We start from the raw sequence: 72,089 nt of genomic DNA on the forward strand, positions 1-72,089 counted from the left end.
AATCTAACAAACATTAAACTAACAATTTCACATGAACAAACTGAAAAATTAACAAAACAATGAACATGAACAAAACAAAAATTTCCCGATTTTATATTTGAGAATATCAAAACAAAATACGGACAAAAGTGAAACTCAAAAACCAACTAACCGGATTGGAACGATGATGAACTCGAACGAAAACAAATCTGCCCGGAAACAAATATCGCACCAAAACCATTTGACGCCGAAGACGATCACAAACGAACAAAAGAAGAACTTGAAGAAAGAAGCAGCGGACAACAGCAACAATGGAGGACAAGAAGCAGCAGCAGCACGAAGACGAGGGAGCTGGACGCGGAGCAAATGCTCGACGAGCTTGACGCAGCCATGGTAGAAAGAAGAGAAGCAGCAGCGTCGATGAAGCTGGAAGAAGCAGCCGCGACAGCAGCGTCGACAAAGCTGGAAGAAGCAGCCGCGACAGCAACCATGGCGGACAGTAGAAACGCATTGCAACCATCTTGAAGAAGAAGAAACACGGGCAACGACGAAACAATGAAGCAGCAGCGCGTTTGGATGGTGCTTTCCGAACTGTTTCACGGAGGTTTCAGGCAGGTTTCATGGCTGCTTCTTTTCTTGTAGAAGAAGGTGAAATGGTTGTTTGTTTTGCGCTAGGATGAAGCCATGGCAGGTTTTCTCGTTTTTTTTCTGAAAGCGACGATAGAGACGATGATGAAGAAGATGAAACAGAGGGATCGTTCATGGTGGTCGACAAACATGGAGCTCGACGAAGAAGGCCGCCATGGGAGCTCGAGCTCGACGACGAAGAAGAAAGCAGCCTGCTTGGCTTTTGGTTTGGAGCTCTCTGTGTGTGTGTGTTTGTGTCGAAGAAGATGATGCAAGGTCAAGCTTGGAGAAGATGGAGAGAAAAGAGGGGGGGGCGGATCTCTTTAGGCTTTTTTTTAGGGTTTTTTGTTTTGTTTTGTTTTTTGAAATGCAAGATATGGGGTGTGGGTCTTTGAGGTTATGGACCAGGTCGACCCGGTTTGAAATGGACTGGGTCATGGGGAAGGTTGGGCCATTTTTTGGGCCTGTAGCTTGAGTTTGAAGAAGAGGCCCAATTCCGATTTTTTATGTATTTTTGCTCTCTTTTCTTCTTTTATTTTTTTAAAACTAAATTCTAAAAATCCTTAAATTATTATTAAGTTATAAAATTAAGTTATAAAAGCGCAAATTAACTCCCAATAACAATTAACGCACAATTAAGTAATAATTAAGCATAAAATTGTACAATTGGACATTAAATGCTAAAAATGCAAAAGATGCCTATTTTTGTAATTTTCAATTTTTGTAAAACAAACTTAATTACTAACAATTGTAGAATTAAATCCTACATGCAAAATGCGACATATTTTTGTATTTTTTATTAATTTAACAAATAAACATGCACAGACAAATACAAATAATTATCCAAAAATGTCACAAAAATTCTCAAAATTGCACACCAAGGAAAATCATTTTATTTTGAATTTTTTGGGAGTAATTCTCATATAGGGCAAAAATCACGTGCTTACAATCACCAATGGTCACATCGCTTGCATCATCATGCTGAAATCTGTCCTTCAGGACAAGTAAATGTGGATCCTCATACTGGTGCTCTCTGATGCGATCATATAAGGAAGACCGAGAAACCACACAAGCCAATACTCGACTAGGCTCCGAAATATCTAACCTCACGAACCGATTGGCCAAGGCCTGAACATCAACTGCAAGAGGTCTCTCCCCAACTGGAATATATGCCAAACTCCCTATACTCACTGCCTTTCAGCTTAAAGCATCGGCCACCATATTGGCCTTTCCTGGATGGTACAATATAGTGATATCATAATCCTTTAGCAACTCCAACCATCTCCGCTACCTCAAATTAATATCCTTCTACTTGAACAAGTGCTGGAGACTATGATAATCAGTAAACACCTCACAAGACACACCATACAAGTAATGCCTACAAATCTTCAATGCGTGAACTATGACAGCCAACTCCAAATCATGAACGGGGTAGTTCTTCTCATGGGGCTTCAACTGACGAGAAGCATAAACAATAATTCTACCCTCCTACATAAATACACAACCAATAACAACTCTTGAAGCATCACAATACACAGTATATGAACCTGAAGCTGATGGTAAAACTAACACTCGAGTTGTGGTCAAAGCTATCTTGAGCTTCTGAAAGCTCTCCTCACACTCATCCAACCATACAAATGAAACACCCTTCTGAGTCAACTTGGTCAAGGGCGATGCGATAGATGAGAATCCCTGAACAAAAAGGCGATAATAACCCGCCAAACCAAGAAAGCTGTGAATCTCTGTGGTTGAGGACGGTCTGGGCCAACTCTGAACTACCTCTATCTTCTTCGGATCAACCTGAATACCTTTGCTGGACACCACGTGCCCCAAGAAATCCATTGAACTGAGCCAAAACTCACACTTGGAGAATTTTTCATAAAGCTTCTCCTCCCTCAATCTCTGCAACACAACTCTCAAATGCTCTGCGTGCTCCTCCTGACTACGCGAATACACCATAATATCATTGATAAGGCCGGAACACATTATTCACCAAATGCATGAACGTTGTTGGGGCATTGGTCAGCTCAAAAGACATCACCAAGAACTCATAATGACCATATCGGGTCCTGAAGGCTGTCTTAAGAATATCCGAGTCCCTGATCTTTAACTGGTGATAACTCGAACGCAGATCAATCTTGGAGAACACTCTCACTCCTTGAAGTTGGTCGAATAAATCATCAATGTGAGGCAAAGGATACTTGTTCTTAACTGTTACTTTGTTCAATTGCCTATAATCAATGCATATCCTCATAGTGCCATCCTTCTTCTTCACAAATAGAATCGGCGCACCCCAAGGTGACACACTAGGCCGAATGAACCCCTTATCAAGGAGTTCCTAAAGTTGTTCCTTCAACTCCGCTGGTGCCATACGATACGGCGGAATAGAAATGGGATGAGTTCCAGGCACCAGGTCAATACCAAAATCAATATCCCTATCTGGTGGCATGCCCAGCAGGTCTGCAGGAAACACATCGGGAAAATCCCTTACAACCGGAACAAAATCAATACTAGGAGTCTCAGCACTGACATCCCTCACAAAGGCTAGATACGAAAGACAACCCTTCCCAACCATATGCTGGACTTTTAAGAATGAGATCACTCTACTAGGAACATAATCAATCACACCTTGCCACTCAATCCGTGGCACACCTAATATAGCCAATGTGACTATCTTCGCATGACAGTCCAGAATAGCACGACATGGAGATAGCCAATCCATGCCCAAAATGACATCGAAATCCACCATACACAATAATGAAAGATCCACACGGGTCTCCAGACCCCTAATAGTCACCACACACGACCAGTACACACGGTCTACAACAACAGTATCGCCCACCGGGGTAGATACATGAACAGGAAGCAAGAGACTCATGGGGCGTACCCAAATAACGAGAAAAGTATGATGACACATAATAAAAGGTGGAACCGGGATCAAATAATACAGAGGCATCTCTATGGCAGACTAAAATAATACCTATAATAACAGCATCTGAAGCAATAACATCGGGTCTGCCTGGAAGTGCATAGAAATAAGCCTGCCCGCCACCTAATCGACCTCCCCCTCTGGGGCGACCCCTAGCTGACTAATCTCCACCCCTAGCTAGTTAGGCGGGTGGTGATGAAGTAACTGGCGTTGAAGCCAATGATTAACCCCTCTGCTGAGATGAACTCGCAAGATGACGAGGGCACTGCCTACACATATGAACCATCTCTCCACACTCATAACAACTCCCAAGTGCTGGAGAAGGGGACTGGAGGGAACCCCTCGCACCGGAGTGACTAGTAGATGCACCTAACATAGAAGAGCCCTGAACTGATGGAGCACGGGACGAACTCTGAGCTGGAAGGGCACTAAGTGATGACTGGCCTTGATGAGAACTGTGAGAACTATGACCTGATGATGCCCCACAATAATCTGGGAGAGTTGGCTGAGCATGCATGTATGGACGGCCTCTACCGTACTAGAACTGACCTCTCGAAGGAGTACCACTATAACTGCCAGATACTTGAGGCCTCTTGGCCTCCCTCTCCTCTCACTCCTAGCGACGAATAGACTCAATCTCACGGGCAATATCCACTAAGTGAAGGCGGCACCAACAGGCCTACGCCTTTCAAAAGCCTCCCACCAAGTGAAGGCGACTCCAGAAAACTAATAAGTAGTGAAAGAGACTCCACTAGACTCCAGAATACCTGTTGTACGAAGCATCCTCTGACACTTATCCAAGAAACTCTGGGCATCCTCGCCCTCTACACCGCTGAAAGTCGGAGGTTGAAGTCTACCAAACGTCTCCAACCTACGCTGCTCGTTCTCTGGCATGGCAGGAACTACATAGTCCTGAGCAGCTGCAACCGGCTGGGCTGGATGTGCCCCCGGTATCTGAAGTCCCTACACGACCTGCTCAGGTGTGCGAGCGGCGGGAGTCTGATTGCCTCCCCTGGCCTAAGAAGTAGCTGCGGCTATAGTGGCTGAAACCGCCTGAGCTATGGCAGTGCAAACTGATAAGATCTAAGCCAAGGCCTCCTGAAGACCCAAAATCACAATGGGCACAGCTGGTGCCTGAGCTAGTACTACTGGAGTGTCCACAACTGGGACCTAATCCTAAACTGGGGTGGCTAGTGGATCTGCATGTGCTGCCCTAGCTGCTGTGCAGGCCACACCTCTACCCCTACTGCGACCACGGCCGTGTCCTCGGCCTCTGGTGGCCACAGATGGTGGTACTAGTGGTCGTCCACCCTGACCGGTAGCGCGTGTCCTCACCATCTGTAAGAGAATAGAATAATAGAAGTTTAGTACTCGGATCAACAGATTCGCATGACAAGAATTTCAAGAATATGAAGTTTTTTCTAAAGGTTATGCAGCCTCTCGAGGATAAATACAGATGTCTCTGTACCGATCTGCGAGACTCTACTAAACCTGCTCATGACTCGTGAGACCTATGTAACCTAGGCTCTAATACCAACTTGTCATGACCCTAAACCCGGACCCGGTCATGATGGCGCCTCTCGTGAAGACAAGGCTAGCCAACACTTCCCATTTCAATATTTAACAGTTATAACAGTAAGTAACAGTCTAAAGCATGATAAATTAATCCAAAGTTTAAGCAGATAATAGCATAATATGTGGAATACAACCCAACGCAGCCCGATACTGGGGTGTCACTAGTCATGAGCATCTAAACAATCCGGAATACTCATAGAAAACTACAGAGTTTAATATAGTAACTAAAAACATGGAGAAATAAGATAGGGAGAAGCTCCGGGCTGCGAACGCCGACAGCTAGCTAGAGACTCCTCAGATGCGCCTGAATCTGCACACGGGGTGCACGGAGTAAAGTGAGTACTCCAACTCAGTGAGTAATAACCATAAATAAAGACTGAAAGCAGGAAATCACGTAAAGCACATTTGCAAACTATAATGAAGCAGTAAAATCAGTAAAAGATATATGAAAGTCATTTAGCGCAATAAAACTTCATGAAAACCTTTTTGAACAATTAAACAGGTAAAGGACAGGCAATTAAGGAAAATAAACACATAAAGGTTTGCCCCTCGAGCACAGTATCAACAAATTCTCCCCTCAGGCAACATCTCATAACAATACCAGCCCCTCGGGCTACATCTTACATCACAATGGGCACCCGCGCTCACTGGGGGTGTGCAGACTCCTGGAGGGTCCCCTTACGGCCCAAGCGCAATATCAAGCCATCTCGTGGCATCATCACTAGGCTCTCGGCCTCATATCAATCAAGCCACCTCGTGGCGTACATATCTCAGGCCCTTGGTCTCAAATCACAATCAGTGTTTCCTCACAACATAGGCCCTCGGCCTTACTCAGTCAAAAATCCTCACAAGCCACTCGGCAGTAGTAAAACAGGATTTTTCACCCCAATTATCATTTAAAAGATCATATAAGTGTTAAAAACATAGTAAACATGACTGAGTATAAAAAAAACAGTGAAATATGTCATGAATAAGTTCAAGAATAAAGTCAAAATAGTGAGGAAATATCAATAAAAATCCTTGAAGGGTTCAAATAGTTGGCACGAGGCCCAAATATGCCATGCAACCCAAATAATGATGATAGTAAATAGATTTCAGTCAAATACACGGTAAAATAATCATTCGGGACAGACTAAGTCACAATTCCTATCAGTGCACCATCCCATGCTCGTCATCAAGCGTGTGCGTCACTTCAATATAGTACAACGACGTGCAATTCGGGGTTTCATACCCTCAAAACATCATTTACAATCATTACTCACCTCAAACCGGTCAAATCTCTAGCTCGCGACGCCTTTGCCCCTCGAATCGGCCTCTACTCGCATCGAATCTATTCAAAATCAGAATTACGGCATCAAAATATGCTAAGGGAACAAAGCCCAAGCAAAAATAATCAATATACGACACAAATTCCGAAATTAAACCCGACCCTGGGCCCACATCTCGGAATTCGATAATTTTTATATCAATAGATTTCTTATCTCCCTACGAGTTCATACATATCAAAAGTTCTGAAATTCGACCTTAAATGATCCTTCAAATACTCATTCAAAGGTCTAAGTTTCCAAACCCTAATTCTTCAATTTTTGGGTTAATTTCCATGATTATTTAGGTGGAATTCACATAAGAATCGAGTTTTAAGTCCATGAATCTTACCTCCAAGTGATTTCCCTTGAATCCCTCTTCAATCCCCTTCAAAAAGCTCCAAAAATGACCAATAATGGAAGAAATAAACCCTAAAATCGTGGACAAGATGACTATTTAAACATTCTATCCAGCCTTGAATTCCTTCATCGCGATCCGGGACTTCCTTCACGATCGCGAAGCACATTTTCTCAGGACCTAACTTTTACTCTATGCGAATGCATAAACACTCACAAGAACGCAATGCTCAGGCTTACAACACTACGCGATCGTGGACAGGGGATCGCGTTCGCAAAGAACAAACTCCCAGTCAAACCCCTGGTCCATTTAACTCTACGCGAACATGACCTTCACTACGCGTTCGCGATCAACAACTTCTCCACCTTATGCGATTGCAACTCAACCTTTGTGAACACATATCACAAACTGGGCTGCCCCCTCAAAATCTCTACGCGATCGCGAGACCCCCTACGCGATCGCGAAGAGGAAAACTCTGCAACAGCTGAAGCTCCAAAATCTGCAACTTCCAAAGCATTAAATGGTCCGATTGACCACCCGAAACTTCACCCGAGGCCCCCGTGACCTCAACCAAACATACAAACATATTTCATAACCTCATTCAAACTTGTTTCAACCTTTGGAATGCTCAAAACAACATCAAAACACCAAATTCGCATCGGATTCAAGCCTAAGAATTCCAAATTCTTCTTAATTACGCTTTTGATAAAAACCCAACCAAACCACCTCCGAATGACCTGAAATTTTGCACACACATCCCAAATGACACCACGGAACTACTGCAACTCTCGGAATTCCATTCTGACCCCTATATTAAAATTTCGCCCACCAACCGGAAATCGCCAAAATCTCAACTTCACCAATTTAAGCATAAATCTACCTCGAACCTCCAAAACTCATTCCGATCATGCTCTTAAGTCCCAAATTACCTCTCAAAGCTAAACGAACTATCAGAACTCACATCTGAGCCCTCTAACACATAAGTCAACATCCGGTTGACTTTTCTAAATTAAGCTTCCTCAAAAGAGACTAAGTGTCTCAAACCTTCTCAAAACCTTTCCAAACCCAAACCAACCAACCTGATCACTCATAGAACCGATAGACAAAGTAATAAAAAGCATAAATAGGGAAAACGGAGCGGTAACTCATGAGACGACTGGCCGGGTCGTCACAGTACGCCACCCAGACGCTCGAATAAAATTGTATATGAATACTAGTATTTTTCATAGAATACACTATGTAATAAACAAGTGGCACCCCAAGTCACAAAATGACTGAAGGTGCCATGGTTGAAGTGTTGTAATCCCACATGCAGCACCCAGGATCGAGTACCTCTAGGAGTCCTGGTGTTCCTCTGGCGCCTTTTTCCCTTTCTCTTTCTTTTCTTTATGTTCCTTTTGTTAATTACTCTTATTTTCTTCATCTTTATTATTTACTTTTCTCCAGCTTTCCTTTCTTTTATTTATGGTTATTTTGTTAATTTCTCTTATTTTTCAGCTTTATTATTTACTTTTCTTGTAAAATTCTATGTTTAATTATTTATTTATATTGTATATGTGCTTCTATCTTTTTCTGGATTTTTTGTATTTTGTTTGAATGTAATTTAATCATTTTCTCTTTTTATCCATCTATTGTCATTTTATTAATTACACGTTTTTTTTACAATGATGCATCAAAAACATAATATAATAATAATTAACTACATATAGATTGAAGGCGTGTATCACATATTCGTTTATGCATAAAAATCTTTTAAATAGGATTGAATAGATTCAAAATAAATCGAACTGAATCGAAATGAAGTAATCCAAAACGGATCGAATCGTCTGAATGTATACCCTAATTTAATCTTCTTCACTAGTGGTCAGTTTGCATTAAAATAGTGGCATTCGTAGCCATCAAATACTGAGTCGCAAAATGCTCTCAGTCTATAATCTACACTCTTTGATAAGAAAATCCCCATACTAAGATCACCTTTCAAGTACCTGAGAACATGTATAGCAGCTTTGAGATGAGAATCTCGAGGACTCTGTATATATTGACTGAGATATTGAACACTATAAGCAATATCAAGTCGTGTGTTGATGAGAAAGTTTAGCTTTCCCACTAATTTCCTGTATTGAGTGGGATATGTGGGAAAATTCCCCTCATTTGCCTTTAACTTTGTTAAAGGATCAAATGGAGAGGACATTGGAGTATAGTGTGAACATTCAAACTCCTTTATTAGATCCCTTGTAAACTTTCTTTGTGTGATTACTACTCCATCATGTTTGTACAGTATCTCCAAGCCTAGAAAGTAATGTAATCTCCTCATGTCCTTTATCTTAAAAGTCTCATATAGAAAGTCTTCAATGCCTTAATTTCTTCCAAATTTCCTGTCAAGAGAACATCATCCACATAAATTGCTACAAAGATCACTGAGTTGCCTACCCCTTTGTAAAACAAAGAATAATCTAGCATGGAGTGCACATATCCCCTGGAACATAGGGCCTCAGTTAACTTGGCATACCACTGACTGCTTGCCTGCTTCAACCCATACAATGATTTATTTAGCTTGCACACCAAATTCTATTTTCCTACTGATAACCCTGGTGGCACTTGCATATATACTTCTTCGTTTAGCTCTCCATGTAGAAAGGCATTATTTACATCAAGCTGAAAGATCTCCCAGTTCTTCTTTGTTGTTATGCTAACCAATGCTCTGACAATAGTCATCTTCACAACTGGTAAGAAAGTCTCAGTATAATCTATTCCTGCTTGCTGAGTATAGCCCTTAACAACTAGCCTAGCTTTAAATCTTTCAACACTCTCATGTGCCTTATGCTTAATTTTGTATACCCACTTACAACTTATTGCCTTCTTCTCTGCAGGTAGTGGAACAAGATCCAAGGTATGATTAGAGTAAAGTGCATCAAATTCCTGGTTCATGGCCTATTGCTAAGAAGGTATGGCTACTGCCTCTTCATATGACTCAGGTTCACAGTCAGTAGAAAGAGATTCAAGTAAATGTTGACTATCATTACTCAGTGCATTAAGGGATATATGTTGTAAATGGGGAACGTGTGTGTGAAAAGAAAAGGAGGGTAAACTGTGAGCATCATCTGCAACTTGCTTCCCACCATTAGTGTTAAGAGTAGGTGCATTGCATATGTAATCATTGCATATGTAATCCTTCAAATAACTAGGAGGTTTAAGTGTTCTTTGAGGTCTATTATGAGTTAGGGTTACAGTCTGCTCCGAATATGCAGAGTTTGGTGAATCATTCAGAAAGGATTGTTCCTGGTTCTGGGAGTGGAAACAAGGTTCAGGTGATGTGTTAGAGGTTCTATTTGAGTTGGAGGAGCTTTGGCAGTCTGGTTGAGATGGTGAAATAGATTCACAAATGTTATCATTACTGTTATTGCCAAATGAGAGTTCAGGTGACATTAATTGTTGATGTGGATTATCACTATTACTGTTAGCATTAGGACTGACAGTGTCAACATGACTTATGATAGGTCCTATATGAGGAAAAGGAAGAGATAGATGCTCACATTTAGATACCAGATCAGTGTGCTTTCCTGGCAATGCAAAGGGAAAAATTGTTTCATGAAAGGTCACATCTCTTGAAACACTTGTGGTTAGGCTGAGAACTTTGTATCCTTTTGATCCAAAGGGTTGTCCTACAAAAACATGGGGTGTTAATCTTTGGCTCAAATTTATCTTTGTGAGGTTTCAGATTTGCAGGGAAACATAGACAACCAAAACTCCTAAGATGTGAGTAACTTGGTTTCTTGTTATATAAAATTTCAAATGGGCATTTCTCTTTAAGGGATGTAGATGGCAATCTATTGATCAGGTAGGTAGAAGTTAGAATGCACTCTTCCCAATACCTTATGGGCAATTTGGACTGATATAATAGTGCTCTTGCAGTTTCAAGTAGGTATTTGTGTTTTTTTTACTATGCTATTTTGTTGTAGAGTGTATGGACATGTTTTCTGGTATGTGATCCCCTTAGCTTGGAAGAACATAGTTGTTTCAGTATTCACAAACTCTAAACCATTATCAGTTCTGATGGTCTTTATTGAGGTATTGAACTGGTTTTGGACCATTGCATAGAAGGCCTTTATAACATGTAGGGCATTGCTTTAGCTAGTTAGTAGATGTGTTCAGGTACATCTACTATAGTCATTAACCAGGGTAATGAAGTACTTGTGATTGTCATGAGTTGGTGCATGATAAGAACCCCACATTTCCACATGTAAGATCTCAAATATTTTGGTTGTGGAAGTAGTTCTCTCTGGGAAAGGAGATCTAGTTTGTCTGGCCATAGGGTATATGGAACATAGAAAGGGTTGTTTATTTGCAAAGGTTATTGATATGGAATTGATACCTTTCATCTTGATAAAAGGCACATGACCCGGCCTATTATGCCACTAGAGATCCACGAGACTTTCATTAGAGGTATATGCATTGCACATTAAGTCTGTTCTGTTAGAAGAACTTTTATTGGAATTCAAGAAGACTTGTACACTTTTATTATCACAAACATGAGAAGAAATGGATGCACTAGGTGTTGAATTACAAGGGTGTTGACAATGTACATTATTGATACTATGACTACCTGATATGGGTGCACTAGGTGCAGAACTGTGTGTGAGTGATGTGGTGGAGACTCTATTTACAGTAGAAGAATTGTTCTTTCCTGAACTTGAATAGTGAAGGTAGAAACTGCCTTTGTTTTTACCAATCTCCAGAGGCCTCCTCAGTGAAAGACCCTGTAGAAGAATACATAAGAATTTGGGGAATATGATAATGCAATCAAGTTGGACTGTCAATGAGTGTAAATTAGATTGAATTTGAAACGGAGTATATATATGACTCTTTTTAGAGTGAAATGAGGATTGAGAATGACATCTCCAATTATTGTCACATTTACTTTATATCCATTTGGCAAAGAGACCAAAAAAGGGCAAACTAGAGTTTTGATATTACTTAATGAGGCTTTGTTATAGGTCATATGCTTAGTGGCTCCTGAGTTAAGAATCCAGGGATCAACATTTTCTATGAAACTTTCATAAGATTGTTTACTAGACTCAATAAAAGAGGTACAAGCAGTCATACCTGCAAAGTTAACAGCACCACCAATCATGTTTATGTTTCCTGAATTGTCTTCATTGTTTCCATTCTTAAAGGTCTCCAATATGCTTAGCAGTTGTCCATATTGCTCTTTGCTCAATTGTTGCATCGTTCGATCTTGCTCTTGAAGGTTTCCTCCTTCATCTGGCATGTGTATTCCATCACTTGTTGTTTTAAACACATTTGCTGCTACTTTCTTTCCCTTGTTGCCATTGTTGTACTTCAAGTTCTGAGGACATCAGTGTAGTTTATAGAATTTATCCTTACTGTGCCCTAGCCTCTTGTAGAAATCACAGAATGGTCTAGGTCTATTTCCCATATAACATCTTCCATAGTTGTTGTTCCCAATAGCATTTATGTGTTAGTTGTAGTTTGTCCTAAAGGTGTTGTTTCCTGGACCATTAACATTCAATAATGTGGACTCAATTACTAGTTGCTGATTTTGTGGCTTAACTTCCCTTTGCTTCTCTTCTTGTATGAGAATAGAAAATGATTGTGCAATGCTTGGAAGGGGGTTCTTCGTCAGTATGCTCCCTCTTACAACAGTATACACCTCATTTAAACCCATCAAAAATTGTATCAGTCTTCTGTCTTGCTCAGTCTTGTGCATATTAGCTTTAGCTCCACAGGTGCACTGACTGCATTGTGCATGTGCATTCAGTGTGTTTAGCTCCTCCCATAGATTCTTCATTTTTGTATAATAGCCTGTTATGTCAAGGGTTCCCTAACTCAGATCATTAATTTCCTCCTGAAGTTGGTAGAGTTTTGCTCTGTTGGTCTGATCATACCTATCTTCCAACTCCTGCCATAACTCCTTTGCATCATTCACATATTGCAAACTATCTGCTAGATCGTTTGAAAGGGAATTTAGAATTCATGAAGTCACCATATCATCACATTGCTCCCACTGATCAAAAGTTGCATGTCCAATTGCTGGTTTCTAACACTTTCCTGTTATGAAACCAACCTTATTATTCACTGAGAGGGCTCTAAGTATACCTCTCCTCCAAGATCTGTATCATGTGCCATCAAAAGCTACAGGTACCAATATTGAACCTGCACTCTCCGATTGATGCATGTATAAGGGACTCAAGGTATCTAAGGTGTCCTTACCTACAACGCTTTCCTTGTCTCCAGCGATTACTCATATCACAGATCTCAACTGATTTAGCCGTGAATCGAAAGCAAGAAATAAAAATTCAACAGAGACAACACAAATAACCACACTTCGAGAAGACCAGAGGCTAAAAGTACTAAGAATTGTCGCTATCAGACGAGATCACAATGAAAATTACAGTTTCGAATATAATTTCAAAACGATTAACGATCTCGAAGAAAACCTAGATTTTCAATTCAAAATTGGAGAGAAGGCGAAGTAAGGAACTATGAATTACCCCAATAGATGTCTTCTATGCTCTGATACCATGTGAAAATTGAGAGCTAATAGAGAGAAGCTTGAGCTGAAGCTCAATCGCCATGGCTGAGAGCTATGAAGTTCAGAGGAGAAGAAGAAGCTTCGAGAGAATTTCAGATTGGGAAACATTTTCCATTAGCTAGAAATCAGAAAGTTAGTGAGTCTATATACAAGACACTGTATTTGTACAGTTGTCATCTACCATTAACCGCCTAAACTACCAATCACTAATACCCTGACATCAACTAACATCCTAACTAAATAATTACAATAATAGCCATAGCCAATTCTAACAATTAACAAATGCGGTTACTAGTTAAATAATTACAATGCAACTCTAATCTTAACATAGGTATTAAGTGATATCATAGTGTAAAATTATTTTCAACTTATAAAAGTTAAACTTGTGTATACATTGTTTCTTTCGTGGGAATCAAAAAATTGAAGGGAAAGGGGAGCCATCGCCCTAATCAAGCGAGTGGTTAATAAGGCAAGAAAGCGGAAAATTTCAAAAAAGTAAAATGGAAAAAGTGCCCCCTTTTGGTTAGCCTGTTTCCAAGAGGGAGAAGGTCTTATGGCTTTCATCTCTTCTTTCTTTGTGTTGAGAGAGAGTCGCCAAAAGACTCATTCTAGGAGTGCGTTCACTATGTCCGCCTTATTTCCGACTGTCTCGCGAAGATCTTCTATCCAAACCCTCTATTTATATATTGCCTTTACATGATCAAAATTGTTCTACTTATATGTCGATTAGATTTTCACGTGCGATTCTCATATCATTAAGAGTTGTAAGAAGTTTGGTGTTCGAGTCTCAGATGCGGAAAGACTTTCACGTAGAAAATGGCGAAATATGTCGCTCGCGTTTCTTTATTTTCCATTAATGGCTGCTTTAGTCAAAGTTTAGCTGCCGCAGTGCATGCTATGCTAAGTCAATACAAGGACTTGACTAAAGTAAATTATATTATTTGAACAATTCTGGAAAGGTAAGTAAAATCTTTTCCAATTAATTGACAACTAATGTGACAAATTTGTGATTTAAATATTAAGTCTTTTTCAAATATGTTCTTTTTACCTCAACTTATTTTTCAATTATTAAACTTTCCATTGATGATGGTGCAGTTGCTTTGATATATTATTATGGGCATATCTCGTTTAAATTTGGTTATGCAACTAATTTAGATAAATAAGTTTTATATTTGATTAAAAGGCCAACTGTGTGTAAAGATTTAATTTAGATTTCTTTTTTGTAAAAAAATGTTTTAAATTACATACATTGGCGGAAAATAACAAAATTATAATATTATTTTCTCATGCGAAAATGGGGAAATAATATCGAAAAACAAAAAACATCAACTATTTTGGGACGAAGAAATATATTATTAGTAGAAAATAAAATTGGAGAACACAATTTATTATTTATTTTATTTATGTCATATATCTGTCACCATATTATAAGTAGGATACTTTACAAGCACAATTACGTAAGCCATCACTTCATCTCTTGAAATGTCATTCCCCAAGTTTGTGAAGCTGCAAAAAAAAAAAAAATGTGGGGTAAATATAAAAACAAAGAACATAAAGCAATTGAAATTAATTGAGAAGTCAATTATCTAATAATTCCAAAACAATAATATTGTTATTTACTCCTGCAATTTCATCCAAACAAAAGAAAGAAATTTTCATAAAGGTTTTTAGGAAACCAAATATTAGTAACTTTCCTTATTTTCATATACTTTTTGAATATCATATATTTTTTATTTACAAAAGATCGATATAAACCTAAGTGAAAATCTCTAAAAGCTAATCTATATTATATTAAAAGGAGAGTAGTATGCATCTATCTATATTATATTAAAAGGAGAATAGTATGCATTGTGGTTAAGCCAAGTGGCAAGCTAAAATGAAGTCACTTGGCAATTTTAGGACAACACTAATAATTAGAAATTATATAGAAACATAATTAATGGATGTAGTTTAATGAATCTTATACATAATCTAAATAGATCTAGACAAATCTAATATATATATATATATAAATTTATATGTATATTTGTATCAATATCTATATCTATATTTATATCTATATATTGATCCACTCATAGATTTTCTTCTATGTTAGCTAGAAATATGGAGGTGAAAAATTAATTAAAAACTATAATAGAAAATATATATATATATATATATATATATATATATATATATATATATAAAGACGTAAGTTGAGATACCTATGACTATTTATACCTTGGAGTAAGTTAAATATAAAATAAAACTAAAAATTACTTAAGATATTAAAGATTTATTGAGTTTAAAAGTAAATAAATTCAAGCGGCGAAATAAGATCTTACATAAAGTATACAAATTAATTATAAGGTAAGAGAAAAATTAAATAATCAGCAAAAGATATTTTAATAACAAGAAAAATAAATTCATATTAATATTGATAAATCGTGCAAAAGAATATTTTATACGTAAATATTACTACAACATTTAGATATAATATGTTCAAACAATTAAGAAAATATTTTTCTATGATTAATATTTGAATTGAGTTTAGTTAATTTAAGTTTGAAAGCATACCATAATTTTTTGAAAGTATGGTCCAGTTAAGAAAATATAATGATAAAAATTATTTGAATTTGAGATGAGAAAGTATTTTAATTTTTATCTATATTATATTAGAATAAGTGTGGTAAAAATAGATATTAAATTTAAACAGGCTAATAAAAATTCACATGACAATGTAATAATATTAGGTATTGAATAATATAAAATCAATAATAAGGAATAAATAGAAAAAACTAAAATTGTTTATCATAGGAAAAAGTGTAAAACTTATTTAAATTTGAGATGAGAAAGTTTTTTATATTATAATAAGAAAAGTCATAATATAAGTCCATATAACCCAAGTCTAATAGTAAAATAAAAAAACTAAAAATATTGAACAGTAAAAATAAATTAGAGATAATGTAAGGACATTTATAAATCATAAGTTTAGAAAATAAAATAAAGTAAATATACAATAATTAAAAAATTTATTAAATTTTAAATAATTTAAACTTTTCGAGTAATATTTTTGAAACAAAATAAATATTTTTAGAAAATTATATATTTATCTTATATGTTATTAAAGAAAGTAGTTGAGAATGATATTAAATAAAGTTACGAGTTAATGAAAATCCATAAAACATAATAAGACTATAAATTAGATTAAAAAATAGGAAAATTATGTTAACTTATTAGAAATTTACTATTAGAAATGAAAAGAAAAGAATATTTGAATTTAAGATTAGAATGTTCTTAAAACTACGATGCGAATGCTCAAATTATGAATAATACCATGAAATTGAAGTCTTATTTAAGAAAAATAAAATAATAATAAATAATAAAATTTTAAATTATAAAATCAATTTCTAATATAGGTAATTTTACAAAAATTAAATTTGTATCTTCAAACTAAAAAAGAAAAAAATTTATGTAAAGAAGTAAAATGACAGTTAAAATATTACTACAACATTTAGATATAATATGTTCAAACAATTAAGAAAATATTTTTCTGTGTTTAATATCTGAATCGAGTGCAGTTAGTTTGAGTTTGAATGCATAGCATAATTATTTGAAAATGTGGTCCAGTTTAGAAAATAAAATGATAAGAATTATTTGAGTTTGAGATGAGATTTTGTTTTTGAAAATATTACGTAAAGAATTAAAATGATAGTAAAAATATTATTATAATATTTAGAAATAATGTGATCAAAAAATTAAGAATTTTTTTTCTATGATTAAATAAATTTTTAAAAATACAAAATAATTTTCTTATATTGGTAATCTTAATAATGAAAATTAAAAATTAAATTTTATCTTATAGCTAAAAAAGAACAAAATTTAACTGCATCTAATACAAAATTAATTATAAGAGAACTCAATACATTTTTAACGTGATAATCAAATCACTTATGTATTAATATTTTAGACTTATGATTAATATCTGAATCGAGTGCAGTTAGTTTGAGTTTGAATGCATAGCATAAATTTTTGAAAATGTGGCGCAATTTAGAAAATAAAATGATAAGAATTATTTGAGTTTGAGAGGAATTGTTTTTTTTTTAAAAAAAATATTACGTAAAGAATTAAAATGATAGTAAAAATATTATTACAATATTTAGAAATAATGTGTTCATAAAATTAAGAATTTTTTTCTATGATTAAATAAATTTTTAAAAATATAAAATAAATTTCTAATATTGGTAATCTTAATAATGAAAATTAAAATTAAAATTAAATTTTATCTTATAGCTAAAAAATAAAGAAAATTTAACTGCATCTAATACAAAATTAATAATAAGAGAACTCAATACATTTGGAACATGATAATCAAATAACTTATGTATTAATATTTTAGACTAATTAAAAGTTACAATTTAAAACAAAATATGACATTATTTTGGTTATAGGTAAAATATTAATATAAAACAAATTAACATTTATAGTAGGAAAGAGAATGTATATTAAAAAGAAAATAGAGGTAGTGTGAGGATACTTATACTTTAAATTAATTTTAATATAGATAAAATAAAATAATTAATTATATTTCAAAATATTACTGACAAATTTAAATGATTAAAATATTATGAATAAGAGGATAAAAGCATAAAGTATATCAAATTTCGAGAATAAAACATTTATTTTTATCACATACTATTAAAAGGATAATAAGCAAGACATTAATTTAATTATAAGCTAACAAAAATTTATATGATGGTATAATAATATGAAATATTAAATAATATAATAACTATAAGAAAAGAACAAAAAAAAGGAATTTACGTAAAAATGATGTGATGAATAAGACATATTTGACTTCCTGATAAAAATAAAGTGATTGTAAGAATTTTATTAAAATAATATGATCTAATGTGCTCGAACAAGACAAATCACAATATGACATGTTTAGTATTCTTTTATATCGACAACGTAACGAAATGTAAGTACTAAAATCAAAGGGTTAGGTTGCTACAAATATAAGTTAAAAAGATTGGTTGTCTACTACGAGATTTGATAAATAATTTCATATCCTGGTTCACAATTAAATTCTCATGTTATATAATTTTTATCTGAGAGATATATATTTTAAGGTTATTTGTACATGATTCAAACAACATACATTACAATTTGAAATGATTTGTCCGTGCATCGCGTGGGTATTAATACTAGTATTATATTAAAAGGAGAGTAGTATGCATTATGGTTAAGCCAAGTGGCAAGCTAAAATGAAGCCACTTAGCAATTTTAGGACAACATTAATAATTAAAAATTATAAATGGAAACATAATTAATGAAAGTAGTTTAATAAATCTTATACATAATCCAAATAGATCTTAGACAAATCCAATCTTATATATATATTGATTCACTCATAGATATATATATATATATATATATATATATATATATATATATATATATATATATTGATTCACTCATAGATTTTCTTCTATATTAGCTAGAAATATGGATGTAAAAAATTAATTAAAAATTTAGAATAAAAAAATAAAAAATATAGAAAGACATAAATTGAGATAAGCTATGACTATTTGTACTTTGGAGCTATAAAATAAAACTTAAATTTACTTATGATGTTAAAAGTTTATTGAGTTTAAAACTTAAATAAATTCAAGCAGCAAATTAAGATCTTACCTAAAGTATACAAATTATTTATAAGGTAAAAAAATTAAATGATCAAGAAAAAATATTTTAATTGCAAGAGTAACAAAGTCATATTAATATTGATAAATCATGCAAACGAATATTTTATACGTAAATATTACTGCAACATTTAGATATAATGTGTTTAAATAATTAAGAAAATATTTTTCTATGATTAATATTTGAATTGAGTGCAGTTTGTTTAAATTTGAAAGCATAACATACTTTTTTAAAATGCGGTCCAAATTAAAAAATAGAATGATAAAAATTATTTGAATTTGAGATGAGAAAGTTTTTAAATTTTTATCAATATTATATTTGAATGAGTGTGGTAGAAATAGATATTAAAGTCAAATAAGCTATTAAAAATTCACATGACAATGTAATAATATTATTTATTGAATAATATAATATTAAAAATAAAGAATAAATAGAGGAAAAATTAAAATTCAGATTTTTTATCATAGCGAAAAGGGTAAAACTTATTTAAATTTGAGATGAGAATGTTTTTTATATTATGATAAGAAAAGTCATAATATGGATAAGTCCACATAACTCAAGTCTAATAGATAAAATCAAAAATTAAAATATTGAATAATTAAAATAAATTAGAGATAAAGTGAGAAAATTTGTAAATCATAAGTATAGAGAATAAAATAAATGTAAATATACAATACTTATTAATATTATTAAAACTTAAAAAAATTAAAATTTTCGAGAAATATTTTTAAAACAAAATAAATATTTATTTTATGATTACAAAAAATTTAATAAAAAATAAAAATTCAGATTTTTTATTATAGAGAAAAGGGTAAAACTTATTTATATTTGAGATGAGAAAGTTTTTTATATTATGATAAGAAAAATCATAATATGGATAAGTCCACATAACTCAAGTCTAATAGATAAAATCAAAAACTAAAATATTGAATAATAAAAATAAATTAGAGATAATGTGAGGAAATTTGTAAATCATAAGTTTAGAAAATAAAATAAATGTAAATATACAATACATAAAAATATTATCAAAACTTAAATCTTTTTAAATTTTCGAGAAATATTTTTAAAACAAAATAATATTTATATTATGATTACAAAAATTTTAATATATATATATATATATATATATATATATATATATATTAATAAATAGATAAAATATAAAAATTCAGATTTTTATTATAGAGAAAAGGGTAAAACTTATTTAAATTTGAGATGAGAAAGTTTTTTATATTATGATAAGAAAAATCATAATATGGATAAGTCTACATAACTCAAGTCTAATAGATAAAATCAAAAACTAAAATATTGAATAATAAAAATAAATTAGAGATAATGTGAGGAAATTTGTAAATCATAAGTTTAGAAAATAAAATAAATGTAAATATACAATACTTAAAAATATTATCAAAACTTAATTTTTTTTAAATTTTCGAGAAATATTTTTAAAACAAAATAATTTTTACTTTATGATTACAAAATTTATATATATTTATCTATATTATATAAAGAGTAGTAGTGATAATGATATTAAATAAAGTTACAAATTAATGAAAAGACACATAAAACGTAATAAAACTATATATTAGATTAAAAAATAGCAAAATTATATTAAATTATTAAAAATTTACTATTAGAAAGAAAGGGAAAGACTATTTGAATTTGAGATTAGAAAGTTCTTAAAACTATGATGAGAATGCTCAAACTATGGAGAATACCACAAAATTGAAGTCTTATTTATGAAAAATAAAAAAACAAATACATATTTAAAAATACATAATATAGTTGCTAATGAAAATTAGAAATTAAATTTGAATCTTAAAACTAAAAAAGAAAAATTTATGTAAAGAAATAAAATGTACAGTGAAAATATTACTACAACATTTAGATATAATGTGTTCATACAATTAAGAAAATATTTTCCTATGATTAATATCTGAATTGAGTGCAATTAGTTTAAGTTTGAAAGCATAACATAATATTTTGAAAATGAGGTCCAATATACAACATAGAATGATAAGAATTATTTAAATTTAAGATGATATTTTTTTTATTTCATAAGTTTTTAAATTTTTGAAAATATCATGTAAAGAAATAAAATAGTAAAAATATTACTATAATATTTAGATATAATGTGTTCAAACAATTAAGAAATATTTTTCTATGATTAAATTAAAATTTTAAAAATATAAATTAGTTTCTAATATAGGTAATTTTACTAATTATAATTAAAAATTAAATTTTTATCGTAAAGCTAAAAAGAAAAGAAAATTTAACTGCATCTAATTCAAAAATAATTATAAGAGAACTCAATATATTTAGAACGTAATAATCAAATAACTTATGTATTAATATTTTAGACTAATTCAAAGTTACAATTTAAAATAAAAATATGATATCATTTTGGTTATAGGTAAAATATTAATATAAAAACTATTTAAAATATAGTAGGGAAGAGATGTATAAAAAAATAAAAGGTAGTGTGATTTATAATTTAAATTAATTGAAAAATAAATAAATCAAATAATTAAATTATATTTAAAAATATTACTGATAAATTTAAATGATTAAAAAATTTCGAATAAGAGGATACAAGCATAAAAATATATCAAATTTCAAGAATAAAATATTTATATTTATTAAAGACTATTAAAAAGATAATAAGCAAGATATTAATTAAGTTATTAAGCTAATAAAAAATTATATGACAGTATAATAATATTAAATAATAAATAATACAATAACTATAAGAAAACAACAAAAATAAAAAAGAATTTGCACATATTTGACTTTCAGTCAAAAACAAAGTGATCGTAAAAATTTTCTTAAAATAATATGATATAATGTGCTCAAACAACACAAATCACAACATGACATATTTAGTATTTTTTAATATTGACACCGAAACAAAATACAAGTACTAAAATCAAGGGATTAGGTTGCTACAAATAAAATAAAAGTTGTCTACTACGAGATTTGAATAATAATTTCATATCTTGCTTCAAAATTAATATCTAATGTTATATAATTTTTATATGAAAGGTTTATATTTTGAAGGTTATTTGCACATGATTCAAACAACCTAGATTACAATTTGACATAATTTGTGTTCGCGCATCGCGCGGGTAACAATACTAGTTAGGTTAGCATAGGAAAATGCTATAATATGATTATCGTATGGATCCCTCTAGTCCAGTCGATTATTTTCGAAAATAGAGCTATTTTATTCATAAGAAAAATAAGTAACTTTATTCTATACTCTCTTTTTTTGTTTCCCATTCGGTGTCCGGTATTCATATTGGGGCCCGACTAAATCCGGATTCGCGCCGAGAAGTCCCACATTGGGGGTAAAGCGCTCCCTAATAAAGGCGACTCCATACCTAGGGGCTCGAACTCGAGACCTCTGGTTAAGAGTGGAGGAGTACTTACCACATTGGGGCCCGACTAAATCCGGATTCGCGCTGAGAAGTCCCACATTGGAGTTAAAGCACTCCCTAATAAAGGCGACTTCATACCCAGGGGCTAGAACTCGAGAACTCTGGTTAAGGATGAAGGAGTACTTACCACTCCACCATAACCCTTGTTGGTCTCTTTATTCTATACTCGATAAGTCTATACAATACATGAACTATAGTACTTTAAAAACATTGATAATGTATCAAATTTAACAAAACTATCGTCCAAATAGAATAGTCATGCATTCCTAGGAATTTAATGAGAAAATATTCACTAATAAAAATGACGTATTTTGACAATTAACTACAAAAATGCTAAAGAAAATAAAGAAAATAAAGTTTGAATTTTTTTCCTGTTACTCAAAAGCACTTAAATATCGTGGTATGTTGCAAATAACTATTTTAGTTTTATTAATGATGATCCCAATAGAACATTTAATTTATTTTACGGTACTACTTAGTAATAAATAAAATCTCCTATTTACCATTTTTTAATAAAACCAAGGAAATTCGACAAAATTACGTGTTATCCATATAAAAATAAATTTTAAAAAAAATAACTTGTACGAGAAAGTACCCAATTTTGATCCCCTGCAACCTGCCATGCAAAATAACCAAGCAATCCTCTACCTTTAATATATGTAACCTTATTTCTAACACTTTGTGTAGCATCATAGCTAATCCAATTATTTCCACAGTAACAATAATCTCCAACAATGGTGGCATTATACACAGTTGTGGAGCGATTCTGCATTATATAATTCTTAATTCGGTTATAAGTATCGACCCATCATCGACTGCACCAATATTTAATTTTCCGATAATAGGCGCCTCGAGACCGTGAATATTCGCGTTAACCAATCACCACGCATAGCCATAAAATGGAATTCCAAGAACCAATTTTTGTATTGGAATACGAGCTTGAATCCATGCATTAATTCCTGTTGGTTTTTTTAAATATATTAATGTTTAAAAGAGGGTGAATGAGAAATGGAGGGAAAATGAAATATTTGAGATTCCCTCCTTGATGAAGGAATATTTTCCCACATTGAAAGAGGAAGAGGTTTTTAATGGGTATATAAGCAATTTGTCACGACCCGAATTTCCCACTTTCGGGAGCCGTGATGACGCCTACTCGTAGAAGCTAGGCAAACCATAAACTTAGAAATCATTAACTCCTTTATTTTTAAACTTCTTACCAATTAGATTAACAAGGAACTAAACAATTAAATAATAGCGAAATATGAAATTTAGCGGAAATCTTATATAAATATAAAACCAGAATGTTTCGAAAGTCAATACATGCCTCTACCCAGAACCTGGTGTCACAACATCCACGAACTACTAAGAGTACTAAATACAACCGTTTGAAAGAAATATAACACTGTTTGTCTCGAATACTTGAGATAACAGAATATAAATAAGATAGAGGAGACGCTAGGCCTGCGGACGTCTGCAAGACCACCTCGGTGTTTCGGTAGACTGAAGGCTGGCTCCCCTACTGCTGCTGATCAAGTGCCGCTCTGGTATCTGCACAGAGTGCGGAATGTAGTATCAGCACAACCGACCTCATGTGCTGGTAAATGTCTGGCCTAACCCCGGCGAGGTAGTGACGAGGCTAGAACCAGACCCCAGATAAACCTGTGCAGTTATATAATATACAACGGAAATATAAACAGGTAATAACAATTTAAAGGGGAGGGGGAAACATGCTTCAGGGAAACATATCAATTCTATTAGAAACTTAATAAAGTATGAAAGAACGCTCGATGTCTACAATCAATACAATGACAATACTGTTGCGGTGCGCAACCCGACCCCTTATAATTTAACATTGTTGCGGCGTCTAACCCGATCCACATATATAACTGTTGTGGCGTGCAACCCGATCCATATATATAACTATTGCGGCGTGCAACCCGATCCAATATAATATCTGTTGCAGCTTGCAACCCAATCCAATATAATATATGTTGCGGCACGCAACCCGTTCCAAATATACAGTCATCAATAATCATAGTTAACTGTCCCGGCAAGGGAGAAACGGCCATAACCAAGCTTGTTCCAACACCTCAGCTAACTACCTCAGCTATAACTAAACTTGGTACAACACCTAACTACCCAGCTATAACCAAACTTGCTACACACCTAACACGAAGAATCATCAACCTAAGCGTCTGTAGTATCAATTAAGAACACAATGTAAGGAAATCTCAACTCAACAATAGCCCGGTAAGGGGGCAACACAATGATCTCTTCTCTTTCTCACTTTTACTTCACAATTCACTTCACAACTCGAGCCAATGCTCTAGAGTTTCGATTATCACTTATACTTTCACAATTCGCTATACAACTGGAGCCAACGCTCCTCAATTTTCATAGGTCACAACTCTCTTTCCACAACTTTACATAACAAATAGAAATCTTCACCAAGGCATGAATAATACAACGAGATCATGGAAATCACAAGATAAGACTCACGGTCATGCTTGACACCAACGCATAAATACTCATCACCATGCCTATACGTCGTACTCAACAAGAAACAAATAACAAATAGGACACAACTCTTAATCCCTAAAGTTAAGGTTAGACCAAACACTTACCTCGATGCCTCGAACACAACTCAAGCTTCAATTATAGCTTTACCCCTTGATTCCACTGCCAATTCGCACGTATCTAGACACAAATTACTTAATTACATCAATAAATGCTAAATGAATCAACCCCAATGCATGAAAATGAGCTTTCCAAAGTTTTACTCAAAAGTCAAAAATCGCCTTCGATCCCACATGGTTAAAACCCGAGGTTCGAACCAAAACCCGATTACCCATTCCTCCACGAACCCAAATATATGATTTGTTTTTAAATCGGACCTCAAATCGAGGTCCGAATCCCCAATTTTTGAAAAACCTAGGTTCTACCCAAAACACCCAATTTTTCCCATGAAAATCATTGATTTGAAGTTGAAATCATGTTAAAAGATGTTAATGATTGAAGAAAACTAGTTAAAAACGACTTACAATTGATTTGGAGAAGGAAGGTTGTTTGAAAAATCGCCTCTTATGTTTTTGGGGTTTTGAAAAATGGAAAATGACTGAAAATACCGTCTATTTATACCCTTCTCAGACCCCCTGTGCGGACCGCACAAAATGGACCGCGACCACATAGGTCTCTATCGCGCTCCGTACGAAACCGACCGCGGACCGCACTGCAGCGCCCTGTGCGGGTCGCACAAAGCCGATCGTGGCCGCACTGCCTTCACCGCGCACCACATAAGGTCGATCGCGGACCGCACTGGTGGGGTTCAGAGACCTGCAACTTCTGGTTAACAACATCATACGAACTTATCCGTGCGATCAAATCGCCAAAATAACCTCAATAATGACTTTTTCAACCAAACTTTACAGAAATGACTTAAACCTTATATAAGACCTGTACCGGGGGCTGGAACCAAAATACGGGCCCGATACCATTATGTTCTAACCAAATTTCATTTCAATTTTCCTTAAACAGTTTCAGAAAACAATTTCTTTTAGAAATTCATTTCTCGGGCTTGGGACCTCGGAATTCAATTCCGGGCATACGTCAAGTCCCATATTTTCCTACGGACCCTCCGGGACCGTCAAATCACGGGTCTGGGTCAGTTTACCCAAAACATTGACCGAAGTCAAATTAATTCATTTTATAATTAAATTTTATTTTTTTCACAGAATTTCATATTTAAACTTTCCGGCTACGCGTCCGGACTGCGCTCGCAAATCGAGGTAATTTTAAATGAGGTTTTTCAAGGCCTCAAAACATGGAATTTAATTTAAAGCAAGGTCATCACATTTTCCACCTCTAAAATAATTGTCCGTCCTCGAATGAACAGAAAAAGGAAGTACCTGAGTCGGGGAAAAGGTAGGGATAACGGCTTCACATGTCGAACTCGGACTCCCAAGTCGATGCCTCAGGAGGCTGACCTCTTCACTGAACACGAACAGAAGGAAAACTCTTCGACCTCAACTGACGAACCTGCCGGTCTAGAATAGCTACCGGCTCTTCCTCATAAGACAAGTCCTTGTCCAACTGGACAGTGCTGAAATCTAACACTTGGGATGGATCGCTGTGATACTTTCGAAGCATGGACACATGAAACACTGGATGCACGACTGATAAGCTCGGTGGCAATGCAAGTCAATAAGCCACCTCTCTTACTCGATCAAGAATCTCAAACGGGCCAATGAACCTAGGGCTAAGCTCACCCTTCTTCCCAAATCTCATTACGCCCTTCATAGGCAACACTCAGAGCAATACCCGCTCTTTCACCGTAACAGCCACATCTCGAACCTTTCGGTTTGCATAACTCTGTTGCCTGGACTGAGCTGCACAAAGCCTATCCTGAATAATCCTGACCTTGTCCAAAGCCTCCTGAACCAGATCCGTAACCAACAATCGAGCCTCTCCCGGCCCAAACCATCCAACCGGAGATCGACATCGCCTACCATATAAAGCCTCATAAGGAGCCATCTGGATACTCGACTAGTAGCTGTTGTTGTAGGCAAACTCTGCCAAAGGCAAGAACTGATCCCATGAACCTCCAAAGTCAATAACACAAGCTCGGAGCATATCCTCCAAAATCTGAATAGTCCGCTCGGACTGCCCGTCCGTCTGAGGATGAAATGCTATACTCAACTCAACATGGGTGCCCAACTCTCGCTGAAATACTCTCCAGAAACGTGAGGTAAACTGTGTACCTCGGTCCGAAATGATAGATGCAGGCACACCATGAAGGCGAACAATCTCCCGAATATAGATCTCAGCTAACCTCTTGGATGAATAGGAGACTGCCACAGGAATGAAATGTGCTGACTTGGTCAGCCTATCAACAATGACCCACACTGCGTCGAACTTCCTCCGAGTCTACGGAAGTTCAACAACAAAATTCATAGTGATTCGCTCCCACTTCCACTCGGGAAGCTCTATCCTCTGAAATAAACCACCAGGCCTCTGATGCTCGTACTTAACCTGCTGACAATTCAAACACCGAGCTACATGTGCAATGATATCCTTCTTCATTCTCCGCCACCAGTAATGCTACCGCAAATCCTGATACATCTTCGCGGCGCCCGGATGAATAGAGTATCGGGAGCTATGGGCCTCCTCTAAAATCAACTCTCGGAGGCCATCCACATTAGGCACACAAACTCGACCCTGCAATCTCAAAACTCAATCATCATCTAGGGTAACCTGCTTGGAACCTCCGAGGTGCACCGTGTCTCTAAGGACACACAAATGGGTATCATATGCCGATCATGGATACGCTCCAATAAAGAAGAACGAGCGACCGTGCAGGCCAATACACGATTAGGCTCAGAAATATTTAACCTCATGAACTGATTGTCCAAAGCCTGAACGTCCAAAGCAAGCGGTCTCTCACCAACCAGAATATAAACAAGACTGTCCATACTGGCTGACTTCCTACTCAACGCATCGGCCACCATATTGGCCTTTCCCCGATGATATAAGATAGTGATATCATAATATTTCAACAACTCCAACCACCTCCCCTATCTCAAATTCAACTCCTTTTGCTTGAACAAATATTGGAGACTCTTGTGATCCGTGAACACCTCACATGCCACGCCATATAGATAATGCCTCCAAATCTTCAATGCGTGAACAATGGCTGCCAACTCCAAATCGTTAACCGGATAGTTCTTCTCATGAATCTTCAACTGTCGTGAAGCATAGGCAATGACCTTGCCATCCTACATCAACACCGCACCAAGCCCAATACGAGATGCATCACAATAAACTGTATAAGGCCCTGAACCTGTGGGCAAAACCAACACCGGTTCTGTAGTCAGAGCTGTCTTGAGCTTCTGGAAGCTTGCCTCACACTCATCTGACTATCTAAACTGGGCACCCTTCTGGGTCAACCTGGTCATCGGGGCTGCGATAAATGAGAACCCCTCCACAAACTGATGGTAGTAGCCTGCCAATCCCAAAAAACTCCGAATCTCTGTAGCTGACAATGGTCTAGGACAGTTCTTGACTGCCTCAATCTTCTTTGGATCAACCTGAATACCCTCTGCCACTACAACATGACCCAGAAATGCAACTGAACTCAACCAAAACTCACACTTCGAGAACTTATCATATAACTGACTATCCCTTAAGGTCTGAAGAACCATTCTAATATGTTGCTCGTGCTCCTCCTGGCTGCGGGAATATATCAAAATATTATCAATGAAGACTATCACGAAGGAGTCTAAATAAGGCCTGAACACTCGGTTCATCAACTCCATAAAAGTTGTTGGGGCATTGGTCAACCCAAATGACATGACCAAGAACTCATAATGTCCGTACCGAGTGCGGAAAGCTGTCTTAGTGACATCGGATGCCTTAATCCTCAACTGATGGTAGCCAGGTCTCAAATCAATCTTTGAAAACACCTTGGAACCTTGAAGCTGATCAAACAAATCATCGATCCTCAGCAATGGATACTTATTCTTGATTGTAACCTTGTTCAACTGCCGGTAATCAATACACATTCTCATCGATCCGTCCTTCTTCTTAACAAACAACACCGGTGCACCCCAAGGCGAAATACTCGGCCTAATGAAACCCTTCTCAAGCAAGTCTTGAAATTGCTCCTTCAACTCTTTCAACTCAAGCGGGGCCATACGATACGGCGGGATAGAAATGGGCTGAGTGCCCGGAGCCTAATCAATGCAAAAATTAATATCCCTGTTGGGTGGTATACCCGGCAAGTCTGAAGGGAAAACATCAAGAAACTGTCGAACAATGGGCACAAAATCAATAGAGGGAACATTGGCACTAGAATCATGAACATATGACAAATAGACCAAATACCCCTTCTCGATCATACGCCGACCCTTCACATGAGAGATAACACTATGGGTAGAATGACTAGGAGTCCCTCTCCACTCTAAACGAGGCATACCCGTTAAAGATAAGGTCACAGTCTTGGCATGATAGTCCAAGATAGCGTGGTAAGGTGATAACCAGTCCATCCCCAATATAACATCGAAATCGACCATGTCTAAACGCAACAAATCCACACGAGTCTCAAGACCCCCAATCACCACAATACAAGAACGATAGACTCAATCAACTACAATAGAATCACCTACCGGTGTAGACATATAAACGAGAATGCTCAATGAATCACTAGGCATAACCAGATATGATGCAAAATAAGATGACACATACGAGTAGGTAGACCCTGGATCAAATAACACTGAAGCATCTCTATCACAAACCAGAATAGTACCTGTGATAACCGCATCTGAAGCCACAGCCTCGGGCCTTGTTAGAAGAGCATAACATAAGGGGTGGTCCTACCACCCTGGGCTCTATATCTGGGATGGCCTGCAGCTGGCTAGCCTCCACCTCTAGCGGTCTGGGATCTACCTTTAAATCCTCTACCTCCACCTCTAGCACATCTACCCCCACCTCTAGCTGGCTGGGCGGTCTGTGGAGCACCTAGTGCCTGGACCATAGCATGAGAACCCTGCTGCTGCGACTGAGTACCCACCAACCTCGGGCAAGTCCTCCTGATATAACCATACTCACCACAATCAAAACATCCACCTGAGTGCTGTGGCTGAGGAAACTGAGACTGACTTCGAATGACCACCCCGAAAACTCTGGAGCGGCGGTGCACTGATAGGAGCTGGTGGTGCACTGTAGGACTGCTAATCGGAATACTGCATCTACGAACCACGACTACCTGAAGCACCATGAGAGACCTGAAGAGCTGACTGAAAGGGCCTAGGAGGATAGCCTCTACCATGTGAATCTCTGCCTCCAAACGAGGCACCACAAAATCTACCTGAATGATAGGGCCTCTTATCCGACCCATGACCACCTCCTTGCGACAGGACCATCTCCACTCTACGGGCCATATTGGCTACCTCCTGAAAAGTGATCTCACTCCCAGCCTCCCTAGCCATCTGAAGGTGAATCGGCTGAATAAGACCATCAATAAACCTCCTCACCCTCTCTCTCTCGATAGGAAGTATGGCAAGAGCATGGCGAGCTAATTCCATGAACCTGGTCTCATACTGGGTAACAATCATGGAACCCTGCTGGAGGCGCTCAAACTGCCTCCGATAAGCCTCTCGCTGAGTAATGGGGAGAAACTTCTCCAGAAATAGTTGTGTGAACTGCTCCCAAGTCAAGGCTGGCAATCCGACTGGTCTCGCTAAGCACTAATCCCTCCACCAAGTCTTGGAGGATCCGAATAAGCAAAATGTAGCAGAATCGACCCCATTGGTCTCAACAATGCCCATGTTCCTGAGAACCTCGTGGCAGCTGTCTAGATAATCCTGGGGATCCTCAGTAGATGCATCGCTAAAAGTAGAAGTTAAGAGCTTGGTAAACCTATCCAATCTCCACAAAGCATAGGTGGACATAGCCGCTCCATTACCGGTCTGAGCTACCATACCCCGGTGTACTACTCCAACTGGCTGAACCGCTAGAGTCTGAATTTGAGGAGCTACCTGCTCCGGAGTACGAGTAGCAGCAGTTTGTTCCCCTCCTCCAGTTTGAGAGACGGTTGGTGCTACAGGAAGCAAACCTGCTCAGGTGACACTCTCCATGAGGCCCACTAATCAGACAAGAGCATCTTGAAGGACTAGGTAGCAATAAACCCCTCTAGGACCTGAGCTGGGCCCACCAGAGCTGCTGGGGCCGGAACCTCATCGTCAAAGTCAACCTGAGGCTCCGCTACTGGGGCTGCTGCTCGGGGCTGAGCTCTACCCCTACTCGGCCTCTGGCACGGCCTCAGCCTCGCCCTATACCCCTCGTGGGAGCTACTGCTGGGGGCTTGGGCTACTGAGCGGTAGATGAGGAAGCGCGTGTTCTCGCCATCTGCGAAAGAACAAAGTAGAAGTTCAATTAGCATTGAGAAACAAAACCACACGATGAGAAAGAACAAATGTGAATTTTTTCCTAACTCTACAGCCTTTGGGGGATAAATACATACGTCTCTGTACCGATCCCTCAGACTCTACTGAGCTTGTCCGTCAATTTTAAGACCTATGTAACCTAGAGCTCTGATACCATCTTGTCACGACCCAGATTTCCCACCTTCGGGAGTCGTGATAGTGCCTACTCGTAGAAGCTAGGCAAGCCATGAACTTAGAAATCATTAACTCCTTTATTTTAAAACTTCTTACCAATTAGATTAACAAGGAACTAAACAATTAAATAACAACGGAATATGAAATTTAGCGGAAATCTTATATAAATATAAAACCAGAATGTTTTGAAAGTCAATACATGCCTCTACCCAGAACCTGGTGTCACAACATCCACAGACTATTAAGAGTATTTAAGTTGCGGCGCGCAACCCGACCCCTTATCATTTAACATTTTTGTGGCGTGCAACCCGATCCACATATATAACTGTTGCGTCGTGCAACCCGATCCAATATAATATATGTCGCGGTGCGCAACCCGATCCACATATATAACTGTTGCGGTGTACAACCCGATCCAATATAATATCTGTTGCGGCATATAACCGAACCTAATATAATATATGATGTGGCGTGCAACCCGTTCCAAATATACAGTCATCAATAATCATAGTTAACTGTCCCGGCAAGGGAGAAACGGCCATAACCAAGCTTGTTCCAACACCTCAGCTAACTACCTCAGCTATAACTAAACTTGTTACAACACCTAACTACCCAACTATAACCAAACTTGTTACAACACCTAACACGAAGAATCATCAACCTAAGCGTCTACAGTATCAATTAAGAACAAAATGCAAGGGAATCTCAACTCAACAATAGCCCGGTAAGGGGGAAACACAATGATCTGTTCTCTTTCTCACTTTTACTTCACAATTCACTTCACAACTCGAGCCAATGCTCTAGAGTTTCGATTATCACTTATACTTTCACAATTCGCTATACAACTGGAGCCAACGCTCCTCAATATTCATAGGTCACAACTCTCTTTCCACAACTTTACAAAACAAATAGAAATCTTCACCAAGGCATGAATAATACAACGAGATAATGGAAATCACAAGATAAGACTCACGGTCATACTTGACACCAACACATAGATACTCGTCACCATGCCTATACGTCGTACTCAACAAGAAACAAATAACAAATAGGACACAACTCCTAATTCCTCAAGTTAAGGTTAGACCAAACACTTACCTCGATGCCTCGAACACAACTCAAGCTTCAATTATAGCTTTACCCCTTGATTCCACCGCCAATTCGCTCGTATCTAGACACAAATTACTTAATTACATCAATAAACGCTAAATGAATCAACCCCAATGCATGAAAGTGAGCTTTCCAAAGTTTTACCCAAAAGTAAAAAATCAGCCCCGGGCCCACATGGTCAAAACCCGAGGTTCGAACCAAAAACCGATTACCCATTCCCCCACAAAACCCAAATATATGATTTGTTTTGAAGTCGGACCTCAAATCGAGGTCCGAATCCCCAATTTTTGAAAAACCTAAGTTCTACTCAAAACACCCAATTTCCCCCATGAAAATCATTGATTTAAGTTGAAATCATGTTAAAAGATGTTAATGATTGAAGAAAACTAGTTAAAAACGACTTACAATTGATTTGGAGAAGGAATGTTGTTTGAAAAATCACCTCTTATGTTTTTGGGGTTTTGAAAAATGGAAAATGACTGAAAATCCCATCTATTTATACCCTTCTCAGACCCCATGTGCGGACCACACAAAATGGACCGCGGCCGCACAAGTCTCTACCGCGCTTTGCACGAAACCGACCGCGGACCGCACTGCAGCGCCCTGTGCGGGTCGCACAAAGCCGATCGTGGCTGCACTGCCTTCACCGCGCACCACATAAGATCGATCGCGGACCGCACTGGTGGGGTTCAGAGACCTGCAACTTCTGGTTTTAAGCCTAAAACATCTGAAACCTACCCGAAACTCACTCGAGCCCTCGGAACTCCAAACCAAACACACGTACTAACTCAACAACATCATACAAACTTATTCGTGCGATCAAATCGCCAAAATAACCTCAATAACAATGAATCAAACCTCAAAATCAAGAACTTTTTCTCAAACTTATCAAGTATCAAATTTAGAAATTTAGGTCCGAATCACGTCGAACGACGTCCGTTTTCGACCAAACTTTACAGAAATGACTTAAACCTTATATAAGACCTGTACCGGGGGCTGGAACCAAAATACGGGCCTGATACCATCTTGTTCTAAGCAAATTTCATTTCAATTTTCCTTAAACAATTTCAGAAAAAAATTTCTTTTAAAAATTTCTTGGAATTCGATTCCGGGCATACGCCCAAGTCCCATATTTTCCTACGGACCCTTCGGGATCGTAGAATCACAGGTCCGGGTCCGTTTACCCAAAACGTTGACCGAAGTCAAATTAACTCATTTTATAATCAAATTTTATTATTTTTCACAGAATTTCATATTTAAACTTTCCGGTTACGCGCCCAGACTGCGCTCGCAAATCGAGGTAATTTTAAATGAGGTTTCTCAAGGCCTCAGAACACGGAATTTAATTTAAAGAGGTTATCACACAATTGCTCTTCTTCTAGCTCTTAAAGAGTTGAGAAGAAGGCAAGCCTCGCGCCGTCGTCGTTCGGCTTCGGCTTCGGTCAAATGATTGATTGATTAATTTTTTGGACCAAATTTACTTGTTAATAGTAAATATTAACAGAAATATTATTAAATATCCATTTTAATAACAAACTATTAATATTAAATCAAAGAATATTAATATTAAAAATCCAACCATTTCCAATTTTTCGTTTTCTATTTTTGTAACAGAAAATTAACTACCCTCTTCAATTTCCTCTTTATTATTGAGTAAATAACCATTTATGTTATGGCATTTATGCTATGGCCGTTTTGCATAAACAGTCATTCTAAAGAGTTGCACCTCTTCAGATTTCAGCCCAACATTGGCTATAAATACAAGTCCATTCTCTAAGAATTTTCATACGAATTTCTGAATTTCTCCTCCTTCTTCTGCATTATTTTAACTTCAAAGAAAACAATAGTAAGTGTGATTTGCTACCGAACTTTGTGTTCGCTGAAACACTGGGTTGAAGTACCACTACACCGGTGTGTAATTCGTTCAATCCTGGGAGGAAATAATCCATAACCTTGGGTACTAGGAGAGGATTAAATTCCTTAAGGAAACACTGTGAATTCAATGGGCTCGGATTAACTTCTGTTTCATTTATATTTCTGTTTTTGTTATTTTATTTTCTCCAGAACTATTTTATAAATAAAGTTTACTAACAAGCTTAAGGAATTTAATATTTTTTTGTATTTGTATTATATTCACTGTTCTGGAGATTAAAACCTTTGTGATTTTTAACTCTGTTGAAAATTAAAATCTATGTGATTTTAACATTTGCTCGTGTCATTCTTTTACAGAAATGACTAATGATAACGGAAACTAAACTGTTCTGATGGTGACTACCAATGCGTCGATAAGCCGAACATCGGCACTGGCACCGGCGGAGAAACCCGAAAAATTTTTTGGGTTAGATTTCAAGCTGTGGCAGTAGAATATGTTCTTCTACTTAACTACTTTAAGTCTGCAGAAGTTCATCAAGGAAGATGTTCATGTTCTGCTTGATGAAACTCCAGAGAATGAACGCTTTCTTGTGATTAAGGTGTTGAAGCATTCTGATTTTTTGTGCAAGAATTATGTTCTTAGTGGACTAGAGGACGGTTTGTATAATGTTTACAGTGGCATGGAGATATCAAAAGAATTGTGGACAGCGCTTGAAAATAAATATAAAATTGAAGATATCGGGTTGAAAAAATTTGTTGCCGCTAAATTTTTGGACTACAAAATGGTAGATAGCAAGTCTATTATTGCCCAAGTCCAGGAATTGCAAGTGATTATTCACGATCTCCTTGCTGAAGGTATAAATCGAATTAATACTGATGTTGAAAGTAGTAATTTTAGTGTTTTTACTAACAGAACTTTCATTGAAAGTCTTTTCATCAATGAAGCATTCCAAGTAGCAGCGATGATTGAGAAGTTGCCTCCTTTCTAGAAGGACTTCAAAAGCTACTTGAAACACAAACGCAAGGAGATGTCCCTTAAAGATCTCATTGTTCGGTTGAGAATCGAAGAGGACAAGAAAGATGATGAAAAGAGAGGTCGTGGAACCTCAACAATAATGGGCGCAAACATTATTGAGGATACTTCTCAAAATATGAGAAAAAGGAAGCAGACTTTTGGACTGCAAAACAACCCAAGCAAGAAGCGGTTCAACGGAAATTGCTACAACTGGGGAAAGCTGGGCACAAATCTACGAAGTGTCGTGCTCCGAAGAAAGACAAGAAGAAGGGTCAAGCAAACATGGTTGAAAACCATGAAGATGTTGATGACTTGTGTGCTATGCTTTCTGAATGCAACCTGGTGGGAAATCCTAAGGAGTGATGGATTGATTCTGGAGCCATTCGCCATGTTTGTGCAGTTAGGGAAGCCTTTGCAACATATGCTCCTGTTGGACCCGAAGAGACTCTTTCTATGGGAAATGTTGCAACCGCCAAGATTGAAGGATGTGGGAAGATCTTTCTGAAGATGACTTCTGGCAAGGTGGTGACTTTGAACAATGTCCTTCATGTTCCCGAGATTAGGAAGAATTTAGTCTTTGCTGGACTTCTTGTTAAGAATGGTTTTAAGTGTGGTTTTGTTTCCAATAAGGTTGTAATTAGTAAGAACGAAATATTTGTAGGAAAACGTTACCTCACTGAGGGACTTTTCAAGTTGAATGTAATGGTTGTTGAGAATAATAATAAAATTTCAGCTTCTTCTTACTTACTTAAGTCAAATGAATTATGGCATATACGTTTGGGTCATGTCAATTATAAAACCTTGCGGAAAAATGATTAACTTGGAATTATTGCCTAAATTTGAATGAGACAAATCAAAATGTCAAATATGTGTAGAATCAAAGTATGTTAAACATCCTTATAAGTCAGTTGAAAGGAATTCAAGTCCTTTAGACTTAATTCACACAGATATTTGCGACATAAAGTCAATAACCATCTCGCGGTGGAAAGAAGTATTTCATAACTTTTATTGACGATAGTACTCGATATTGCTATGTTTACTTACTTAATAGTAAAGATGAAACAATAGACGCATTCAAGTAATACAAAAATGAAGTTGAAACGCAACTTAACAAGAAAATCAAAATGACAACAAGTGATAGGGGTGGTGAATATAAATCTTCTTTCGAACAAATATATTTAGAAAATGAAATTATTCATCAAATAACGACCCCTTACGCACCCCAATCCAATGGAATTGCGGAAATAAAGAACCGTTCATTAAAGGAGATGATGAACGCATTGTTGATAAGTTCTAGTTTGCCACAGAACTTGTAGGGGCAAGCTGTTCTTACGGCTAACCGGATACTAAATCGAGTACCCCATAGCAAAACACAATCCATTCCATATGAAAAATGGAAAGGAAGGAAGCCCAACTTGAATTATTTTAAAGTGTGGGGGTGTTTGGCAAAAGTGCAAGTTCCTAAACCCAAAAGGGTAAAAATAGGACCGAAAACTGTTGATTGTGTTTTCATAGGATATGCGACCAATAGTAAAGCATATCGATTTCTGGTTCATAAATTAGAAAATCCCGACAGTCATAATAAAACGGTTATAGAATCAGATAATGCTGAGTTCTTTGAAAATATATATCCGTATAAAAAGGAATTGTGAGTCGATTGGTGAAGGATCTAAACGACCTCGGGAAAAAACAAAAAAAAAGTATATTTAATCAGGCAGATCCAAATGTAGTAAATGTCAAAGAATGTCTACTTCATTTGGACCAGATTTTGTGACTTTCTTATTGGAAAATAAGCCTCAAACATTTAAAGAAGTCATGTCTTCGTTGGAATCATTGTTTTGGAAAGAGGCAGTCAATAGTGAAGAGAATCCATATTGAACAACCATACATGGGAATTGGTTGATCTTCCTCCTGGAAATAAACCTTTGGATTCTAAATGGATTTTTAAGAGAAAAATGAAAGATGATGGCACTATTGATAAATTTAAGGCAAGACTTGTAGTCAAATGGTATAGACAACGAGAAGGTCTTGATATGACGACCCAGCTGGTCGTCTTAAGAATTTACACCCCAATCCCCCATTAACTGCTTTCCCCAAGTTTATTTCTGCTATTTTGGTTTGCTGGGATGTTCGGTTTTGAGTTTCAGAGAGTTTTGGGACATTTAGTCCCTAAATGAGAGCTTAAGTTTTGGAAAATTGACCCTAGTCGGAACAGTGTGAAGACATCCTTGGAATGGAAATTCGATGGTTCTGTTAGCTCCGTTGGGTGATTTTGGGCTTAGGGGCGTGTTCGAATTGTGTTTTAGAGGTCCATAGCTAATTTAGGCTTAAAATGCCGAAAGTTGAATTTTTGAAGTTTCCGATCTGATAGTGAGATTTTGATGCGAGGGTCGGAATGGAATTCCGGAAGTTAGAGTAGCTCCATAGTGTTGAATGTGACATGTTTGCAAAATTTCAGGTCATTCGGACGAGGTTTGATAGACTTTTTGATCAAAAGCATATTTTTAGAGTTTTTGGAATTCTTAGGCTTGAATCCGATGAAAAATAGGTGTTTTGATGTTGTTTTGACTGTTCTGAAGATTGGAACAAGTTTGAATGATGTTTTAGGATTGGTTGGCATGTTTGGCTGATGTCCTGGGGGCCTCGAGTGTGTTTCGGATGCTCAACGAGTCATTTTTGGACTTAGAGAATTGCAAAAAAATGGTGCAGCAGTCAGTTCTGGTTTTCTTCTTCGCGTTCGCTAAGAGTAGCTGGGGATGGTGAGGAATTATCGCTTCACATTCATCAAGGAGCTTACATGTTCGCGAGGCTGTGGGACTTTGTGCCTACGCGTTCGCGAAGGCAGTCTCGCGTTCGCGTAGGAGAAGAGAAATGATCATCGCGTTTGCAGCTCAGGCGTCGCGTTCGCGAAGAGGGAGACTGGCTAGTGGAACTTTAGTGCATTGCGTTCGCGACCTTAGCCTCGCATTCACAAAGAAGAACGTGCCTGGGCAGAATGTTTAAGTTCAAAATCGAGGGCTTAGCCATTTTTATCAAAACTTAAGCTTGGGAGCTCGAATTTGAGCGAGATTTTGAGGGATTTTCAGAGATATCGATTGGGTAACGATTATTAACTCCTTTTTGCTTGTAATAAATTAATCCAAACATGAATTCATCATTTAATTTCCGATGGAGATGAAAATTGGGGAAAGGTTGGAAGAAAGTTCTTAGGCCTAGAGTTCGACTTTTGATTAAGCATTTGACCTTAGATTTGGATAATTTTGGTATGCATGAACTCGGGAGCATGTGAGGATTCTGAAAATATAAATTTTACCCGATTTCGAGACGTGAGCCCGAGGGGCGTTCATTTTACCTAATTTCGCGTATTAGCTTCGAATTTCTTTATAGAATAAGTTACTTGAAGTGTTATTTACATTATGCAATTGAATTGAATAGATTTGAGCCATTTGGAGTTGAGTAATTGTGGCAAGAGGGTGGTTTCGGGCTGATTTTGAGCCGGTTCGAGGTATAAATGGCTTGTCTAACCTTGTGTGGGGGACCTTCCCCTTAGGATTGGTATATTTGCTAATTGAAATGCCTTGTACGTAAGGTGACGAATGCGTACTTGTGCTAATTGTTGGAAATCCGGTTTTCTTTAACTAATTACTAGTATGTTTCCTTTCCTGTTTCTATTACTTGCACTATTAAGCTTGTTGTTAGCGCATGAAACCATGTCTAAGTAACTTAATTGCTTTATTTGCTCAACTTACCTTACCTGAATTCTGTGCAGCATGCTAGGCTAGAATCACTTGTTGCCTTAATATGACTTTTTGCCATTTCTGTATATTTTCCTGTTGTTGTTGTATATTTATTTTGGGACTACAGATGTGGGATTCCGGTATCTCCCCCTTGTTTGTTTATTTTGGGACTACGGATGTGGGATTCCAGTAGATCCCCCTGCACAGTTATATAGGACTACGGGAATGCACCTGATAGATTACCCCAGTACTGGTATTTACATTGGGACTATAGAATGGGATTTCGGTAGATCCCCACGCACTATGAGTTGGACTACGGGACAGGATCCCGGGAGATCCATTGGATATGTACATATGAGACTACAGGATGGTATCCTGGGAGATCCCCGATTGTTATTATTTGTGCTGAGCTGTATTTCCTTTCCGTGTTTACCTTGCTTCTGTATAGTTGTTGTTGTCCTGTACATCCTGTGTTATTTTACTGCTATACTTATTTATACTGTTTTGTTCTATACTGTTGATCTATATATTTTATTTAACCTCAGTAGGGCCCTGACCTTCCTCGTCACTACCCGACCGAGGTTAGACTTGGCACTTACTGAGTACCGTTGTGGTGTACGCATGCCTCTTCTGCGCATATTTTTCATGTGCAGATCCAGGTACTACGACTCAGTCCTATCACCCGTGAGGCGAGGCGACTGCTCTAGAGATTTCGAGGTATATCTGCCGCATCCACAGATCGAGGAGTCCCTTTCTATTCTAGCTTTTAAACATTTGCCCTTCTGTATTTCTTTCCCTTGTTAGATATCCTGGAGTTAGACATTGTCGATATCCAAAGGCTTGTGGTTCCGTGAGTTTCCGGGTTTTGGGGATAGTGTACTTGATTCTGAGAATGTTGTGTTGTATATGCCGAGTGGCACTTTTAAATATTATTTTATCACTCTTCATTCTGCTTTAATTTATTTTATTCTGCATTTTGGTTATCTTCCGCAATTTAGGCTTACCTAGTCGTAGAGTACTAGGTACCATCACGATGGTTCACGGAAGGCATACCGGGGTCATGACAAGTTGGTATTAGAGCTTTAGGTTCATAAGAGTCACGGATCACAAGCCGGTTTATTAGAGTCTCGTTGATCGGTATGGAGACATCTGTACTTATCTACGAGAGGCTATGTAACTATTAGGAAAATTCCACTTTATTTGATTTCCTTGTCGTGCAATATTTTGACATCACAATTCTAAACTTCTGTCTTCTATTCTCTCACAGATGGTGAGGACACGTGCTACCCGAGATGATCAGGCACCCGCGCCCTCTACTGCTGCCGTTAGAGGTTGGGGCCTAGGTAGAGGCCGAGGACGCACACGTGGTGCAGCCAGAGCACCTACGCGAGCTGTCGCCAAGGTACCACCAGCAGTTTCAGCCGGAGTTCAGTCACCTGACATGCCTACTGCTACCACTACTCCAGCTCTTCAGGAGACTTTGGCACAGTTCGTGAGCATGTACACCACTCTGGCTCAGGCAGGGTTGCTTCCCCTTGTTGAAGCTACATCTTAGGCTAGGGGAGGAGCATAGACTCCCTCCGCCCGCACTCCTGAGTAGTGATTGCTTGTTGAGCAGGTCCCTGAGATTATTCTTGTACCGCATACAGTGCCAATTCAGTCCGAGGACAGGGCAACAGCTTCCGAGGAGGAGCAACTGAGGCTTAAGAGGTTCAAGAGGTACAAGCCTCCTATATTCAACGGTCTAGCATTGGAGGATGCTCTGCGATTTCTAGATGAGAGTTACCGCATTCTCTGACCATGGGTATATTAGGATCGAGCACAGTTTCCTTCACTACTTTCCAGCTTCGAGGAGCCGCCTTTGAGTGGTGGCGCACCTATGAGTTAGATAGTCTGAATGAGGCTGCTTCACTGACTTGGACTCAGTTTTCAGATCTGTTCCTAAGAGAGTATATTCCTCAAAGCCTCAAGGACGCATGACGCGCAGAGTTTGAGCATTTGCGCCAGGGTGCTATGACTGTCTCAGAGTATGCTGTCTGTTATACTAGTTTGGCTAAGCATGCACCAGCCTTGGTTTTCACTGTTCGCGAGAGGGTTCACCGGTTTATTGAGGGCCTTATTCCCAGCATCGGGTCTAGCATGGCTCGTGAGTTGGAGATGGATATTTCTTATCAGCAGGTGGTGAGCATTGCTAGGAGGATTGAGGGTATGCATTCTAGGGAGAGAGAGGAGAGGGAGGCCAAGATGTCTCGAGAGTCGAGCCATTTCTCTGGTGCCCGTGCCCCAGCAGCAGGTTGTCATGGTAGAGATTATATAAGTCGCCCTATTCATTCAGCTCTTCTAGCAGCCAGTGGTATCCCAGCTTCTTCTAGGCCTCAGGAGCCTTATTATGCACCACTGGTATCTAGCGCGCCTCCTGTGCGGGGTGCTTTCATAGGTCAGTCCAGCAGACCTGGCCCGAGCCAGCCACAGCCACCACGTCCTCCCAGAGCTTGTTTTGAGTGTGGTGACACATGTCATATGGTGAGGGATTGCCCTAGACTTGGGAGGGGTGCACCTCCATAGACTTCTCAGCCACATCGTGCCCCGCAAAGTTCTCACGCTATGGTTACGACTCCAGTTGCTACCCCACCTGCTCAGCCAGCTAGAGGTGGAGGTCGGGGAGGTATAGGTTGCCCTAGAGGGGGAGGCCAGGCCAGATACTATGCCCTTCCTGCCTGTACCGAGGTTGTTGCCTCTGATTCTATCATCACAGGTATTATATTAGTTTGTCACAGAGATGCATCAGTTCTATTCGATCTAAGCTCCACTTACTCTTATGTGTCTTCTTATTTTTCTCCACATTTGGGTATATCTTGGGATTCTTTGAGTTCTAATATTTATGTTTCTACTCCTGTGGGAGATTCTCTTGTTGTAGACCGTATCTATCAGTCGTGTTTGGTTACTCTTAGTGGTTTTGAGACCAGAGCCAATTTATTGTTGCTCAGCATGGTAGATTTTGATATGATCTTGGGCATGGACTGGTTATCGCCCCATTATGCTATTCTTGATTGTCACGCCAAAAACCATGACGCTGGCTATGCCAGGTGTACCGCGTGTTGAGTGGAGGGGTACTTTAGGCCATACTCTTAGTAGAGTTATTTCTTTTCTTAAAGCTCAGCGTATGGTTGAGAAGGGGTATGGCGCATATTTAGCTTATGTGAGAGATGTTAATATTGATACCCCTTCAGTTGATTCAGTTCCAGTAGTATGGGATTTTCCCGATGTGTTTCCAGCTGATCTTCCAAGCAAGCCTTCTGATAGAGATATTGATTTTTCCATTGATGCGTTGTCGGGCACTCAACCTATTTCTATTCCTCCGTATTGTATGACTCCTTCTGAGTTGAAGGAGTTGAAGGATCAGTTACAGGAATTGCTTGACAAGGGTTTTGTTCGGTCTAGTGTATTACCTTGGGGTGCTCCAGTCTTGTTTGTGAAGAATGAGGATGGCTCTATGCGTATGTGTATTGATTATTGCTAGTTGAACAAAGTGACAGTTAAGAACCGTTATCCTTTGCCTCATCTTGATGATCTATTTGACCAGCTTCAGGGCGCACGGGTGTTTTCTAAGATTGCTTTGCGCTCAGGTTACCATGAGTTGAAGATTCGGGAGCCAGATATCCCGAAGACTGCTTTTAGGACTCGGTATGGTCATTACGAGTTCCTTGTCATGTCATTTGGGCTGACCAATGACCCGACAGCCTTTATGCATTTGATGCATAGTGTATTTCAGCCATATCTCGACTCATTCGTCATTATCTTTATTGATGATATTCTGGTGTATTCCCAGAGTCGTGAAGATCATGAGCAACACCTGAGGACGGTGCTTCAGACCTTTAGAGAAAAGAAGTTATATGCTAAGTTCTCGAAATGTGAGTTTTGGTTGGATTTAGTGGCATTCTTTGGCCACGTGGTATCGAGTGAGGGTATTTAGGTGGATCCGAAGAAGATAAAGGCCGTGCAGAGTTGGCCCAGACCATCCTCAGCTACCGAGATCTGCAGTTTCCTTGGCTTGGCGGGTTACTATCGTCGTTTTGTGGAGGGGTTTTCATCGATTGCAACCCCTATGACCAGGTTAACCTAGAAGGGTGCTCCGTTTTAGTGGACGGAGGAGTGTGAGGCGAGCTTTTAGAAGCTCAAGACAACTTTGACTACAGCCCCAATTTTGATATTTCCTACAGGTTCGGGGTCTTATATGGTCTATTGTGATGCTTTGAGGATTGGCCTCAGAGCGATGTTGATGCAGGACGGTAGGGCGATTGCCTACGCGTCCAGACAGTTGAATATATATGAGAAGAACTACCATGTTCACGACCTTGAGTTAGCTGCCATTGTTCACACCCTGAAGATTTGGCGCCATTATTTATACGGGGTTCCCTGTGAGATTTATACTGACCATCGGAGCTTGCAGTACTTGTTCAAGCAAAAATATCTAAATTTGCGCCAGAGGAGGTGGTTAGAGTTGTTGAAGGACTATGACATCACTGTTTCGTATCACCCAGGCAAGGCCAATGTGGTGGCCAATGGTTTGAGTCACCGGGTAGAGAGTTTGGGGAGTTTGGCTTATTTACCAGCATCGGAGAGGCTTATGGCGATGGATATTCAGGCATTAGCCAGCCAGTTTTTGAGATTGGATCTTTCGGAGCCTAGTCGGGTTCTAGCTTGCGTGGTTTCTCGGTCTTCCTTATTTGATCGTATCAGGTAGCGGCAGTATGATGACCCTCATTTGCTTGTCCTCAATGACAAGGTTCATTATGGTGATGCCAGAGATGTGACTATTGGTGATGATGGGGTATTGAGGATGCAGGGTCGGATTTATGTACCCAATGTTGATGGACTTCGCGAATTGATTCTAGAGGAGTCCCATAGATTGCGGTATTCCATTCATCCGAGTGACGCGAAGATGTATCAGGATTTGAGGCAACACCACTGGTAGAGATGGATGAAGAAAGATATAGTTGGATTCGTAGCTCGGTGTCTCAACTGTCAGCAGGTGAAGTATGAGCACCAGAAACCGGGTGGGTTACTTCAGCAGATAGAGATTCCGGAGTGAAAGTGAGAGAGGATCACCATGGACTTTGTATTTAGGCTCCCACGGACTTTGAGAAAGTTCGATGCTATTTGGGTGATTGTGGATCGGCTGACCAAGTCCGCTCATTTCATTCCTGTGTGTACTACTTATTCCTCGGAGCGGTTGGCGGAGATCTATATCCGGGAGATTGTTCGACTGCATGGTATTCCGGTTTCCATCATTTCAGATAGAGGTACTCAGTTCACATCACAGTTCTGGAGAGCCGTTCAGCATGAGTTGGGTACTCGAGTGGAGTTAGTATAGCATTTCACCCTCAGAAGGATGGACAGTCCAAGCACACTATTCAGATTCTTGAGGATATGCTCCGTTCGTGTGTGATTGAGTTTGGAGGATCTTGGGATCAGTTTTTGCCATTGGCAGAGTTTACTTACAACAACAGCTATCAGTCCAGCATTTAGATGGCACCGTATGAGTATGGGAGACGGTGTAGATCCCCAGTGGGTTGGTTTGAGCTGGGTGAGGCTAGATTGTTGGGCACAGACCTGGTTCAGGATGCTTTGGAGAAGGTTAAGGTGATTCAACACGGAAGTTTCATGATGTTTCCTATATGGTTGGAGAGCAGGTTTTGCTTTGGGTTTCACCTATGAAGGGCGTTATGAGATTCAGGAAGAAAGGAAAGTTGAGTCCGAGATTTATTGTCCCTTTTGAGATATTGAGGCGTGTTGGGGAGGTTGCTTATGAGCTTGCCTTACCTCCTAGCTTGGCCGGAGTTCATCCGGTATTTCATGTTTCGATGCTCTGGAGGTATCACGGTGATCCTTCGCACGTGTTGGATTTTAGTTCAGTCTAGTTGGACAAGGATCTATCCTATGTTGAGGAGCTAGTGGCAATATTGGACAGGCAGATTAGGAAGCTGATGTCAAAGAATATTGCATCAGTAAAGGTTCAGTGGCGAGACTAGCCGGTTGAGGAGGCGACCTGGGAGATCGAGTAGGATATACGCAGTCATTACCCTTATCTTTTCACTACTTCATGTATATCTTTATGCTCGTTCGAGGACGAATGAATGTTGAAGTGTAGGAGGATGTGACGACCCGGCTGGTTGTCATAAGAATTTATGCCCCGATCCCCTATTAACTGCTTTCCCCAAGTTTATTTCTGCTATTTTGGTTTGCCAGGATGTTCGGTTTTGAGTTTCGGAGAGTTTTGGGACACTTAGTCCCTAAATGAGAGCTTAAGTGTTGGAAAGTTGACCATAGTCGGAACAGTATTAAGACAGTCTCGGAATGGAAATCTGATGGTTTCGTTAGCTCCGTTGGGTAATTTTGGGTTTAGGGGCGTGTTCGAATTGTGTTTTGGAGGTTCGTAGCTAATTTAGGCTTGAAATGCCGAAAGTTGAATTTTTGAAGTTTCTGATCCAATAGAAAAATTTTGATCCGAGGGTCGGAATGGAATTCTGGAAGTTGGAGTAGCTCCGTAGTGTTGAAAGTGACGTGTGTGCAAAATTTCAGGTCATTCGGACAAGTTTTGATAGACTTTTTGATCGAAAGCGTATTTTTAGAGTTTTTGGAATTCTTAGGCAGAATGTTTAAGTTCAAAATCGAGGGTTTAGCCATTTTTATCAAAACTTAAGCTTGGAAACTCGGATTTGAGCGAGACTTTGAGGAATTTCCAGAGATATCGATTGGGTAACAATTCTTAACTCCTTTTTACTTGTAACCCATTAATCCAAATATGAATTCATCATTTAATTTCGGATTGGAGATGAAAATTGGGGAAACGTTGGAAGAAAGTTCTTAGGCTAGCATTCGACTTTTGATTAGGAATTTGACCTTAGATTTGGATAAGTTTGGTATGCATGAACTCAGGAGATGTGAGGATTCAGAAAATATAATTTTTACCCGATTCCGAGACGTGGGCCCGAGGGGCGTTTTGGTCATTTTACCTAATTTCGTGTATTAGCTTAGAATTTCTTTGTATAATCAATTACTTGAAGTGTTATTTACATTATGCAATTGAGTTGAATAGATTTGGGTCATTTGGAGTCGAGTACTCGCGGCAAGAGCGTGGTTTCAGGTTGATTTTGAGCCGGTTTGAGGTAAGTGGCTTGTACCTTGTGTGGGGGACCTTCCCCTTAGGATTGGTATATTTGGTAATTGAAATACCTTGTACGTGAGGTGACAAGTGCGTACTTGTGCTAATTGTTAGAAATCTGGTTTTCTTTAAGTAATTACTAGTTTGTTTCCTTTCTTGTTTCTATTACTTGCACTATTAAGCCTATTGTTAGCGTAGGAAAGCATGTCTAAGTGACTTAATTGCTTTATTTGCTCAACCTGCCTTGCCTGAAATCTATGTAGCATGCTAGACTAGAATCACTTGTTGCCTTAATATGAACTTTTTCCATTTCTGTATATTTTCCTGTTGCTGTTGTGTATTTATTTTGGGACTACGGATGTGGGATTCCGGTAGCTCCCCCTTATTTGTTTATTTTGGGACTAAGGATGTGGGATTTCGGTAGATCCCCCTACACAGTTATATGGAACTACGGGAATGCACCCGGTAGATTCCCCCAATACTGAGTATTTACATTTGGGACTATAGAACGATATTCCAGTAGATTGCCGCGCACTATAAGTTGGATTATGGGACGGGATCCCGAGAGATCCATTGGATATGTACATATGGGACTATAGGACGATATCCTGGGAGATCCCCGATTATTATTATTTGTGCTGAGCTGTATTTTCTTTCCGTGTTTACCTTGCTTCTGTATAGTTGTTGATGTCTTGTACATCCTGTATTATTTTACTGTTGTACTTATTTATATTGTTCTGTTCTATACTATTGATCTTTATATTTTATTTAACCTCAGTAGGGCCTTGACCTTCCTCGTCACTACCCGACCGATGTTAGGCTTGGTACTTACTGAGTACCACTGTGGTGTACTCATGTCCCTTTTGCACATGTTTTTCATGTGCAGATCCAGGTACTGCAACTCAGTCCTGTCACCCCTGAGGCGAGGCGAGGCGACTGCTCTAGAGACTTTGAGGTGCATCTGCCGCATCCGCAGACCGAGGAGTCCCTTTCTATTCTAGCTTTTAAACATTTGCCCTTCTGTATTTCTTTCCCTTGTTAGATATCCTGGAGTTAGGCATTATAGATATCCAAAGGCTTGTGGTTCCGTGAGTTTCCGGGTTTTGGGGATAGTGTTCTAAGAATGTTGTGTTGTGTATGTCGAGCGCCACTTTTAAACACTATTTTATCACTCTTCATTCTACTTTAATTTGTTTTATTCCGCATTTTGGTTATCTTCCGCAATTTAGGCTTACCTAGTCGTATAGGACTAGGTGCCATCATGATGGTTCACAGAGGGCGAATTGGGGTCGTGACACTCGACTGTTTTGATACATATTCTCCAGTTAAAAGAATTACGTCCATACGGATGTTAGTAGCATTAGTTGCAGTGTATGGTCTTGAAATTCATCAAATGGACGTTAAGACGACCTTCTTGAATGGAGATTTGGAGGAAGAAATCTACATGGAACAACCTGAAGGGTTTGTGGTTCCAGGTAAATAAAAGAAGGTCTGCAGACTTGTTAAGTCCCTTTACGGACTAAAATAAGCACCTAAACAATGGCATATGAAACTTGACCAAACAATATTGTCAAATGGTTTTAAGATAAATGAATGTGATAAATATGTGTACATTGAAAATGTTCCAAATCACATAATCATTGTTTGCTTATATGTGGACGATATGCTGATAATGAGTAATGACATTGCCAACATAAATGCTACTAAGCGTATGTTAACTAGCAAGCTTGATATGAAGGACTTGGGAGTTGCTGATTTAATGCTGGGGATTAAGATCTATAAGACTCTTCAAGGTCTGGCATTGTCATAATCTCATTATATTAAGGCAGTACTTAAAAAATTCAAGCACTTAGGGTTTAAAGTTGCAAAGATTCCAATTGACATGAATCTTGCATTAACAAACAAAGGCCAAAGCATATCACAATTGGATTATGCTCGTGTGTTGGGATGCTTAATGTACATCATGAATTATACAAGACCAGATATAGCTTGTGCTATAAGTAAATTGAGTCGATACACGAGCAATCCAGGTCAATCTCATTGGATGTCAATTAAACGAGTTTTGGGATATTTAGAACATACTCAGGGCTTTGCTTTGCACTACAGTAAATATCTTGCGGTGATTGAGGGATACTGTGATGTAAATCGAATCACCGGTTCAACTGATTCTAAGTCCACAAGTGGATAAGTATTCACTATTGGTGGAGGAACGGTATCCTGGAAGTCGTCCAAACAAACTAGTATTGCCCACTCTACAATGGAGGCTGAATTCATAGCCTTAGATAAAGCCGGTGAAGAAGCTGAATGGCTCCGGAATTTCTTGGAAGACATTTCATTTTGGCCCAAACCGTTGGCACCAATATGCATACATTGTGATAGTCAAGCAGCAATTGGAAGGGTTGGGAGCATTATGTATAACGGTAAATCTCGTCATATACGACGAAGACATAAAACCGTTAGGTAATTGCTTTCTAGAGGAATTATCACGATTGACTATGTAAAGTCAAATGATAATGTGTCCGATCCACTTACAAAAGGCCTAACTAGAGAGGTAGTTGAGAAATTATCAAGGGGAATAAGATTATGGCCGAGAACACGTCATTGTGGCGGTAGCTCTATCTAAAACACTGGGGATCCCAAGATCTAGGTTCAAGGAGATCAAATAAAGTCATAAATGACGGTTTAACATTATCAACTAAAATTTTGATCCATTCTCGTGATGAGACAATGTTCATTACCAAGGATAAAGCATTAAGGTTTTTTAATAATTTCTAAATTTGATACGGGGTATATCAAATAGTGTATCTACTGGATAACACATTTAAGAATCATCTATATAAGTGTGGAGTATTAGCCGCTTCAAGGAGAATTTGTAAGGCCAGTTCTCTATGTACTTATGACACCAGGTGGTGTTCATGGCTGAAACAAACACAAAATAAGAACCAAATATGGTTAAGGGTTGGTTGTGTGACTTATGGTTGTCTAGGTATACACCAAAGTTCGATGGTTCAAAGATATCAAATCTACTGATTGACCGAGTATATCCGACATAAGTTCACTACAAAAAGTTCAAAGGGAGACCTACTTATCCAGATGCAATTAATCCTTGCTTGCGAATCACACAATTTTTCATGCATATTTCTGTGATATAGCCATTCCCCATTCATGTGGGGGATTGTTGGGGTTTTAAGTATATTAATGCTTAAAAGAGGATGAATGGGAATTGGAGGAAAAATGAAATATTGGAGTTTCATTTGAGATTCCTTCCTTGATAAAGGAACATTGTCCCATATTGGAAGACGAAGAGGTTTTTAATGGGTATATAAATAATTGCTCTTCTTCTAGCTCTTAAAGAGTCGAGAAGAAGGAAAGCCTCGCACCGTCGTCGCCCGCTCGCTCGCTCGGCTTCGGCTTCGGATTCGGTCAAATGATCGATTAATTGATTAATTGTTTGGACCAAGTTTGTTTGCTAATAGTAAATATTAACAGAAATATTATTAAATATCCGTTTTAATGAAAAAATATTAATATTAATATTAATATTAAATCCAAGAATATTAATATTAAAATCCAACTGTTCCATTTTTTCGTTTTCTGTTTTGGTAACAGAAAATTAACTACCCTTTTCAATTTTCTCTATTTATTTTCCCTCTTTATTGTTAAATAAATAGTCATTTATGTTATGACATTTATGTTGTGTCCGTTTTGCATAAACAACCATTCTGAAGAGTTGCACCTCTTCAGATTTCATCCCAACATTGACTATAAATACAAGTCCATTCTCTCAGATTTTCCATACGATTTTCTGAGTTTCTCATCCTTCTTCTGCATTGTTTTAACTTCAAAGAAAATAACAGTAAGTGTGATTTGCTACCGAACTTTATGTTCGCTGAAACACTGGGGTATGAAGTACCACTACACCAGTGTGTAATTCATTCTATCCTTGGAGGAAATGATGCATAACCTTGGGTACTAGGAGGGGATTAAATTCTTTAAGGAAACACTGTGAATTCAGTTGGCTCGGATTAACTTTTGTTTCATTTATATTTCTGTTTATGTTATTTTATTTTCTCCAGAATTATTTTATAAATATAGTTTACTAACAATTCCATCACTTCCACTAACATGGTTCACAGGATCATATAATTATGCATGTGAATTGATTTGTGATGGTGACCAATTTGGTCCATATAAATCATAGGCCATAACGTTAATCCAGTCTAAGTTTCTAGCCACTGATTCAACTGGGTAGTTCAATCATTCGAGGTGAGTAGGAAACCGTCGCCGTGAGAAGTAGTGTCGCCTTGCCGGAATTTCTCGCCTCCATGTTGATAGCGGTGCGCCACTCGTTTAAGAGAGTACCTGTTTGATTGAGATATAATTAAGTAAATAAAAGTGTACTCTTCAACAGTTTTATATATATATATATATATATATATATATATATATATATATATATATATATATATATATATATATATATATATATATATATATATATATATATAAAAGAGACGATGGGGGCCTGCTTGACCAACCGCCACCATATCATGTTCATTGTATGGTCAGTTTTATACTTAAAGCTTTCTGCTCTTTTCTGTTACTTGTTGCTTCTATTGAACTAGCCGGCTGTAAGCCAAAGCTAGTTATTGCACTACACTGCTCTATACTTTGTGTCTTCTCTCCTTAACTGGTATGTTCTGATTTAATTACAAGTTCAAAACTCTATGTGCCCTCGTACTGCATTAGTTTACTAATTCATGTCTATCACTTGGCTTTTTGACATGTAACTAGCATGCTTAAATCCTGGTTACAATTAGCATATATAAGTACTACCTATTCAACTTATGATTAACATGTCTGATGACTTGTCTATTGCTTTCTCTAGCATGTCTCAATTTGACTCTACTCTATGTATGATTGTCTGTCTGTTGGTTTACCCAATTCCTGATAGTAATCTACTTTGCTAGGTTACTTACTACTCCCTAAGTATTTCTGACACTATGTTTAATTCTGCATAGTATAACTATGTTCTCACTGTTTGTTCTATGACTGTGTAATTGACTCCTAAATCTTATAAAGAACTCTGAAAAGGAAACTTATGAGCTCTTGCTGTTACATTAATATGTTCTATGTGTCCCCAATTCCCATACTCCCTGAGTGAAATTTGTGTCTGAATGGTGTTGTTTAAATCGTTTGCTGATTTCTCATAAGTTCACTGTTTCTTTCAAAACTGTATTATTACTAATCAATTCCTATTTTTATAAAACTTCTTTACTTAATTAAGCCCTTTTCAACACTTTCATTTCATATCAAAACCATTTCAAAAGTAGGTCAAGTACTCTCACATTACTCCTAGAGTATTAGGTTCTGCCCCTGTGGCATGTGTACTGCCTTGAGATCCTTGAGATCTCTCTGAACTCTGGCATGTCAGAGCTGGCCCTTCCACACTGTACTTAAATTAGTTATTGTTGAGAAAAGGTCTAGGTGTGAGCACTGCCCAGGATCCTTGAGGTCCTTAGGGAACTCTGACATATCTAGACATGACATTGTCTATGGAACTTTGGCATTTGAGGCTATTGGAGGCTTGGGAAATCATTTGGGACTGCTTCAGGCTCCTTATAGTTAACTTCTTCTTTTCCTTTACTTGTTTATGTAATTTATTTAGCCGGACTGTAATAATTATTTGCAAACAACATTAGGGTGATTAGTGAAAAGGGGTGGGTAGTTATATCTGTTGGGTAATTCAGGTAGAATACATGCCTATAGGATTGTGTTAATGCACTTTCTATGTTTTCACAATATTAGAAATCATGTCTATAGGATTTAAATGACTTTATAATTAGAAATCATACCTATAGGATTTAAATGGCTTTATAATTAGAAATCATGCCTATAGGATCTAAATGGCTTTATAATTAGATATCATGCCTATAGAGTGTAAAAGGATTTAGTTCAATTTCTGCTACTGCATGTATTTACATTCGTCTCACTAGAAATCATGCCTATAAGTTTGCAAACCAGCTCTTAACAATTAGATACCATGCCTATAGGAATTAAAATTAGAAATCCTGCCTATAGAGCTTAAAATCAATTTAGTTAAACAAATCTGTTTAATCCATGTTAGTTCCTTTTGAACTGGTTTAATCAACTGTCCGCTTCTTTAAATAAGTTTTCAAATACTGCCTTAATTTACTACCACTAGAAAGCATGCCTATCGTATCTCAAGTGCACGTTTAAAATTCTACACTATTTTATTGCATCAATGTAGATATCATGCTCTTAGGACCTCACTATTCTGTGTTTAGGCAAGCCTATAGGGCGATTTAAATTCTGCAACTCTGAAACTATGCTTTGGTTATTTAAAACTGTCCAGATTCAATAGGTGTAAATCAGTAGGCAAGCAAAATAGTATCTTTTACACTTTGTCCTAAGTCAATATTGCATAATCCTTGCTCACCTAGATATCATGTTCTAGGATTTTTCTCCTAAATACCTGACTGTTGTTTGAAGACGTGCATTTACTTGTTCTATTTGTAGAGGTGACTGTGAGCCTATAATCTATTATCTTTAAATGCAATCCTACTTGTTCTTGATTGACGCCTAGACTTTTATCCTTTAAAACCTTAGAAAGGTCTAGAACTTTCCAAAAGTATAGGCCCTAAAATACCTCCAGGACCATAAGAAAGGGACGGGTACTGCACGCATAGGACATTTTCAAGGTTGCTAGAACGCTTTAGGCTATGACCAATGGGAGGGAATTGGGTAGAAAAGGATATGATGACTATGTGCTAATGTCACGTGTAGCCCCTCATTGAGGAGTGTTTACCAGGCATTGTATGGGGTGATCCTATGGGCTAACCAACCTAGGACCCCTCTTTCCCGATTCCCGATGTTTAAACCTTACTCTTTATATGCAACTTGTTCAAATTCTTTGAGTCATACAATGTCCAACATGCTTTTATTTGCAGTTATGTGTTTCAACTACTTATTTGTTAAAGGACTACTTCATAAGTATAAGTTCGGCCAGGACCCACCGTTGTGGACCGAGAGGGGTGCCTAAAACCTTCCCCTCAAGGTTATTTTGAGCCCTTACCCTATATCTCTGGTAATGCAAACTAGTCTAAGAATTAATCACTCTAGGTGCCCTAACTTACCATAATCCGTTAGGTCGCGACTCTTCAAATATCCAAATCCCAAAAGGAAATGAGTTATTACCCCCATGAACGTCGGAACCCGGACTTTCTCCGCGGAGGAAAAAAGGGGGCGCGACAGCATGGCGACTCTACTGGGGATACCTTTAGGCTCTTACCATAATGAACTTATCTTTTGTGAATTAGTCCAAGCATGTTTTATCCCATACCTTTTCCCCTTATTTGGATCTAACTGTCTATTTTCTTTTAAGCATTTATGACTCTTTTATTCCTGAAACTGACTTGTCTCTTTGTTTTCTTTTTCCGTAACTGTCTTTCAGTTATTTAAATACTGTATTTATTTTTTCCTACGTGCAAATACTTGACTACATGCTATTTATTGCTGCATAAATCATGTTCCACATCATATTCCACTCGTGCGTATTAAATCCTATAACAATGCTTGATGAGTGGTTGCGCTCTTCCTATTTGTTACCCTTAAATTTGGAAAGGCTTATTTGCGGTAAAACCAGTCGATCAGCGATGCAGTCGACGGTTCCGTGCCTTTCCCCCTCAAGTTGTCCGCTTGAGGGTACCAGTCTAAACCCTCATAGTAACCTTACTATGATCAAAATTGTGTATGTATCATGGTCAAACCTAGTCGGATCAATTATGTTGTCCACATAATGATTCTTTAAGATGAGCCTTATCCAAAGTCCACCAGGGTTTCCATAATCCCAACGGATACAACCACATTCTATGAAATAATTTGGAGAACTAAATGTCAATATGCTAATCATAAATGTATAAATAGTCGAGTCTGGTAGGGAGAAGGGCCTAACTCTCTTTGTTTTACAAAAAATAAGGAATGAGGTCCCCAGCTTCGGTATGGTTAGAACACCCTCACTCTTGTTAGACTGGTGGAGTAATCTTCCATCAAGTGACCAAATCAATGAATGGAAAGAGAAGGCCGTCAAATCTAGCGAAAAGCTGGAATATCTGGAATACATTCTGCTGGAATTGGAAGAAAAAGTGAGGAAAAGAGTCACCGACTGCAAGAACGCTGAGGGAAACGAAGGAGGACATTTGGCAAAGGCGTTCTTACTGATGAACCTACGCGAACTAGAGAATTTGATCGACAAGAGCATTCAGCCCGAGGAAGGTCCTTCCGAGACCAAATAGATTAGATTTATTTGCTTTCCTAAAATGTAATAAGGCCAAGTGCCAGTAGTGACTTATTTTTCTATTATCTCAGTGTCGTTTAGCATTCGTCTATTTTTACATTATGAAATGAAGCATTTATTGGCATCTAAAGTTCTCCTAATCTATTTGTCACTAGGCCTACCTCGGGCACAATGAGGCTCCCAAATTAGGACACGAATTTACATTTCTGCAATATGTGTTTAAATACTGCAAACATTTCAGAATCCTCACTAGCTTGTTACTTTTTTTGTTTTTCCTTATTTTGATTATTCCCATCCCTTTAGGTTGGTGCACTCATACTGGCCTCATCAGTGTATCATACCATATCTTGAGGCCCTCCACCTCCTCCTCCTCCAAGCAACACAAAAGGTAGAGGAAAAGAAAAAATGGACGACTTAAGTGGTATCCAAAAGGAGAATATTGAGAACACAGAAACCTCAGATGGTCGTAGTACTCCGGCCCCAAATGATCTAGTCATGTGACTGGAACAAAAAATACTGGAACTGCAAGGAGAACTTGAGCAGGTTCGCAACTTGGCAAACTTGTCACTCGCCCTAAATGTCCCCGACATCCACCAACAAAACACAAAGAACCTAGCATCTCCCCAAAACACACAAAACCAACATCCACAAAATCCTCCCGCGCCGAATGAATACGCAACTCCACCCCAAAATCTCAATCCACTGCCAATACCAACTCCGCCATAACATGCTCATCAACCAATTTAGTACCCACCAGCCACCGCTTACCACACTCCCCAAAACACACCACAACCCATTCCCGATCCCCAAAACTCCAACAATGACCATCATTACACCCAAGTCCCTGGCACCCATCAAAGCAACCCTATATATGTGGAAACTGTACCTCAATCTATCCAACCAATCTCCTATACACCAGAATCCTACGAGAAGGACTTACTCATTCAAAACATGGCTGAGGAACTCAAGAAATTGACAAGCTGCGTTCAAGGCGGTAAAGGAATAGAAGGGTTGAACTAAGAATACCTATGTATACAGCCAGACGTAGAACTGCCAGAGGGATACAAACCTCCCAAATTTGAGATGTTTGACGGCACAGGTGATCCCAGAGTCCATCTGAGGACCTATTGCGACAAACTCGTCGGGGTCGGGAAAGACGAAAAGATCCAAATGAAACTCTTTATGAGGAGTCTTACTGGGGATGCTTTGTCCTAGTACATCAACCATGATCCCAAGAAATGGTCCAATTGGGTAAGTATGGTGTCGAATTTGATGGACCGGTTCAGGTTCAGTATAGAGAACACACCGGATGTTTTCTACATTTAGAATCTTAAGAAGAAACCTACTGAGACTTCCCATGGATATGCTACTCGTTGGAGGTCGAAAACGGCCAAGGTCAGGCCATCTTTGGATGAGGAAAAAATGAACAAGTTCTTTGTCAGAGCACATGATCCGCAATATGATGAAAGGTTCATAGTTATTGAAAATCATAAATTCTCTGATATCATCAAACTTGGAGAAAGAATCAAAGAAGTAATCAAGAGCGTGATGGTAACGAATTTTGAGGCACTACAGGCCACAAATAAGGCAATACAATTAGGTGGCATATCAAAGAAGAGAGATGTTGGGGGTAGTAATGGTGGCCCAGGGCCCAAAATCTCTACTTATCTATCAAACGCCTCCACCCACATACCAAGCACCACCGAATGGTGACCATCTGAACAAAATGCCAACTCAGATATCTATCCTGTCATTGTTGAACAATTCAGAGGCGCATAAGAATGCTTTAATGAAAGTGCTGAGCAAAGCTTATGTACCCAATAACATCACAGGTGGAGAAATGGCCAATATGGTAGGGCAAGTATTAGAAAGTCATAAGATTATCTTCCACGAAGATGAGCTACCACCTGAGGGGTTAAATCACAACTGAGCATTGCATATTACAGTGCAATTTGAAGACAAATTCATTGCCAGGGTCTTGGTTAATGGAGGTTCAAGCCTCAATATTTGTCTGTTGGACACTCTGAAAAGGTTGGACAAAGGTTTTTATGAAATACGGGTAGGAAGCATGAACGTGAAAGCTTTCAATGTGTCCCAAAGGGCCACAATTGGGGAAATCAACCTTTGCTTGTAGATGGGGACAACTTGGTTCGACGTCGAGTTTCAGGTGCTTGACATACCATCTTCATATAATCTTCTGTTGGGCTGACCATGGATCCATGCCGCTAGAGCCATGCCTTTCACACTATATCAAGCCGTGAAGTTCAAATGGAATTGTCAGGAGGTGATCATTCACAATGATGGGAGTAACCCCATTTACACTAGTCAAACCATCCCAGCTATTAGATATAGAAGAAGGCTAGGAGGGGAAACCTATCATCACATTAAACGGGTCAATGCCGTCAAGAAGGATAAATGGTAGAGCAGTAAAATAGAAAGCATATTGTCCTGGTCTAGATATGAACCCGGCAAAGGGTTGGGAAAGAACCTCCAAGGTATCTCTAAACCGGTACAGCTGAAAAATTATGGTACCCCCTTTGAGCTAGGATACCCGTACATATGGCAAGAGTATAGAAATTGGTCGCCTTCACGGCGTGGACCGTACTACTCTCTGCGAGCAACCAGTTCCACGCTTGGAACAAGCTTTCCACCAAGCTGATACGATATGGGGGACTGCAGAAGAGGAAACACTAGCTGGGTTGAAGAATTTGTTCTTGGAGGATGAGGACAAGGACTGCGGTGCCATAATTGTGGAGGAGGAGGAAGAAGGCCTCACCATTTAGACTGTAAAAAGGGAGTTGTTCTCAGGAATTGGACCGCTACACCATCCCGAGCCTGCCGAGTCGCTGGGTAGCTTGGCAGAATTTACTTCTATAGCCATTCTAGGTATTTAAGATTTCCAGTAATTTTGTTTTAAGATTTACTTGTTTCAAAATAAATGCCCGATTCATTGAGTCGTACTTGTCTGGATGATTTTTCAGTCTTAATCAAATGCATTTTCTCTTTATTATTCATTACTATTTTTACACTTTTTCTTTCTACAGCATCATTATTACTTTTTCCGATGAATTAGTGACTGTGACATGTAATGAGGCAACGCAACATGAGAATAGTGATTCAGATGAAGAAGATGAGATACCCAAGGAAATTGTCAAGGAGGTTGAAAATTTTGAGAATAAGTCTAAGTCCAATCTGGACGAAACCGAAGCAGTAAATTTGGGAGACGCCGAGACCGTCAAGGAGAATCGCATTAGCATTCACTTGTCACCAACTGAGAAGGAAGAGCACATTCATTTCCTAAAAGAGTATGATGATATTTTCACATGGTCGTATGATATGACCGGTTTGAGCACGTCCATAGTGGCTTACAAGTTGCCTACTAATCCCAAGTGTCCGCCAGTGAAGCTGAAACTCAGAAAGTTCAAACCAGACATGAGTTATAAAATCAAGGAGGAAGTTACCAAGTAGATCAAAGCCAAAGTTCTTAGGGTGGTTGAATACCCAACTTGGTTAGCTAACATTGTGCCAGTTCCGAAGAAGGATGGGAAGATCAGAGTATGTGTTGACTATCAGGATTTAAATAGATCAAGTTCCAAGGACGAGTTCCCACTACCAAACATACACATTTTGATTCACAATTGCGCCAAGCATGAACTCCAATCCTTTGTGGATTGCTTCGCAGGTTATCACCAGATCTAGATGGATGAAGAAGATGCAAAGAAAATAACTTTTATCACACCTTGGGGGATATATTGCTACAAGATGACGCCATTTGGTCTGAAGAATGCTGGGGCTACTTACATGAGAGCCATGACAACCATCTACCATGATATGATACACAAGAAGATAGAGGTGTATGTGGACTGTTGATACCCAATTTTTTCCTATGTATTTTTACATGCAAATACTTTCAAAATAGCATAAATATGCATATATAAGTATGCCCAAGTGTTTTAGTATTTTTTCCTAATTTTTAAAAGATTTTTTAAATTAATTTATTGCCCATTTTAGCAGTACAAAAACTAATAATTATTCCCGAAATCATCATTTTGGTGAATAATTAATCTTATTCTCACACTTATACCAAAATATAGCTAAGATAAATTTTTGCACATTTTTATAAATTTATTTAGCATTTTAAAGCTAAATTGCATATACTTGCAATTTTAGCCTACTTTAAGATTTGATTGCGTTTATAATTACAAAAATTGATTTCCATATTTTACTTTAATATTTATACATTATTAATTAATTTAGTACCTTTAATTTGTTCCAGAAATCATTTTACTTATTTTTATAAAATAAAAAGAGGAAAATCGGCTATTTAAACACTAGCCCTATTTCATTTCCAATTATAGCCCAAATCAACCCCCCCCCAATTAACCCAATTTCGAATCCCCAATTTACCGGCCCAATTTCAATTTAACCTACCCCTGACCCAACTAATTTAACCCGCCCGACCTTCCCTTTTGATACAGGCGGTTGATCATTTTGATCAACGGCCACGATTTCCCTTTTCCTTTTTAATTCATAAATACCCCCCAACCCTACTTTATTTCTCACCAACCGCCGCCTCTGAACTCTCAAACACTCTCGAACCTTCCCTAACCCTAGCCCCCTCTCACCGTCTTCCACCTTAAACTCACCGGAATCCATGGCTTCTCAGGCCATGGGAGTCTTAAACTCACCTCCCTTTGCTCTTGTACACTTGGTACTTGAAGATTCGGGGTCTGACCTCAAAGGTTCTCACTCAATCTTTGCCGGGTCGAGGTTTCACGGCCATCTCCGGCTTTTCTCCAGCGTATCCTGGTCTTATGAGCTTGTTTCTGACTTCTCCGACTCAGATCGGACATCTTTTCAAAGCCTTTCTCATTCTAGAGTTCTTCTGAAACCCTAACCCTTCGAGGTTTTCTCCGATTTTGCTTAGATCTGTTATATATCTATGCTCTACTTGAGTTTTCAAACCATTTCCCCAATTTCTTCTTTCAAAAGTTATTTTTTAAGGTCTTTCTTTTCTGATCTAGGGTTTTTCTGAAATGTTTAATTGATTTCTGACTTTCCTTTTCCTTTATGTGTGTTGGCTCCTACTGTGTTCTTGTATTCTTCCTTTTACCATGCTCTTGTATGACTATCTTACTGTGTTCTTCTATATGTGCTTTTCTGCTATAATTTTCTGATGTTTTTGTGTTCTTCTACTGTATTTTCCTACTAAGTTCTTAAAGTGCTTTGATTGCCTTCTACTGAGCCCTGTTTAAGTTCCTTTTAGAAAACTCCTTAAGCATGTTTCTTCTACTATTCCTACCAGTATTTCCATTATATTCTGTTAATCTCTCTACTGTATTTTTCTACCGCATTCTTAAGTGTGCTTACTACTTTTCTTCTACTGAACTTTGTTTGAGTTCTTCTAAAAGAGCCTCTTAAGCATGTTTCCTTTGCTATTCTTATCAGTATTTTCCATTCTATCCTCTGAATCCTGCTAATGTTTGCATGTTACTTTACTATCTTGTTCTCTCATGAGTTCTGAAAGAAGCATGTTAGAAGCTTCAATTCTCTTCTGAAACCTCTTCACATGTCTCGACTTAACTTGTTTGCCCTCTCCTTTATGTTTTCTGGTTTGTTCGAACTAGGGCTTTATTTCAAAGACCCCTTAGCTCTTTCAGACTGGTTTTAAACCTCTGAATGAGTTTGGATATATTTATTTTCATACAATGTTGAACCTTTTCTTTCTACTGATTTTACAAAGGCATGACAAGTTTCTTTCATGTTTAACGTGTCTGTATGCTTTTATATGTGATGAATCTTTCTTCAAAAAGGCTTTCCAACTTATGATTGATTCAAAATATTTTTTTAGGATTGATTGATTGTTACTGATTTTCCTTAAGTTAAACTTTTCCTCACTTTTCCTGACTTGGTTCATTCGTACAAAGCCTTCAATTTTGATTTCTTGGCTGTTAACTGATTTCCTTTCCTTACTTGCACAAATCATGTGCTATCAGACTTTTTTCTTAAATAAATCTCTGTGTATTTACCCTTTTTGTACTACTTTGGAAAAGGTTTTGATCAATCTCTTTCCTTAATTATTTTTACATTTGAAATTAGAATCCCTTAATCAAAGGGAAATTTTTGTAATTGATTTTCAAATCATTCTCCTACCTTATTCTGCTTGCCTTCTACACTATAAAAGGGCATGACCCTTCTGCACTTTAACACACTCTCAATTTAACACTTTTATACTACTCAAGTATCATAGTTCTCTAATTATAGCATTCTAACTATTTGCTTGCACTTTGGATTCACAAGACTACTGCTTTCTTTTCTTGTTTTCCTGAAACTGGTATGTTCTAGTTTGATTTTCAGCCTCATCCCAATGTGTCTATTTTACAGCTTCTACACCCCTGTCTGCTTTACTGCCTATGTTTAATGTTAATTAGCATATGTTTCTACTGTGAATCCCTGCACCCTTATCCCCTTCTATGTGTTTGAGTTGAAGTTCAGAATATGGCAACATCCAAGTTGTTGCTCATGTATGGACTTGATCCCTTAGGGGATCCTAACTCCCAAACAATGTGGCTAACAGGCTGGTTGGGGTGTGTCGTCACTCCAATTGCTAGGTATGACCACTAGCTTGTCTTGGTTTTCCCCAAAATCCCCTCTATGCACTTACACTCTCTCTTAGATTCTAAGTTCTGCCCCCTCCTATGAGCCTTGCTTTGGGACATTGAGTTCCCTTTGAACTTGGACATTTGAGGGCTGACCCTTCCACACTGCACTATGACTCATATTCTGCAATATACTTGGGTTTGAGCACTGCCCGGAGTCCATTTGAGACTCTTAGGGAGCTCTGACACATCCCAAGTAAGAGAAAGACTTTGGATATTTGATCTTTGGAGTTGGCTCATTTCATATTTCAAACCTGGAGTCTGAATTAGGCTCCCCTTGGTTGTACTTTAATTTCTGATGTAATTTGCCTTTCTTATTCATTCTGGGCTATAATAATTTGTAATAACTTATGGGGTTTTAGTCAAAAGGGGAGGGTAAATCATGCATGCAAAAGGGGTAGATATCATGTTCATAGGTATTTATTATACTCCTGCAATCATGTCTTGCTTTCAATTCTGCATTTTCATATAGAAATCATGTTTATAGGTTATGTATTTTCATATAGAAATCCTGTTTATAGGTTCTGCATTTTCATATATAAATCCTGTTTATAGGTTCTGCATTTTCATATAGAAATCATGTTTACATGTCCTGGATTTTCATATTGAAACCATGTCTATAACTTTCTGTATTTCTGTATTATCTAGAAAACATGTCTATAGGTTCTACATTTCATAACGCTGCATATCATATAGATAACCTGTCTATAGGACTTCTTGAATTCTGCATATGCATTTATCACTAGGCAAACGTGTTCACAAGTTTTAATAACAAACAATATTTTATATACCATGCGCTATAAGACTCCTGCATTTTTATTTCGACTATAAACGTTTTTTTAAATCAATAACGCTTAGAAAGCATGCCTATAGGAGTAATCAACCGAATCTGAGTCATCTATCTCGCTTATAAGTCTAAAAAAAAGTAGTAACGTTGCTTAATATTTGCAGAACTTATGTTCCTACAATTAATAAGTCCTTTTCTCTAAAATCAGTATATTTCTGTTATGCATAGATATCATGCCTATAGGTTTCACCTAGGCAAGCTTTAGGGTAAAGGTTATAACTATACCAGTCTTTGATAATTACAACCAGCGGGTAGGCCTAATTTGGACTTCTTATCTGAAAATATGTGATAAATCATCCTGCTTTAACATTTTTTAAGTTTAATTCAGACCATACCAGTACATGCAAGACATGCTAAACAATCTGTCTTTAAGTTGAGGAGGCTTGTTTGAGCCTTTAAATGTTATGTGTTTTCCTATATCTGCTCTATGTGTTTTGTTTGTCACCCTAGATTTTGTTCTTTAAACCGTAAAAGCCCAATCTCCTTTCTCTTTAGGACTAGTAGTCCCAAATGCCTCCGGGACTGATAGGATTGGAACGGGTAAGAGCATGCAATAAGTAACGAAACAATTCTGCATTTTAATACCTTAACGCGGTGGGAAAGGGTAGATATGGATATGATGACCGGTGCGCTAATACCACGTGTAACCCCTCTTCTGAGGAGTGATTACCGGGCATTGCATTGATGTGATCCATATTATTTGTAAACCTAGGACTCCCTTCCCTTTACTTGTGTATTTTATTACTTTTCAAAATTTTCAAACTATTTCCTCAAAATTTCAGCTTTCTTTGTTTCTTCAAATTTTAATTTATTTGCAGCCATAATATGACAACCCCTCATATTTGAAACCTTTATTTGCTTACTTGTTACTTGTACTTAAAGTCACAATTGTAGCATGGTCGGGAACCACACTAGTAGATCCTGAGGGGTGCCTAACACCTTCTCCTCGGGATAATTTCTAACCCTTACCCAATCTTTGGTTTTCTATATCAATTCCTTCCTAGTGTCCTAATGCACTTTAATCATTAGGTGACGACTCTTCAATTCAAACCTAATTCCCAAAAAGGGAACGAGTTGTCTTCCCAAATGTCAAATCCCGATTTCGCGAGAAAAAGAGGGCGCGACATGGACGACATCATTATCAAATCCAAAAGGGCTGCAGATCAAATAGAGGACTTGAGAAAGTTCTTTAACAGTCTAAGGAGGTACAATTTGAAACTAAACCCAGGAAAATGTGCATTCGGGGTTCCCGCAGAAAAATTATTGGGATTCATCGTCAGTCGTCGAGGGATCGAGCTGGATCCGTCTAAAGTCAAAGCTATTCAGGAGTTACCACCATCTAAGAGCAAAAAGGACGTGATAAGCTTCCTAGAACGTCTCAACTATATCAGTTGCTTCATAGCACAGTCCACAGTCATATATGAATCCATCTTCAAAATGCTAAGGAAAGATGCCGAAACAAGCTGGACCGAGGATTGTCAGAAAGCTTTTGACAAGATCAAGGAATACCTGTCCACACCACCAGTTCTGGTCCCGCTAGAACCAGGACGACCATTGTTACTCTATGTATCTGTGTTGGATGGAGCCTTCAGATGTGTTTTGAGACAACATAACTAGACAGGAAGAAAGGAGTAAGCCATATATTACTTGAGTAAGAAGTTCACACATTATGAAGCACGGTACTCTCTGTTGGAACGCACTTGCTGTGTTTTGAGATGGACAACTCAGAAATTGAGGTATTACTTTTGTGCCTACACTACATACCTCATATCCAGGATGGACGCCCTGAAGTACATATTCTAGAAACCCATGTCGGCTGGAAAGTTGGCCAAATGGCAGATACTATTAAATGAGTTCGATATCGTCTATGTAACCTAAAACGCGGTCAAAGGACAAGCATTGGCAGATCACCTAGCTGAAAATCCAGTGGGAGGAGCATACGAACCTTTGAAAATATATTTTCCAGATAAAGAAGTGTTGTTCGCAAGGGAAGACATTACCGAAGCATACAACGGTTGGAAGATGTTCTTTTATGGAGATGCAAATTTCAAAGGAGTGGGCATTGGAACAGTATTGGTATCAGAAATAGGTCAACATTATCCGGTATCTGCTAAATTTAGACTTACCTGCACCAACAACATGGCAAAGTATGAAGCCTGAATACTAGGGCTCCACATGGCAATCGACATGAACATTCAGGAGCTGTTGGTAATCGGTGATTCAGATTTGCTTGTATACCAGGTACAAGAAGATTGGGCCACCAAGAATTCCAAGATATTTCCATGTATGCACCATGTGCAGGAATTGAGAAAGAGGTTCACGAAGATAAAATTCTGATATGTGCCCAGAATTCAGAATGAGTTTGTTGATGCATTGGCCACCTTGTCATCTATGATACAACATCCAGATAAGAATTATATTGATCCCATTCCGGTGAAATCCCATAATCAGTCGGCATATTATGCTCATGTTGAGGAAGAAATAGATGGAAAGTCTTGGTTCCATGACATCAAGGAGTATTTGTCAAAGGGAGAATATCCGGAGCATGCAAATCACACTCAGAAACGCACACTCCGGAGATTGTCCAATCACATCTTCCACAACGGAGGAAACTTGTACAGGAGAACTCCCGATTTGGGTTTACAAAGATGTGTCGATGCAAGGGAAGCTTCTAAGCTACTTGAGGATGTACATATAGAGACATGTGGCCCGCACATGAATGGTTTTCTCTTGGCTAAGAAGATACTTAGGGCTGGTTACTTTTGGATGATCATGGTGACAGATTGCATCCAGTATGTCCGCAAGTGCTTTCAATGACAGGTGCATGCTGATATGATAAAAGTGTTGCCAAACGAGCTCAATGCAACAAGTTCACCTTGGCCAGTCACAGCCTAGGGAATGGATATTATTGGTCCGATTGAGCACACCGCTTCAAATGGACATAGGTTTATTCTGGTAGCCATTGATTACTTCACAAAATGGGTAGAGGCTGCATCTTACAAAGCTGTAACCAAGAAAGTCGTCGCAAATTTTGTTAAAGATCGTATTATCTGTCGATTCGAAGTTCCCGAGTCCATTGTTATTGATAATGCTGCCAACCTCAACGGTGATCTGATGAAACCCATGTGTGAAACTTTCAAAATCAAGCACAAGAACTCCACAGCATGCAGACCTTAGATGAATGGAGCCGTAGAAGATGGCAATAAAAACATCAAGAAGATAATAAGGAAGATGGTAGAAAACCACAAACAATAGAATGAGAAGCTACCTTTTGCTTTATTGGGATACCGTACTACGGTTCGCACATCAACCGGGGTAGCTCCCTACATGCTGGTTTATGGTACTGAAGTTGTCGTCCCAGCCGAAATAGAGATTCCTTCTTTGAGAGTCATACAGGAAGCTGAACTCAGCGATGTAGAGTGGATAAGAAGTTGTTATGAACAATTGGCCCTAATCGATGGAAAAAGGATGAACGTAGTGTGTCATGGCCAACTTTATCATAACAGAATGTCCAGAGCTTTCAACAAAAGGGTCAAACCAAGACAATTTTGCACCAGGATAGCTGGTGCTGAAGAGGATTTTCCCACATCAAGATGAAGCCAAAGGGAAATTCTCTCCCAACTGGAAAGGTCCGTACATGGTTCACATGGTGCTGACAGGAGGAGCACTCATACTTGCATAAATGGATGGAGAAAGCTTGCCAAAACCAATCAATTTAGACGCAGTCAAGAGATATTATGCCTAGATTATTTATATTTGATGTAATTGAACTACGCTTGACCTGATTCCCATTTAAGAGGGGATACGTAGGCAGCCTTTGGGTTCGGTCATATCATAATAAAATTTTCATTTCCCCCAAGATCAGAAACTGGGCAAGAATTTTGAGGAGGGTCCTCAAAATTCTAGAGCAAGTCCAGCCAACGCCAACATGTGTCAGGCGGTTAATAATCACTTAAGAAACTGGGGCAGAATTTTGAGAAGGATTCTCAAAATTCCGAAGAGGTTTCAGTAAGGCCTATTATCCGCAAACAACCGAAGGATCATCTACTAAACTGGGGCAGAATTTTGAGGAGGACCCTCAAAATTCTGACATAAGAGAGTTGCAATGCCTTTGAGATGTGTTACAGTCACTGGTTCATCAAAAATTAATTGATATATCAATACGTTTCAAAAAATAACTCTATTTTTATCAATAATTGCATATTTTTGAAAACGCTATTTCCATAATAGTCAAGCGTCACCCAGGAGAACTAAAAAAGGTTTTTAGAACGGAGCAAAGCAAAGCCAGCCAATAGAGGCACGAACCAACCTTCCCCCACAAACTTACAATTTTTCTTTGAACGTAGGCATATTTGACGTAGCGATAGCATTCGCAGATATGTATACACAAAGCAGAATTCACTATCAATTTAGACAGCCGACACTGAATAATCTCCAGCTAAGACATACACTACTCCTATTTGCTACTCGCTCTTTGCATGAGGCTAATCCTTGACTCCATATCTGCATGAGGCTAATCCCTGCCTCCCTACTTGCATGAGGCTAATCCTTGCCTCCATATTTGCATGAGGCTAATCCTTGCCTCCATATCTGCATGAGGCTAATCCCTGCCTCCCTACTTGCATGAGGTTAATCCTTGCCTTCATACTTGCATGAGGCTAATCCTTGCCTCCATATTTGCATGAGGCTAATCCGTTCCTCCCCATTTGCACGAGGCTAATCCTTGCCTCTATATCTGCATGAGGCTAATCCCTGCCTCCCTACTTGCACGAGGCTAATCCTTGCCTCCATATCTGCATGAGGCTAATCCCTGCCTCCCTACTTACAGGAGGCTAATCCTTGCCTCCATACTTGCATGAGGTTAATCTTGGCCTCCGTATTTGCATGAGGCTAATCCTTGCCTCCATACTTGCATGAGGTTAATCTTGGCCTCCGTATTTGCATGAGGCTAATCCTTGCCTCCATATTTGCATGAGGCTAATCCTTGCCTTCATATCTGCATGAGGCTAATACTTGCCTCCATATCTTCATGAGGCTAATCCCTGCCTCCCTATTTGCATGAGGCTAATCCTTGCCTCCCTATTTGTATGAGGCTAATCCCTGCCTCCCTATCTGAATGAGGCTAATCCTTGCCTCCATATCTGCATGAGGCTAATCCTTGCTTCCTTATTTGTATGAGCCTAATCCCTGCTTCCATATCGGCATGAGGCTAATCCCTGCCTCCCTATCTGCATGAGGCTAATACCTGCCTCCCTATCTGCATGAGGCTAATCCCTGCCTCTATATTTGCATAAGGCTAATCCTTGCCTCCCCATTTGCATGAGGCTCATCCTTGCCTCCCTATTTTCATGAGGCTAATCCTTGCCTCTATATTTGCACGAGGCTAATCCCTGCCTCCATATTTGCATGAGGCTAATCCCTGCCTCCCTATTTGCATGAGGCTAATCATTACCTCCCTATCTGCATGGGACTAAGCACTGTCCCTTTTCGCACAAATATTGCTCTATTTCTAGTACTATTTATTTGCTATTTAGTCGGGGCTAAGCTCTGTCCTCCATTTTGCAAGACTAAGCCTTGTCTTTTTACCATCATATTATCGCATATCATGGGCTGAAATATCGCCAATCTATCCAAAGGCATCATAGTCCAAAAGGCATCATCCTCATAGTCGAAAGACATCATGCCATGGCCTGAGGATCCCTTAAATTTGCGTATTATTATTCGAAGGTGTCATGGTTAGGAGGCACCATTTGTCATGTCCCGAGAACATCATTTCATGGCCTGCAAAGCCCTCACTAAATAATTCATGGTGTCACACCTTCTTTTTTACCTACACCAGTAAGGGCGTAAAGGAGTTTTTCCATTTAAAGGACAATCGAAACATGATTTATTTATTTAATTCAGAGTCACCACTTGGGATATTTATGGTGTCCCAAGTCACCGGTTGAATCCCGAATCGAGGAAAAGAAATGACTCTGTATTATAGTCCGCGAACTAGAAATCCGGATAAGGAATTCTGTTAACCCGGGAAAAGGTGTTACGCATTCCTGAGTTCTGTGGTTCTAGCACGGTCGCTCAACTGTCATATTCGGCTCATTTATCTGACTTTATACATGTTGGACCTGTGTGCAAATTTTAACTCTTTCCCGCTTTTATTATTGTTATTTTAAGAGAGAATTGCAACGTCGTGAAAACACGTCTCGAACCATGTCACATCAATGCACCCGTGGTTATTGACACATTTCGGCTCCGTTGAGATTTGGATTTGGGTCACATAAATGTGCACCCGAGTTTAACAAAGTAATTTATTAAAAGCGCGCCTAAAGTGACTAGCGCGTTATTATTTTGAGGAAAGCCATGAAATTCATTAGACGGTCCGTACCGAAATCTAAAGTATTTTAACATAATATTTACTGAGGGCCCCGCAACTTATGCGTTTTATTTGGCGAGGCTCGTCTCATTTATTATTTAAAGGCTAATCCTAAAATGACTATTATTCTTCTATTTATTTGTCTCTAAATAAATAAAAAGGGGGCCCTAATTAGTTATTATTAGCAAATCCTATAGTCTATCAATTGAAAATTAGTAGACCAAATGCTATTTCAACTTTAGGTCCAAAGAACCCAATCCATATGCTTGATCAAGTTTTGAACTACACGGCTTGGTTATTTGATTCTGCTAACATTCATGAATAAGTTAACTGATTCAAATTCAAGTAGACTATTGATATTAACCATTAACATGCAATTACTTGTTCCTACGTCGAAGTAGTGAGCTTAACGAACAAAGGAGAGGACATCAATAACTAACATGTTGGGCTGTTTTAAAAGCGCGTTTAACCTGAAATCGGAATAAGCACCACATATTGACTTCTGAATTAATTGTAGGTCCAAACAATACTGATATTCTATTTTTAACTCAATGTTAACTGAAATCAATACTAAACTATACTAAGTCTACAACTAATGAACACGAATTAACAGTTTAAACAGTCCTAATTAGGTACAAACTTCACAGTCTACATTTCATTGAGTTATAGCTCAAATTGGACTATACAACTACTTATCATCTATATCTACTGAGCTACAGATACAACATCAAATAATTAAGGGCCCGAGCACTTCCATTTCATGTTTACATCTCAAGGCTACATCAAATTGAGCTTAGTTGTGTACCTGGATTGGAATGAACAGAAGAATAAAGAGGAAGTCAGCAGCAGTACAACACAGCAAACAACAACAACAGCAAATAACACCAGCAGACAACAAATTGGAATTCAGAAATAGCTCCAAACCCAGTTTCAAATAAGAAAAACACTTGACCACATCTCATAATCAGTTGTGAAACCAAACAGCAACAACAAATAACTCCGGGCAACTAATTGGACCTCAAACTCAACAAGAAAACCAACCAATGAACCTCAAACACTCCAGTAAACAGACTTGAAATTGGAAACTGCACCCCAACAATTGAAAATCAGGTACTTTACTTCAAGCTTGCAATGCTATTTTTTACTGATTAAAGAAGGATCAAATGCAGAACCTAAGCGGACTAATTGCTTTTCTTTTTTTCTATATTTCCTGATATTCTTTTTGTGTCACCTTTGAGTCTAATTTCAAAAGCCCCCCTTTAACTCTGTCCAGACCCCTATTTATACCAAAACTACAGCCCTTATCTGCCTTGAAACACTTAAACTAATCAGAAAACATTCTGCCCACACTCCCTGAACCCCCACTACCATAATATGTCTTGTTCTTTTGTTTTAATCAAAGGTTATGGGTGGCTTAACTTGTTTAATCAACTTCCCATGCCATTAAGCCTTGTTCCCCACTATTACTAAACAATTCATTAGTTTAATGATACTTTAGTACCCTACTGTCAGACCATTCAACTTAAACCATTTTCAAACCTTTTAAATCCCAAAATACCCTCTTAAAGTCCCTGAAATTACTGTCCTACCCAATCCCTTTTAATCTGTATTAAACCTTTCAGCTCTAACCTATTCAAACCTACTAACTAACTAAGCTGAATCCTAATTAACCAACAAACTACAATAGTTATAACCAATTCAACTTGTCAAATCAGTCAGTAATTCAAGATAGAAACTCATATCAAATCAAATGGCATCAAAAATGAAGACTAAGGGTTCAGGGCATCACATATTGAACTAACTATATTGGGGAACCAATCATATTTAGCTCAGAATCAAATGAACTGAAATCAACTAGACGAGCATACACTTAGTTAGATTGGAACACAAAAGAAGAAACAACCAGAAGAGCTTTAAGGGGATTGACAGATTCAGGATAACAAATGACCAATAAATTCAGTTCAATGTGATGAACTGAATATACCAACAGGCTCAGTTCTAAGTTCAAATATACCAACAGGCTCATTTCAACACAAAATTTAGAACATAAACGAAGCATGAGGGGAAACATATTGGAATGAACTATGAAATCAAAACCAAAATTAAACTACTATCGTGTTAAACTAACACTCAAACCTACCGGACTAATCGGCGAAACTTATTCAATTGATTAAACAATTTATAACATATAATCAACAACAGAAATTTGAACTAAGAAAAAGGTCCGAAGAGAGGAGGAGGAAAATCATTGACAAAATCGGACTACAATGAAACTTTAAATAGACAAACAACAAACAACAACAACAAAAAAATGAAAAAGAAATGGAAAGGAAATACCTCAAAATCTATAGACCGAACTCCAATCAGTTTGACCTTCGACTTGAACATTTTGAGGTAAAATCGAACTTCAATCGAGTGTTTCCGACTGAGAACACTTGACTAAAGTCGATTGAAACCCCAATTTCTTTTTCCCCTCAGATCGACTCCATGTTTGGTCCTTCTAGGGTTCTTCAATTGATATAAAATTCGACCAGTTCTAGCAAGATTCGAGCCAAAGTAGGGGTGGTTTGGGAACGAGGGAGGTCAGGTGGAGTTGGGGTGTGATTTTGGGGTTAAGTGGACAGGCTAGGGTTTGGGACGGGGATCTTCAATCGAAGATTCGAGAAGTTGTAGTATGATTCGAGGTTAATGGAGTGTGGAATCGGAGAGGGGGGGAAGGGTAGTTCGGGGGTGTTATTTTCACGGCCATCGGAGCTGGCGCCGCTGGGTTTTCAGGCGAAGGGAACGAGGGCGGCTAGGGTTTAGGGGGTCGTCTCTGAAGGGTCTGAGAGAGACGATGGGGCGAGGGGGGTTTGGTTTGGGGTGGGGTGGGGTATGGTTTGAAGTATATATATGAAAGGGTGGGATGAATCCAGGCCGTTCGATCTGATGAGATCAATGGCTTGGATCCATTCATAAACGAAAACGACATTGCTTCGTTTACCCTTGAGACTGGATCGGTCTTGGATGGGAATGGGTCGGGTGACAGAGGAGTTGATCTGGACCGTTGATCAGCTGAGATCAACGGCCCAGATTGAGCGTTACTAAACGACGTTGTTTGATTTGTCTCTGAGACGGACTGGATTGGGGCGGGTATTGGGCTAATTTTTGGTATGGGCCTAGTCCGAATTTCCCATCTTTCTTATTTGTTTCTTCTTTTTCTTCTTATTTCCTATCTAAAATTTAGATTAAATTACCAACCAAAATTAAAAAATACTAATTATCTTCTAATAAAAATTATCATGCACAATCAAATACCAACCAAAATAAAATCACACAATTAGAGATTAAATTAAAAATGCAAAGTACATTCTTTTTGTGATTTTCATTCTTATAAATTCAAATATTGTTTAATTAATTCCTACTTGTAAAGTTAAATCCTAAATGCACATATATTTATA

General features: G+C 38.2%; 1 pseudogene; it reads right to left on the reverse strand.

Moving 5' to 3' along the window:
- Positions 1-14,790: 14,790 nt before the first annotated feature.
- LOC104234114 (class V chitinase-like) lies at positions 14,791-53,292 on the reverse strand (annotated as a pseudogene).
- Between the last annotated feature and the right edge of the window lie 18,797 nt (positions 53,293-72,089).

This window comes from Nicotiana sylvestris, chromosome 11 (genome assembly GCF_000393655.2).
Source record: "Nicotiana sylvestris chromosome 11, ASM39365v2, whole genome shotgun sequence".
Classification (NCBI taxonomy): domain Eukaryota; kingdom Viridiplantae; phylum Streptophyta; class Magnoliopsida; order Solanales; family Solanaceae; genus Nicotiana; species Nicotiana sylvestris.